The sequence below is a fragment of the Nicotiana sylvestris genome, chromosome 5, assembly GCF_000393655.2.
Source record: "Nicotiana sylvestris chromosome 5, ASM39365v2, whole genome shotgun sequence".
Classification (NCBI taxonomy): Eukaryota; Viridiplantae; Streptophyta; class Magnoliopsida; order Solanales; family Solanaceae; genus Nicotiana; species Nicotiana sylvestris.
This window is the reverse complement of record NC_091061.1, coordinates 165655978-165728066: the sequence shown is the minus strand read 5'-3', so window position 1 is coordinate 165728066 and position 72089 is coordinate 165655978. Positions and strand designations below refer to the sequence as shown.

Sequence of the window (72089 nt, the reverse complement as noted above, 5' to 3'; positions counted from 1 at the left end):
CATTTTTCAAGTGCCAGAACTTCTCTGTATCATGCCTCGGAGTACCAGAACAATATACACAGCTCAAGGAGTAATCAAGATTCTTTGGAGGAGGTTTTGGCAATTTCGACTCAATTGGCCTCAGCATATCCAACTGCCTCAATCTCTGGAATAAACTGGTATAAGACTCCCCCAGTGGGGTAAAAGTTTTCTTTCGCTGCAACCTCTTTTTTTTAACGCTGGATTAGGTCGAAAACCTAGGCCGGTGGGGTTTCGGTAGGCTAGTGGGGGTGGGTAAGCATTTTGTGGAGCTGGGTAGGTGTTTTGTGGTGTTGGGGCACGCCATTGTGCGTAGGCAAGAGGTTGAGTATATATCTGGGCATAGTGGACAGAAATCTGAGGATCTGATGATGGGAAGTAATGCTGGGGTGGATTGTATGGGGTTTGGGCGTAGGTTCGGTGATGGGGTCGAGGCTGAGTATAATGGTGTGACGGGCTCCTCGGTCCAAACCATGATCCTGATTCAATTGTCACCACATCTTCTTTCTTCTTCTTTCCGATCACTCCTCCATTACCATTCTGAATGGCTTGGGTAGTTGCTTTGATTGCCGAGTAGCTCATGATTTTGCTTGATTTAAGCCCTTCTTCCACCATGCCACCCATCTTCACTCTCTCGTTGAAAGACTTGCCTATGGCCGATATCAGATGGCTAAAGTAAGTAGGCTCCAGAGCCTACAGAAAGTACTCCACCATTTCACTCTCCTCCATCAGGGGGTTAACTCTTTCTGCTTGTTCTCTCCAGCGAAAACCATATTCTCTAAAACATTTACTAGGCTTGTTCTCAATTTTAGTCAGAGACAAACGATTTGGAACAATCTCAATGTTATATTGGAAATGATAAGCGAATGCTTTGGCCAAATAATCCCATGTATACCATCTGCTGTGATCCTGACGAGTGTACCACTCCAATGCCACGCCACTCAGACTCTGGCTAAAGTATGCCATCAATAGCTTATCTTTCCCACCAGCTCCTCTCGTTTTACTGCAGAATCCCCTCAAATGGGCCATCGGGTCTCTGTGCCCGTCATACAAATCAAACTTCGGCATCTTAAAACCCACAGGCAACTGAACATCGGTAAATAGACATAAATCTTTGTAGGCTACACTCACCTGGCCTCCCAATCCCTGTATGTTTCTGAATGATTGTTCTAGGGTTCTTACCTTCATGAACATCTCCTCCTACTCTGGGTTTTTTGGTGGTTTCTCAGTCTCAACTGGGAGGTCAAAACGAGGAGTGTAGGAGTAATGATCTAGGGCCTTGAAAGTAGGCTCCGGGGGATAGTATTGGCTATCTTGGTTCTGGAATAAGGGCTCACTAGAGGATCGATGGAGTATAGCGGGTGGGGGTGCTATGAAAACAGGGGTGACTAGTGGAGGGGGGTATGGGATTGGTTTGGGTGGTGGTGCTTGTAGGGTCTGGGAAGTGGTGCCTTGATAGTGGTGGAAATGGGGAAAGCCTGGAGATGAATCAACAGTGGGAGGTTCTTAGGATTGAGCCAGTGGCGGGACAGAAACCGGGTTGGCGGAGTTTGATGGAGGTGGATGCCCTTTCATCCATGCCTGGTACATCTCTGCCATTTGATGTTTCAACTTATGTATCTCCTCTTTCAGATTAACATCAGACTCTTCCCCCTCCCTTGACGGATCAATAACACTTGCATCAAGTTCTTGGCCAGCCATGATCAACTTGTCTTTGGACCAGGTGTTGTATGGGTGAGTTGCCATAATGCCAAACAAACTAACTGCCTGCCTGGACTAGATGACAACAAGCAAACTTGTTAGCAATTCAGAGCTTAGCAGATAGGCAACCGCACGTTGGGGATGCAATGCACCTAAGCAGTTAACCATTTTTATTATGCATTTGAACGGTCGCTTGCGTCATCCCGGCTTTCACTAACTTCCTTTCTGCAGTCTCTTTCTCTTTTTTTGTCCACTCCTGCTTTAGCTTGATCCTTGTTTTTATTCTTTTGCCCTCTCATTTTCCTCTCTTGTTTTGCCATTATTTCTTCCCCACAGTTTTTTCTCTTTTTTTTCTTTTGTTTTCTCTCCTCTCTTTTTCTTTTTTCATTTCATGGTTATGATCGAATCCTATGGGGATTACCTACGTATCATGACGCCATATGAATCAGACCAAGTATAGTTTGGGAATAGGTGCGAAATAAAATAAATAAAAAATATTTTTGGGGTTTTCAAATTTTCATAAAATAAAACATCTTGATTACAACAACTTCCCCTACAAAGTTAAACATAAAGACTGACAGACTCGTTGAGTGGACCAACAACTTCAAAAGAAAACTGAAAATATAGACTCGAAAATGAACTAGCAAACTTAGAAGAAACTGACAGTACAGACTCGAAAACAAAATACAGACATCAAACAAACAAAGTCAAGAATACATAAGTGCCTCAACTACTACTCAAGTTGGCCTTGCTGCGAACCTTTGCGCCATATCTTCTTGGAGGCAGAACAAGTCATCCATGATCTGTCGGACAAAAGTCATAACTGATGTGAAGAACATGGACCTGGTCATGTTTTCACACTCATTGCACTTCATCACAATGTAGTCCACAATTCTTCTAACCCTTTCCCTGATAATGCCCTTCTCCTGTAGCAATCGTCCAATCTGCTGAGATGGCATCCAAAACTTATTCAACTGTATGATTTTGCTCTTGAAGCTGCTACAGGTCTTTCTCTAGCCGTGACATCAGGGTATGGCAGTGCTCCCTTTCTTCTTTGAAGTCTCTCGCCTGCTTGGCCATTTCATTCTCAAGGACATTGACCTTTTTCTTTATACTCACCATTCCTTTGTCATACTTCTCCTTCAGTTGCCGAACGAAACTGGCCCGTCCCTCCACATTCTTACCTAACTTCGCTCGGGCATTTGCTAGTTTCGCTTCAGTCTTTTGCAAATCATCATCATAGTCACGCACTCTTTGCGTAAGGCTGTAGATGAACTTTTCATTTTTTCTGCTTCTACCCGGGTTCTCAGCTGCTATTCTCATTTTTCGAACTTGGGCTCGGAGAGCTTCATTCTTTTGGGCTAACCTTCTTCTTTCACCTTCAGCTTCTTACGCCTGGAGATCATTATTGAATTACATGTTTCTTGGCTTCTCTTCCAAGGTGTGAATCGCGGCTCGATATTTTTTCTCATTCTCTCCCCAGGACACCCTTTCTTGGATTTTATCATCAAAAGCTTGAACATGAGGTCTCTTGGCAGGCTTCTCGGCTCGGGCTTAGGCTCGGGCTTTGGCTCTAACTCGTTGTTTACACAAGATCTTTTCTCAAACCATGCAGCATAATTTGGATCCACTTCCCCTTTTACAACATCTGGTACCTAGGTGCCATTTTTCAGATACCGACAACTATTCCAATCCTGCTGAACTACAGTTTCGGGCAATGCAGCTTCTGGATGTAGCTCAATGACCTCTGTGGTCAGATCTTCATCTTTGAACACCACCTGATATCTTCCTAACTGCCTTAAGACCCTCTGCGGTGCATATGGCTGGATACTCCTCACACACATCAACCTCAAGTAACCCTTGGTAGCCATTATGTATATGGCTTCTATCATCAGAAGTCATCCTATAGTCCACTCGACCTGACTTGCTTTGAGAACTTTCAAGTGGGAGACCCAAGCTTCAAACCCTTCTGGCACGTTGTAGTCTTTCACCCTTTCCTAATTACTCTTAATGAAGTTATCCGGGTTCGAACCATAACTCATGAATTTAGGGTGATGGCGCAGATGTTCGATCAACCACATTTGTAGAAGAATATTGCAACCTTCAAAGAATTGAGCCCCATCTTTTCATAATGTCAATGCTCGATAAATGTCTGTCAGCACTAACGGGACAAGTTTATGATCTTCCTTGGTAGTGAGGATTTGTGCAATTATGACCATACGAGTATCCACTGTCCCTTCCGCATTTGGAAAGACCATGATCCCCAAAATTGCCACAATAAAAGCGAACCGATGATGAATTTGCCAAAGGGGCTTATCTTGTTTGTTGCTCAAACCCTTTTCATGTGTTTCGAACCTAGCTGAGTGCCCGAACCTGAAGTACAAGAAGTGGAAAGAACAACACCCTTTGCTTACATGGGCCTTCTTCATCTGTTTACTGATATTTAGGAGGTCAAAGAACTTGTTCACCGAAGGAGCCCTTGGAAATATAAGTTGTTGTTTCCTCAAATCCCGGCCAAAATCAATATACCCAGCCATTTCCTCCAAAGTAGGGGTTATCTCAAGTCCGAGAAATGAAAAACATTGTGGACAGGGTCCCAAAAAGTTACTAAAGCTTGATTAGATCTTCCCGTGGTTTGATTTCCAAAATGTTTATAAGGGCACCCAACTATTTTTTCACCCACTTCTGACCATCTTCATCTAGATCATTCCACCACATATACAACTGCAGCTGAGCCTGTTCTATGACCAACTCTAACGGGTTCTGGGCAGCGTTCACTTGTGACGGGTCCTAGAAAGTATCCATTTGTACCTGTGGAGGGTTAAGGATAGGTTTGACTCCAGTGGACCCTTTTTGTAAAACAGGTTTTTTAATTTCTAAAAAAATCAACAGACATGACTCCTTCCCATATATGCTAATTTTAGTAAAAATGGTCATTTTTGCAAACGTGGCCCCTTCCCAATTCCAAATAAATTTTGAGGCCGGGGAGAACTACTTTAAGAAAAGATGACACTTTACCGATAGACTTGTCCGTTCTTTTACAAAGATAGTCTTTTGACAACTGAAGATACTCTAAGGCTATCCCGGCAAGAACGGCTTAAGACATTACCGAAGCTGGATCGACTTATTTTTGACCAAAACCCTAAACTACATTTATTTGACTATTTACTCTGCTTTTTTCCTTCTTTTTTTCTCGAAAAATAAGGCCGAACCTTATGTAGGTTGCCTACGTATCCCACATCCGGTGAGAACCAGACCTACGTAGTTTGGTCAATTTTGACACATTCAAAAAGGACACCGTATTGAAATGACTCTTTTCTTTTCCTTTTTTTTCAAAAATTTTGGTAGAGTTTCGGGACATTTCCGAATATCAAGGATTTTTAGAACCGGCTTTATTTCCTTCTCTACATCACTCTTGGTTTTTCTTTTGCTTTATTTTTCCTACCCGGTCAGCATGCATGCCGAAATAAATAAATGTACACATAGCACATAGGATGCATCAGGATGATCTATTATTTTGGCTACACCTATCCTAGATGGTCCCAACCCCTCTGTTGAGTTCCCTAAGTCAAATGCACATGATGCAAACAAACGTTCCTACTAGGGATCTGACGTGAGGCTGTGTTTTTCTAGGTTTAAATCCTGGGGTTGTGTTCTAGACCTGGCTTACTCGAGCGGACAACTCAAGCCGAAGAGAGGGAAACGTACCGAGAGCACTGAAATCTACCCGGACTTATTGCTGGCCCAGCCCCATTCTTATTTGGTATAACTTCTAAAGAAAAAGCGGGTCATGCGAACGTGTGCACCATTTTCAGAAAACTCAGAGAGGTGGCGTAAGAAGACAGTTATATACAATCAAACAATATTAAAGCGGTAAACAGATAGCATTTAGCACAAAAGGTTTACAGGATACAGTAATATTACCAATAAATGAAGCCAAGTAAAAAATCATTTTAACAAGCTCGAATTCTTGAACCCTGAACTAGAGATTATGGGTTCAATCCCCAGTAGAGTCGCCAGAGCTGTCACACCTCCTTTTAATACCCCGAAAGCGTATAAGGGAGTTTTTTTCACTTTAAGTGACAATCGAAACAGAATTATTTATTTAAAATCAGAGTCGATACTTGGGATAATTTATGGTATCCCAAGTCACTGGTTTAAAATCCCGAATCGAGAAAATTGACTATATCTATGGTCTGCGGACACAAAAATTTGGGTAAGGAATTCTGTTAACCCGGGAGAAGGTGTTAGGCACTCCCGAGTTTTGTGGTTCTAGCACGGTTGCTTTGATCATATTTGGCTTAAACAAATTGTCTAATTACTTATTTTAGAACCTATGTGCATTAGCTGCTTTTAATTAAGAAATTATCTTGAAACAGGTCACGCGTACATGTACCCGTTTGTTTGGCGCGTCAAAAATCATGTCACACGAACGTGTCCACAATTAATAATACTTTATTATTATTAAGAAAATTTGGTCGAAGTTGCGCGGACGCATACTCCAGTTTTGTTTTTAGAAATCGTAACCATGTCATGTGAATGTGTCCACAACCACAATAATATATTAAATGTGCCTAAAGTAAACTCCGAACATTTGTTATTTTTATATCTAAATTAATACAAGGGCCATGTATGATTAAATGGTGGATGGCACACCTCGGACTATATGAACTAAAATTAATTTAGCGAACTATTAAAACCAATTTTATTAAATTTGATCGAAGTTGCGCGAACGCATACTCCGAATTGGTTTTTAGAATCGTAATTATGTTACACAAATGTATGCATAATCACGATGATATTTTAAACGCGCCTGAAGGCCTTCCTACGAATATTCATTTTAAATAACCAGTTATGATATTTATGAGGGCCATGGGTGATTTGATTAAAATGGCACATCTAAACTATTATAGAGAAAGAATTATGGATGATCAGATTAAATCTAATTATGTCCAATGTAAACTACCAATTGAAAGTAGACACTGAATAGATTACTAGGAACTTAATTATTTAAAAAAAAAAAATTGGAACAGCAATGATCCCAACATCACTTAAAGCCTTTTAAGGAAAACAAGGCCACGAGAGGGGCGTCGGGCTGGAAATTGAGCCCAAGGATAAGAGAAAAAGGGCAAGTGAGCTTGATTCAGCCTAGCTACTGGATTGGGCTAATATCAGGCCCATCGAAAATTGCTATGTTAGAACTCGTTATTTGTAAGCCAATTGATGAATGAAGATTGCTTAAGGTAATTGGGCACGAGGTAGAGCCCAAAAACGAAAGCAAAAAGAAGTTAGGGCACTCTAAACCTGATTTCAACCAGGGTGGCACGCCTAGGCCCAGGCCAGGCCCAATTATCATTGAGGCTTATTGATCCTCTCCAATACACTTAACCACAATTACATAAAGGGTGAAAATTAATCTATGACTTAACCATGCAAAAAGTACTTGAATTAATTTATACAACATGGATAACTAAATTAAATTTATACAACTCTAGTCATAATAACTCTAACACCCATGGTATGTAGCTAATTAACACTTGCAGCTTCATAAAAAGACATTCCAATCTTGAGCTAAGGCAAATTAGTCCAGCCCAGGTGATTCCACAATTTCTAAAAGACAACAGTTGCATTTACAAGGATAGCTACAAAGCTAGCCTGCAAACCCGCATCTAACTCTCCCCAATTGAAGCAAATGAAACATCAGTTAGGGTGATTATAGTATTTCCATGACTTAACACACAAAAATCAGAGAAGAGACATGCCAAACAAAATTTTTCTTTTTTTTTAAAAGGGTTAATTCAATGAAACAGCAAGTCCATTGAACTATAAAATTCAGAATCAGCCATCAAAACATCAAAGTTAGTTATATTACATGCTTGTAAACGCAAGATATTAAGTTGAATCTGGATTTCACTATCATTTGTGTTACTACCAAACTTCAACTAGAAAAATTGCATAATCAAACTAAAGAAGGGAACAATTAATCATGGTAATTCTTAGTGATCAATCACAGAAATAACATAGAGAAGACATTTTTTTCATTGCATGAATTCAGAATAAGACAAAGTAGGTGAAGGTTTACATACCTAGAAGGGAGATAACAGCAAATAACCAAATAGAAGTATGAAATATAGGAGTGAAATCAGTTTTTTGGGTAACAGCAGTGAGAACCAGCAACAATACTCAACACAACTGTGCTATCAAGCCATTCTTAGCTCCCAAAACCCAGAAATTTTAGAGAAAACACACTTCCAAACTTTAGAAAAAGAAGCTGGACCTCTCAAAAGAATTTTTAGGTCTGTTTTGCGTGTCTAAAGAGCGAGGGGAAGGCCTTATTTATACAACAGAAATTTGTTGTGTGCCATCAGAGGTAAGGAATAATTTTCTTGAAAACACCCCTTACAAAGCATCTTTTTTAACAGCAATTAAACAGCTGGCCATTTCTAATTGGCTTCAGCATTTGTACTGGCAAAATGAAACCAGTTGTCCATCCTCCAGAACCTTATAAATACCTTATCTAAAATCCTCATTTCTAAACCCCAAATTACCCCCTTAAGTTACTGATTCGAATCCTTTTACCCTCACAAGTTTAATTTGTTCACAAAATAATACCAACAAACCAAACAGAACTGGGCACGAATTAAGAAATTAGTAAATAAAAAAAACCTAAATTTTTATGCAATTAAATCCTGAATTACTCCCAACCATAACTAATGAATAAAATTGAGAAACAACATGAACAAACATCGACAAGGAATTGCTAAAGCTGACTAATCTAGCCACTGAACTGAGAACTCAAACAAATTTTAACAAACCAATATGAAACTTAACCCTAAATTAATCTGCAAATCGGAATCATGCAAGCTAAGAAAATGATGAGAAGATGAATAGCGAGAGCTCTTACCCCAAACCTGCCCCAAGAAAGGTACAAATGATGGATTTCAACCGGAATCCGATGAGTCACCCAAATCTGGCGCTCTTGAAGTGACTAACAACTGCCGTCAATCGATCTTATAGAGAGCAGTCTATTAACGTAAGTTTTTAGTCAAATCGACTCGGATTTATGAAGAAAATCGAAGAAGGGAGAAATAGGGCTAATTCTGGAATCCCTATATCTAAAACTAATAGCAATTGGTTGGATTCTTCAGGAGTTTAATGGTGGCTCGTCAGTGAGGTGAGCGTGAACAATATGGGGTGTGGATCTAATCACGTTTGGAAGTCATTTGGTGGGGTTGGAACGGCGATTAGTTGATGGAGTTTTTAGGGGCGGCTAGGGTTTGATAAGATGAGAGAGGGGGACGAAGTGGCTTGTGAGTTTAGGGTTTGGAGGGATTAAGTTTGGACAATTAAATATAACCCCAGTACCCAGTTCACAGTCGTTGGATTACATAAGATCAACAGCTGCGATGATAAGGGCCCCAGAACAGCGTCGTTTGGTACGGGGTAAGGATGGACCGGGTGTTCCGATTTGGGCCTAGATCGGAGGAGATTTTTGAGCGGTTCTTGGGGTAAAAATCTTGGGCTTCAGCATTTTGGTCCAATAAACAACAACCCTTTAATTTCCTCTAATTCCCTTTCTTCTTTTTCCTTTTTTTCAATTTTTCTTTTCCTATTTTAATTAATTAAAACCTAAATTAATTAATTTGAAAAAATTAAGCTGATTATCTAATATAATATTTAAAAAAATTAATTATTCCTAAATTAAAAGAGAAACTTACTAATTTAAATTTAAAAGGCTAAAAATGCAAAAGTAAGCCAATTTTTGTGATTTTTATTTTTTAAATAAAACAACTAATTTACCAATTAACCTTAAAAATATAAAAATAAAACCTAAATGCAATGCATGGTATTTTTGGCATTTTCATGATTTTAACATAATAAACATGAACAGAAATGCAAACAATTAACACAAATTCCTACAAAATCCTATAAAATTGTAAAAAATGGAGAAATTTTTTTTTTCCTTGTATTTTATGGGAGTAATTCCTATAGGGCAAAAATTCCGTGTTCACACCTACTATCAAGTTGTCCTATTTATCCGAGTTCCTTCTGGATTACCTTCAAATTGATACTCCTCCTCACCATAACACCACAACCCTCAACCCAGACTCATCCCACTAGACCTAAGCATAAAACCACACCACCCTAAAGCTCATAAGCTGCTAAATACTCTCTTAAATATCCCCAAAAGTACCACATTCAAAATACTTACCTTGAAAAAGACTTCGTGCGAATCTAAAGTCATTACCTTCCTGATATTGATATGTAGAATCCATAAAGATATACGAACCCAAAGTCTTGACACCATCCAATGTAAACCTCAGTTTCTTACCAATTATACATCCTAAAGATCCCCACTTGTTATATATAAATCTTGAATCCATTAGAACCATTCTCGAGAGTCGTCCACTCTTCTTAGGTCTCAATTAGCTGATCAAATGAGCCGAACGACCTGTGTCCCATTAGTACAACAACATCTAAGAAAGTAACCCATTATCCTAAGTCATCGAGCGATTTCCTACTCCATGCACGTTACATCCTTTACAAATAACAACTAAATCATCCAATATTTTCTCGTATACCCATAAAGCATAACACAATCCTTATCCAAAATTTCCTTTACGCAAGTCATCCTTGATCTCAACCTCTGTAAGCCATAACTAATTCACCAGTATACCTCAAACTGAAATCAATACAACACATAACTGTGCAATCAATTGATCAATTCTCCCATACTTGCTCAAAGCCATAGATCCAAAACACACAATAACTCACAATGCCCATACTCTATTACCGCCATAATACCAAAGTGAGATTCAGCTAAAATATTTCATAAGCTTATGCAACCCAATCCACCTAGTATTTCAAATCATCAGCAAATCTTGCATTCACCCTCATAACAGACAAGCCCACTCTCCTAAGCGATCCAATTCAAATTGCCGCACATATATTTCACTGGTAAAAGAGAACTACCAACAAACAACATAGGGATCACACCAAGCTCATAACACTCCGCAGGAGATAACCCACCTGCTTTGCCTCAAACTGGTATCTCTCTATACTCCTCCATAATCATAAATATTACGCAATTACTTAGTCTCCCTGAGTCTGAACTCATAACACAACATGAAGATCTACTCCACTCCACAACTAAACTACACGAGAGGTCCTTCAACACACCCATAGCTCGAGGCCATACGCCAACTCAAGACAGAAGTCAAGCACCCAATAGCCCTTGCTACATCCCCAACAAACTCTTTTCGCCATATTTGAACAATCTGAACACATCTCGTAATCAAATCATACCCATCACGTAGCCATACAACCACAAACTCTACTAATAGGGATACTACTGTACATATAAATCTAAAAGCAATTGCTCTCACAATCAACACCTCAGTGCTCGAGCTATAGTCAAAACCCGATCTGAAATCCTCCAGACTAGCCCATCATCAGCATACTGAAATCACATCTCGCTCTTCATCCATGGAATCACAAGCCGTCAATGCACAACTGATATCGAGTGCTCATGTGCGCTTACGAACGCGTGGAAGGAATTCAAAGAGTTACATTTCAAACTAAATTAATGTCGCACGATTAGAATTCAAGAATGTGAAGTTTCCTAAAGGTTCTACATCCTCTCGAAGATAAGTACAGACGTCTATGTACCGATCCGTAAGACTCTATTAAACCCTCTCATCACTCATGAGACCTATGTAACCTAGCTCTGATACCAACTTGTCACGACCCAAATCTACCATGTCATGATGACGCCTAACGTGGAACTAGGTAAGCCGACTCTTTTACCAAAATAATTCCATATTTCAAAATAAATATTTCTTCAAGCTATTTAATTAATAAAACTTCATAAGATAAATTTGAATAACAAAGTGCGGAAAGAAAAGCCCGACATTGGGGTATAACTAGTCATGAGCATCTACCAAGGATTGTCTGATAAAAATAAGACTAATACAGTCTGGAAAACAACTAATAGCATCTATAGGAAGATAAGAGGGAGAAGAGCAGGGTTGTGATCGCCATGTAGCTACCTTGCTAACTCCACAGATCTGCGACAGATGAAATCAACACTCGCTAGCACGTCCAGCAACCCCTGGATCTGCACACAAGGTGCATGAGTAATGTGAGTTCGCCAATTCTGTAAGTAATAAAAGTAAATAAAGATTGAGCAGTAGTGACGAGCAATAAAACATATACAGTTCATATCATGAAATCTCAGTAGCATACAACAGGCTTTTAAAATCATGGTTTTGAATCAACTCGGCTCATTTAAATCCAGTTTCAGCAAAACCGTTTAAAACATCTTTCAAACAAAGTGATGAAATAGTGAGTAAAAATGATGAAAACATAAACATCCCCTCGGGCAAAACATCACTCGTGAACAGTCCCTGGTGCAAACATGAATCATAAATAGTCCCTCAGGCAAACCTCGTAGTCACTCATATACAGCCCCTTGGGCATACCTCACAATCACTCGTAAACAGCCCCTCGGGCACAACATGAATCAAGAATAGCCCCCGGGCAAAACATCATATCACTCACTCAAGGTACCTGTGCTCACTAGGGGGTGTGCAGACTCCAGAGGGGCTCCTACAGCCCAAGCGCTATAACAAGCCACCTCGTGGCATAAATCAATCAGGCCCTCGGCCTCACATAATCATGAATCAGTAACAAAATGTTGTGGCGTGTAGCCCGATCCCATAATATCCTCACAAAAACAGGCCCTCAGCCTCACTCAGTCATAAACCTCTCAAGTCACTAGGGCTATCAGTAAAAATAGGGTGCTCACCCCAAAATAATATTTTATACGCATTAATTCAGAGTGATAAAGACTGAGTTATGAAATCAGTAAATATAGTATGACTGAGTATAGATTTTCAATCAAAACAGTGGGACGATAATAAGGAAAAGGCCCCTAAGGGTCCAGACAGCTCTATCACAAGGCCCAACTATGGCATTCAACCCAATTTATAGAAACTCTTTCTAAAACACATAAGTATCATATAGTATCATTCAAATACGCAACTTTACAGTTGCTACGGGACGGACTCACAATCCCCAACAAAGCACGCCTACATGCCCGTCACCTTGCATGTGCGTCACTTCAAAATAGTAAAACGATGTGAAATTCGGGGTTTCATACTCTCAGGACTAAAATTACAATCATTACTTACCTCAACCGGTCAAATCCCTACTCCGTGATTCTCTTGCCCCTCGACTCGGCCTCCAATCACTCCGAATCTATTTACAACCAGAACAATACCATCAATATACACTAATGGAATGAATTCCACAAGAAAAAATATCAAATTAGGCACAAATCCCGAAATCTTCTCAAACCCGACCCCCGGGCCCATATCTCGGAATCCGATAAAAATCAAAAACCTAGAAAGCACTTACACTCACGAGTCTATACATACCAAATTCATCAAAATCCGACATCAAATGGTCCCTCAAATCCCCAAATCAAACTCTCCAATTTCCAATCCCTAACCCCTCATTTTCATCCCTAATTCCTACTAATTACATGCTTTAAACAACTGAAAATCACCAAAAGCATGAGTATTAGGCTCAAGTAACTTACCTCAATGAAACCACCTTGATTCCCTCTTCAAAACTCTCCAAAAGCTTCAAAATACGAATAGAAATGGTGATGAATGATCAAAATTCGCGAAGGATTTAATTTATACCTTCTGCCCAGGCATTTTCGCACTTGCGGTGCTGCTTCTGCGCCCAAATGTCTGCATCTGTGGAAGTCTCTTATAGTCCAAGGACCGCATCTGCGCCCCAGGCATCGCACATGCAGGCCTGCAGATGTGTCAAACCCACCGCATTTGCGGCTTCTCTCTGAGTCCTCCAATTCCTCATCTGCGGCTTCCCCACCGCATCTGCTACCTCGCACCTGCGGTTTCCACTTCGCAGGTGCGGTTACATCAGAAGCAGCAACTTCAGCTGCACAATTCTATTTCCAAAACTTTTGTTAACCATCAAAATTCATCCCGAGGCCCTCGGGACCTCAGTCAAAAATACCAACAAGTCGCATATCAAAATACGAACTTAGTCGAACCTTCGGAACACTGAAAACAACATCAAAACACCAAATTACCCTCGAATTCAAGCCTAAGAACTTCTAAACTTCCAAATTCCGCAAATGATACCGAAACCTGCCAAACCTCGTCCGAATGACCTGAAATTTTGCACACACGTCACAAATGATACTACGAACCTACTCCAACTTCCAAAATTTTATTCCGACTCTGATATCAAAATTTCCACTGCCGACCGAAAATTGCAAAATTTCCAATTTTACCAATTCAAGCATAATTCTACCACAGACCTCCAAATCTCATTCCGGATGCGCTCCCAAGTCTAAAATCACCCAACGGAGCTAACAGAACTATCAGAAATCCAATCCAAGGTCAAATATTAAAAAGTCAAAAAATTGGTCAAACCTTTCAAATTTAAAGCTTCAAGCTGAGAATCATTCTTCCAAATCTATTCTGATTAACCTGAAAAACCAAAAACGACGATTTACATGAGTCATAATACATCATGCGGAGCTACTCATGTCCTCAAACAACCGAGCGAAGTGCAAATACTCAAAAAGATCAATTGGGTCGTTACAATAAGCCTAGAAGAAAACATGTTCAATCCCTACAAGTCAAAGCCTCTAATCTTTTCTCACAAAATAGCTATGGCCATCAAAACAAGACACGAATTTTGTTAAGTGGTATCACTTGATTTATATTTAGCACAGGTACGTCAGTTCTATGTCTATTAGCAAAAACTAGTATTAGTACCCATGCGATGCGCGGACACAAATCATATCGGATTGTGATTTTGATTATTTGAATTATGTATAAATAACTTTAAAATATAAACCTTCCAGATAAAATTTATTGATAATCATTAGATATTAATTAAGAAGCAAGACATGAAACCATTTCGCAAATCTCATAGTGGATAACCTGTTTTCTTTTTCTATATTTATATAATCCAATAGGTTAATTTTAGTACTTGAATTTCGTTTCGTTATCAATATTAAAAATTACTAACTATGTCATGTGGTGATTTGTCTCGTTTGAACATATTAAATTATATTATTTTAATAAAATTTTCAATATTAGTTTATTTTTTATCTCAAGCTTTAATAAGTCTTACTCTTTTAAATTTTACACAATTTTTTTTGTTCTTTGCTTATAATTATTATATTATTTATTATTTAATATTATTATACTTTCATGTGATTTTTTTGGCTTACTAATTGACTTTATATTTTGCTTATTATTCTTTTAATAATTATAATATATTTTTTATTCTTGAAATTTAATATATTTTACGCTTTTATCCTCTTATTCAAATCTATTTTACAATCTATCAATAATACTTTTGAAAATAATTCAATTATTTACTTTATTTTATTTTAAATTAATTTAAAGTATAAATATTCTCACATTGTATCTATTTTTTTCTTTATACAGTCTCTTCCCTATTAAGAAATTTTTAATTAGTATTTTACCCGTAATCAAAATAATATCATATTTGACTTTAAGTTGTAACTTTGATTAGTATAAAATATTAATATATAAGTTCTTTGATTATTATATTCCAAATCTATTAAGTTTTCTTATATTTATTTTTTGTATTACATACAATAAAAAAAAATCTCTTTTAGTTTCAACATACAAATTTGACTTTTAATTTTAGTTAATAAAATTACTTATATTAGATATTTATTTTATATTTTTAAATTTTAATTCTATATCTAGCAAGACTTTAATTTTTGGTGCCACTTTATTTAGTATTATTATCCATTACTATCCTTTAATATAATATAGATAATCAAGAAATTTTTTAATCTTAAAATAAATATCTATTTTATTTTTAAAATATTTCTTGAATTCTTAAGTTATTTAAATTTATCAATAGTATTTTTAATTATTTTATTTCACTTTATTTTATTTTCTAAACCAATTCTTAGAATAAATATTCTCACGCTATTTCTAATTTATTTTAAATATTTTTAAGTTCTTATTTTATCTGTTAGACATAAGTTGCGTGGTATTATCCACAATATGATATTTCTTATCATAATAGATAAATAACAACTTTCTCTTCTCAAATATTTAAATAAGTTTTATCATTTTCTTTATGATGAAAGATTTGATTAATTTCTCTCTATTTATTCCTTATTTTTGCTATTCTATTGTTCAATAAATAATATTATTACATTGTTATGTGACTTTCATTAGCTTGTTTAATTTAGTATCTATTTCTACCACTCTTATTTTAGTATTAATCATAAAAGTTAGTTTCTTATTTGTTTGAACACATTATATCTAATGATAATATTTTCATTATCATTTTATTTCTCTATGTACTATTTCTAAAAATAATAAAATTATGAAATGAAAGAAAAGAAAACAGATCAAGTGGTTAGTGAATAATTATATTTGGAAAGCTATCAAAATTTATTTACTATAAGAATGTGAGTCAATTTTAATTGATTTCTACCATAAATTAAATTTGATCAAATCTAATTTGTTTTAATCCTTATTAAATTTGTCTAAAAATCTATTTAGATTATGTCTTAAAAATGTTAAGTGACATTTTCTGAATATGCCCCATGGCTTAATGTCATGCCTCACTACCTTCCTTTTAATATAATATATATAGAAGATACAAATATTTAAGTTTTTTCTTATCTTATAAATAATTGTATACTTTATGTAAGATCTTATTTTACTGCTTGAATATTTTAATTTTTGAAGTCAATAAATCTTTAATAGCATAAGTAAATTTTGGTTTTATTTTATATTTTAACTTACTTCAAAGTATAAATAGTCATAGGTTATCTCAATTTACGTTTTTATATATTTTTTATTTTTTCCAATTATAGTTTTTTAATTAATTTTTTACCTCCATATTTCTAGGTAATTTAGAAGAAAATCTATGAGTGATTAATATATATATATATATATATATATATATATATATATTAGGAAGAAACTACTCCCCAATTTAAATTGTTAATTATTTTTCTTATTTTCATATTTTATAGATATTTAAATTCAAAAACAATAACCAATAACTAATTATTAACTAAATAACTAATTATGCCAAGTGACTTTTTTCTAGGCTGCCACTTGGCTTAAGGAGAGGGCTTTTTCCTCTCCTTTTAATAATATATAGATTTTCGCCGAAGCGGTGTGACGTGCCACTGATTACACTAACGTGTGTCCACCCTTGTTACGGGGAAAAGCTATTTTTTCAGTTTATGTTTTCTGCTACTATTCAAAAAGTGCTTATGTCTCCTCTAAAAACTTGGTCAGACACCTCAGCTCTCTTAAATAAATACTTTTAATATTTAAATTAAAGCACTTTTGGCTTCTTAAAAACTTGGCCAAACAGGCTACTATTCAAAAAGTGCTTATGTCTCCTCTAAAAACTTGGTCAGACACCTCAGCTCTCTTAAATAAATACTTTTAATATTTAAATTAAAGCAGTTTTGGCTTCTTAAAAACTTGGCCAAACAGGCTATAAATCAGATTTAAGTCAATAATATTGGAATAGATTTTCCAATTTCTAGTTAACGTTTAGGTTTTTGCACTACTATAAATATAGGAATGCTAATATCTATTTACTTGTGTAGAAAACATTGAGAGATGTATTGTAATTATGAATTAATTATTTTTCGGTTAATTGTATACCTCGAAAATGGTAAGTAAATTACACCAAAATATCAATTTTCTCAAAATTTCAACATTACGTGTGTTCCTACCTGTTTTTTGCAAACTCAGTACAGCGTTTAAAAGATGGAATTCAGTTTCGTTTAATTGCCCCACAACTTGAATTTTTTAAGTTTCTGTTCTCTGGAAGAGAAGGGAGATACTTTAAAAACAATAGTAGAAGGAATTCACCTTTGAGTGGAATTCAGAGAGTTGAAATTTCAGAAAACCAACCAATTTTAAGAGAAGCATACCATCCATTAACACTTGTTCGTATCATTTAGCTCAATGATTTCGAGAAGGGATTGTTTCAGAGTGTGAATAATTGTGTTGATAACGTGTTATACAATGGTATAAATTGAAAGTAAAACAAAAAAAATTAGAAAAGGAACTTAAAGAGAGATTTATTTCTTCTTCTTGGTGTATTACAAATAGGTCACAAGTGACTATTTATAAGAAAAGGAAGACTCCCACATGAAACTTCATAACCTTAACTTATTGTTATGTAACAAGATTTCTCCATAAATCTTGTTATGGAAAGACATCCACAATGCACAAGGTCCTAGTTAAGAAGTGCACTGCACAACTGCAAAAGCAACTCCCTAACAACTTTATTCAACAAGATAAAAATACAACATATACATCTACTTTGTAAACAAAGAAGAATGAAGTTTCCTTAAGATGAGCAATAGTTGGCAGCTCAAATTTTGATGGATTCCACGAGTAGGGTAATAATGTGAGGTTTTAAGACTTTCTCCGGGTTAGTATATCCATCTTGATTGTTTTTATATGTAAAGTCAACAATACGAGCAAAATTAAGAATACGAGATAAAAGCTCCATAGAGACAGGAGTAGGCCTAAGAATTCCTTCGTTAACATCCTTCCATGCTGCATCAACCATTTCTTGAAATTTAGTCATTGCCTCTTCTGTTGATACTCCATAATCTCTCATGTAGCACTCAATTCCTGTTGCAATTTGTCCCCTACTTTTTTCAACCTGTAAAGGCAGATTGATTAATTAGGGTTGCCTCAATTGTCGTTGCAATACTTTGTTTGGTCAAATATCATATAATGATCTAATCCGTGTGGGATACTACCTCGTATGTTGCTATGTCATCAATAATTCGGCATAATATCGCACTAGCTTCAAAAATCTTAGGATTCTTTGCTAACCACTCAAAATCCTGCTCGGTAATAGACTTCACGCCCAAATAACATGTTGTAGGGCACGAGTAATAGGTGCTAGTTGCAAGTCCATTGCTTAGGTATTCAGAAAAATGTGGCTTATATCCTTCAATAAACCATTTTGCCTCGATATTATAATTCCTTACTAGTTCTTTGACCTGTAAAACCCAAACATATGAATTGAAGTGTTAGAGAATTGTATCTTGATTGCTCCAAGTTTATGATCTGCTAGCCGCCAGACAAAATGACGTGAGAAATGAATTACGAAAAAAATAATTGGATAGTTAGGTTGTTGGGACTACACACTCTTTCTTTTGCATGGTAGACAACATGAGATCTTCCATCACTAGACAATTCCTTTTCATAATCCTCATGAAGGTCTAAAAGAGCCTTATAACTGATTTTCATGTAATCAGGGAGCCGATCAATTTCGCTAATATCCCATCTGCAAGGTGACAAAGCTATGGTAAATTTGTGCATTTTAAAAGAGCATAAATATAATGAGCAAAAGCTCGCCTTAATCTTTTCATGATATTGATCACTTTCAAAGTATATTTGAATAAGTGAATTGATGAAGTTCATATATACCTTTCTATGGCATCCGTGTATATGTCAAGTTCTTTAATTGTACCATAAGCATCAAAAGTGTCATCCAAACGAATATATATAAATAATTGTAACAATATTTTATTAAAGGCGTATGTGCTTCATGATGAACTTACCTGGAGAGATGTTGAAACCATGTTGCCTGAGCAATCGAAATTGAAGTGCAGAAGTGCACAAATCATCAAAGGTTGAGTTTTGGTTGTAAATTTGATCCAAAATTTCATCAATTTCTTTCTCAAAGTGGTAGGCTATGCCAAGGCGTTCAATAGTGTCAATTAAATTCAACGTATCAGCCAATTTACTTCCAGTAGCTAATAACATACTCCTTGTTTGTTCCTTCAATGGTTCAATCTCTTGAGCATACTTTTCTGCAATCTATTTATAATGTATTAAAAAAGAAAACTAAAATTAGCAAAACTAATGTTGTTCAATAAACATAAAGAAGAAACTAACCATGCTTGCAAGAAGAATTAAACTATATAGAAAGAAGTTAATGAATTACCTGATTTTCAAAGGAGAATGAAAGGAACTGATCACCCCAAAGACTAGGGGAGAAGTTGGCGACGGGGCGAACGATCTCTTCTTGATAGTTGTCAACTGCTGCTGCTGAGGCCATTGCTAATGCAAGATGAAAGTTGATAGAAGAAAGAAACTGTATAGTTGAAAACAGTGAGTGTGATGACATAAATGGAAGAGAAAGGATAAGCATATATAGTGGTGAGAGACACACAACCAACTCTCCAAGTAATCTCTTATTTAATCTTAAGATCACGTTAATGTGATCTTAAGATCAGATTAACTGATCAAAATTAATTTGCAGGATCATCTAATCTTCTTGCAGTTGCCTTACTTGACATTAGACTAACTAGTCATCACTCACAAGGTTGGATCACTTAATTCTGCACGTTAGAAAGAAAACTTAGGCCCAACTGTGGACTTCCAAATATTATTGGAGGCTTCGCGCGTTTTTAAAAAGATAGAATGCAACTTTTACCTACATTTATATTAACTGAAATAAAATACTGTTAAGTAACTTTTATGAAGTGATGGTGTAAATAATTTTGAAACTACCAGCCACGAGGTTTAGACGTCAAATCTAAACTTTCTTATTAATTTATTACTAAAGTAAAAACTACTAAATGTTTTAACAAGAACATATTTATAAGAAACTTTTAAACTCGGTACACTAAGTTCCCGCTATGCGTGGGGTCTATAATGGTCATACCTTCTATTCTATGCAGCCTTACCATGCATTTCTGCAAGAGGTTATTTCTACGGTCAAACACGTGACCTCCTAGTCACATGACAACAACGAACTTTACCAGTTACGCCAAAGCTCCTCTTCTACGAGAGACTTTTAAGCAATGGTAGAAAAGTAGTACTACATTTCCAATTAGAGTCATGGTCAACGTGCCCAAGGCACCCTTAACTATTAACACCAAAATCAAAGATATTGTCAAGGAGATAGAGTAATGGTTAAACATTGTTACAAAGAAGCAAATAAAGTTGCAGATATAAATTTGCATTCATAGCCATATCCACCAAGGCAAATTAGAGGCTTTCTTCAACTAGACAAATAGGAGATGATTTCCTTCATAATCACACAACTAAAAGCTGCAGAGAATTTCAATTTCAGCTACTTGAACTTTGTTTTGTTATTAGTAGATTGAGTAGTGTTTTTTCTGTTGAAGTTTCTTGACAGAATATTCAGAGTTTGGTAACTCTCACATTCTATGAAAGAGTCAAGCACTGCGATGAAGGGAGCCATAGCGTAACTGGTAAAGTTGTTGCCATGTAACTAGGAGGTCACGGGTTCGAGCCGTAGAAACAACGTCTTGCAGAAATGCAGGGTAAAGCTGCGTACAATAGACCTTTGTGGTCTGGCCCTTCCCCGGACCCCGCGCATAGCGGGAGCTTAGTACAGCGGGCTGCCCTTTTTACTCAAGCAATATGGTCCTCCTTTTCCAAATAAGATCCTTTCCCACTATTCTATTTTAAGCTATCCCATTGTATTGTAAATAATTCGACTTAAAAAATTAGTTAAACATTCTTTAAACCTCACACTTATTTCTATTATATTATGAGAAAACTTTTGAAAATACCAGATGTAATCTAAGTTTAACCAACAATACCTTATTGTCGCACTTCCTTTGGTAATCGGTTGGTAACTTAATTTACCAACCAATTTGTTTTTTTGTCGGAATATTCTTTTGTAGTGAATCCAATTATTTAGTGGGTAGACCTTTTTGGTAGATGTAATCGTTCATTAGATTAAAAAAAAAAGGAATATATGGGGTATAATGTAAAATATATGTTTGGTTTATAATAAATAAATTTGGAGAAACTTTTATTTCCAGTTTTTACACTGTCTTAAAAGGCTTTGGATGAAGAGTATTGGTGAAGGACACTTTTGTCATTTAGTTAGTTTATCCTGAGATTATTAATCTACATTGAATAATGAATATTGTATAAAAATAATACTAGAATTGTAATATATCTAGTCCCGGCATTGCTCATACTGGAAACGAAAATTCCAAACATGGAATTAATTAAAGAATCTCATATTTTTATTATGAGATTATTATCTCTTATCCCACAAACCAACAGAGTGAATAGAAGCATATGGTCCAAGTCCTCAATTTGACCTACTTAGATAGAAAATGGCAAGAAAATTACATCAAAATATCAATTTTCTGACTCATTATTGTCTGTATCTCAAATTTTCAACATCACGTGTATTCCTAGCTACAAGTTTTTCCTTTCGTTTAATTGTACCACAAGTTGAATTGCCAGCTTTTCTCCTTCTGTTATTAAAGAACTTTCAAAGTTTTGTTGTGTGGAGGAGAACAGATATGAATTTAAGCGTTTTAATGCTTTATTAGTGGGGCCAAAGTATCAATGAACCCTATTCTCTGTGACAATTACTATGAACAAACCAATTATATACGTTTATTTTTAAAATATAACCACAAAGGCGGCTAGATTATGTTAAGCAAATAAAACTTAATACTGAATTTATAAAATGAAATCTTATTAATTTAGTCACTATAGAAGAGATAAAATTTTCATGTATAGGTATATAATATTGTAAATTTACTCGGAATATTAGAGATAAAACTTTCATGTATATGCATATAATAAAGTGAATTTTATAAATTAATGAAATTAACTACATAAATATAAATATTTCTCGGATTTTCTCCAATACTCTCCGTATTATCAACTCCCTATAAACGGATGATAATATTACATTATGATGTGAACAGCTCAAACATATTAAAATGAAAAAACCATATATTTTATATACAATAATAGTTTGCAATAAAACATTAACAGTAAGCTATATAAAGTAAAAGAAAGAAAAGGCCATCAATTGCTACTAAGAACCTAATAACCTAATAGAACTTCTATCGCGCCGTAAAATTCATGGACTGGCGTGATTAGCACCCTATACTTTATTCGTATTGAGCGAATCATTCCATATGATATGCCCAAACCATATGCATTAAAACTAAAATAAACCATTTCCAAAACCATGCATAAAATATTTAAATCGAGGCTCATTCGGCCCATTTCATACAAGTAAAAAGTAATAAATTATACAATATCTATAAATGTCTCCGTTCATGATTGTTATGTGGAACCATATTACAACCCTACATTACTATTACTATCTATATATGGAAGCCTCTAAAACATGAAGTAAAATAACCACCCACGACAACCCCCAAATAAATAAAAAGGAAAGAACAACATAATAAGCTAGCGCGAACAAGAAATGGTGCCTCACCAAAATAAGTTGGAAAATAAATCATTTTAGCCCTGTATGCTCATCACGTGCCACACTGGCCTCATCCAGATTTCGGAAATATGACTACACAGGATTAGCGAATTATCCCATGATTACTCACAAAATAAGACGTGAAGTCATCTTATCAATTTTTTTTTCATGAATAGACCTCATCTCACACACACATATATATGTATATATGTGCGCGCGCATGTTTTCATATTGATTGTTTTTAGGTGAAAGAAATTTTTTATTGATCCCCACCTAGCAAAGTTACTTACAAGTAATATTTCCAATCCATAATCTATAAGCTATCCTATCTAGCTCAATGTCAAAACTATATCGTTATTCTCTTCTCCTTGAGCATCCCTAGTAGGTAGGTTTGCCCAGTTAGAAACTAGTCCTACACTATTGCATAGTCATTGCTATTTCTTTATCTGTACAATTTATTGATTCACTCTATTTTTTTTCTATTCTTCCTGTTGGCTTCTATGAGTTATAGTCTGTATTTGCTATCCTCTTTTATGCTCTTCCACATCTTTGTTTGCAATGGTACTTTCTGATTCCATAGAGCTTCATTATATTCCTTGCTCGCCATATTCCATACATAACTGCTGTGATGATTGAGGTCACGAATCCTCGGCATATTCTCCTTTTTATACGTCTACCCATTTTCCTCCAAATGCTTTGCATATCTGGTTGCTTCAGCTTTATTCCCATCCAGTTGCATAGTTCATCAATGCACATTTTAGAGAATTGACACTCAAAGTACAAATGATGAATTGTTTCATCCTGCATTCCACAGAGTAGACATGTTCTCTCCTGGCTTATTCCCATCATATGTAGTCTGTCCCTCATAAGTAATCTCTATCTCATGATCAACTAGCCTATAAAACAATGTTTTGGAACATTTTAATCTATTCCAAATCCATCGTGCATATGACCATTTAATTAGGTGTTGCTCTTCTTCTCCATTGGTATCCTTCATCATTTACTGTGTACCCCTTCATTTTCCCCTTCCACCCTTTTTGTTCAAACCCTACAGCAAAAACTATTTTGATATTACATATTTTCTTCCAATACCATTCACTATCTTGCGGTGGTTTGTATTGCCACCAGTCTTTGTCATTTATGTATATGTGATTTACCCATTTAACCCATAATAAATTACTTTTTTGCTCTATATTTCATACATATTTTACCAATGTTGCTTCATTCCATAGCAAACAGTCTTGTATTCCTAATCCACTCTAGCTCTCTTTTTGTTCGGCAGACTAAGTCCCATGCTACCTGTAAGGATTTGTTCATGACACTTTTTCCATCCCATAGGTAGTTCCTACAGATAGCTACAATGTCCTTCATGACCCTTTTTGGTAGTAAGAAGATGAATTCCCAATATGACTGTAGGTGCAGCAACACTGTATTTACCAATTGAATTCTCCCTGCATACAGTAAGATCCTAGATCCCCATCCTTTGATCTATACCAGTATCTTGTCTATCAACATTTCACAATCTACAACACTTAGTTTCTTTGAGGATATAGGCACTCCAAGATATTTAAATGGAAGTTTACCTTTCTTATATCCTGTCAACTCACATATGTCTTTTATCTCTCTACCATTCATATTTGCACCTAAGATGTTCGATTTATTTGCATTAACAGCCATACCAGATGCATTCGAGAATGATTTGAGTCCCCTTAGCATGAGCATTACTGATAGATAATCTCATTTACTGAATAGTATCATATCATTCGCAAAACAAAGGTGTGTCAGCTTCAATCCTTTGCATTTTGTATGAAAAGCAAATTCTTCCTTTTTAGCTACATGCACCATGCATCATGCGCGTGAAATATTCCATACAGATCACAAACAGTAAAGGAGAGATTGTATCCCCGTGTCTTAATCCTCTTTTCCCCTTTATTTTGCCATAGCACCCACCATTTAAGTTCATATTAATTGTTGTCGTCCATATTTATATGGAGTTGATGATATGGAGAGTGTGGGAGCAAATCCGAGAAATATTTATATTTGTGTAGTTAATTTCATTAATTTACAAAATTCATTTTATTATATGCATATACATGAAAATTCTATCTCTTATATATCGAGTAAATTAAAAATTTGATACGCATATACATATAAAATTCGTTTTCTCACTCTCTTCTTCTCCATAACCTACTTCCTCTCTCTTCACTCTTTAATTTCGTTTCACGGTGCCACGAAACGAAAACTTTGAAAATTCTCTAATTGTTGTCCCAATGTCCCACATCGGTGAAGTACCAATTTTGGTTGGTACTTCACCCTATAAAAGAAGGCCTAATGTTTAGGATTTAAACACACTTCTCATTTGCCTTCGTATCTCTTTAAGGCATTTGTATCTTCTTTCTTTAGTATTATTTCACTTGTATTTTTGGAGTGGAACAAAATATTGATTGTGTCCGAGGAAGTAGGCAAAATTAGTCGAACCTCGTAAATTCTGGTGTTCCTTTTATTGTTGCTTTATTGTCTTATTTATTATATGGTGGCTATCATAATTTTTGGTATAATAGTTGTGACTCATTCACACTATATACATTTGGCTTCCGCAACAATTGGTATCAGAGCCAAGGTACTGTCTAAGTATGATCTGTGGTTGCAGCATAGTCTGATCTTCCACATCAGAAAAGATTTATTTTGGTAAGTGAGTCAAGGTTTTGTCTGAGTCTGCTCTATGGTTGCATCTTAGTCTGATCTTCCACACCAGAAAGGAAATAATCTTGATTTGTGTCGTCAGCTATTAAATAATATTTGTGTCAAAGGTGGGAGACAATAAACAAGAAAAATCTACATCAAGTGTCAACAATACATCATCATTGGCATCTTCGCTTATGACAAGAATTGTATCAAGTGCAACATTTGCGGTAGAAATTTTTTACGGTTCAGGACATTTTGGGATGTGGCAAGGAGAGGTTCTAGATGTCCTTTTTCTACAAGAGCTAGATCTTTCTATTGAAGAAAAGAGACCAGATATTATTGGAGAAGAAGATTGGAGAATTTTCAACCATGTTGCTTGCGGTACCATTCAATCCTACCTTGCTAGAGAGCAGAAATATCCATATACAAAGGAAACTTCTGTAAGTAAATTATGGAAAGCACTGAAGGATAAATTTTTGAAGGAAAACAGTCAAAATACATTGTACATGAAGAAGAGACTGTTTCGCTTCACCTATGTTCTTGGTACCACGATGAATGAACATATCACCAATTTCAATAAGTTGGTCACAAATTTGCAAAATATGGATGCAACTTTTGATGATGGTGACTTGGACTTGATGTTGTTGGGGTCACTTCCTGATGAGTACGAGCACCTTGAAACTACTCTACTCCATGGGAATGATGAAATTTCTCTCAGAGAAGTTTGTTCGGCTTTGCACAGCTATGAACAAAGAAAGGGAGAAAAACAGAATGACGGAGAAGGAGAAGCACTGGTTGTGAGAGGTCGTCCTCAAAATCAAACGAGGACAAAGAAGGAAAAATCAAAGTCAAGATCTAGACCCATCAAAGATGAATGTGCCTTTTGTCGAGAAAAGCGGCACTGGAAGAAAGACTGTCCGAAGTTGAAGAATAAGGCCAAATATAACAATGGAAAGACCATTATGGATTCAAATGTAGCTGATTATGATGATTCAAACTTCTCATTAGTTACAACAGAGTCATCAACATCATCAGACATATGGTTGATGGACTCGGCTTGTAGCTATCATATGTGTCCCAACAAGGACTGGTTCGTGGATTTTCAAGAAGGAGAATATGGAGTCATCCACACAGCGGACAACAACCCTCTTACCTCATATGGAATTGGTTCAATACGATTAAGGAACCATGATGGAATGATCAGAATATTAACAGATGTTCGATATATACCAGATTTGAAAAAGAATCTCATCTTTGTGGGAGCCCTAGAATCAAAAGGGTTCAAAATCATTGCAGAAATGGAGTGATGAGAGTATGTTCCGGTGCACTAGTGTTAATGAAGGCCAATCGGAAAAATAATAATATGTACCGTTATCGTGGTAGTACAGTTATTGGGACAGAGACAGTGATATCTAGTGACGAAATAGAGGCAGAAGCAACCAGGTTATGGAACATGCGCTTGGGACATGCTGGAGGAAAATCCTTGAAAACTCTATCAGATCAAGGATTGTTAAAGGGAATAAAGGCTTGAAACTTGGAGTTTTGCGAGCATTGTGTCAAAAGGAAACAGACAAGGGTTAAGCGATCCATAATACTAAAGGCATTTTGGATTATGTACACTCTGATGTTTGTGGTCCTTCCAAAATACCTTCATTGGATGGGAAGCACTATTTTGTAACCTTTGTTGATGATTTTTCCCAAAGAGTGTATACAATGAAGAGCAAAGATGAAGTGTTGAGAATTTTTCTCAAATGGAAGACGATGGTGGAGAATCAAACAGGCAGGAGGATCAAGTGTATTCACACAGACAATGGAGGTGAATACAAAAATAATCATTTCAATAAAGTCTGTGAAAATGATGGCATCGTCCGACACTTCACTGTCAGACATACACCATAACAGAATGGAGTGGCAGAACGTATGAACCGGAACTTGCTGGAGAAGGTACGGTGTATGTTGTCTGTCTTGGACAAAGAATTTTGAGCTGAGGCAATTACATATGCATGACACCTCATTAATCGCTTACCATCTGATGCTATTGATGGGAAGACACCATTTGAAAAATGGTATGGAAAGCCTGCTGTAAATTATGACTTTTTGCACATATTTGGCTCAACTGCATATTATCATAACAGAGTCAAAATTGGATCTAAGGGCAAAGAAGACTATTTTTATGGGGATTACTTCTGGAGTCAAAGGATATCGCTCATGGTGTCCTATGATAAAGAAAGTAATATTCAGCAGGGATGTTACCTTTGATGAATCTGCTATGGTAAATAAGGTAACAGAAGATACTAAACAAAATGAGGGTGCTTCTAAGCAGGTGGAGTTTGAGGGAAAATTTATTTTTCCTATACAAGAAGCAGAGGAGGAAACAAATGAAGATTATCTTCTGGAAGAAGAGCCAGTAGAGAGGGAGATTCCAACTCAGGAACCTTAACAACAACTTGAATCAATAGCAACCAGCAAGCCAAAAAGGACAATAACAAAACCTATTCGTCTTTATAGAGATGGTTACTTGTGCCGCCTCAATTGTAGCTGATGATGTTCCTACCACTTATAAAGATGCAGTCCAAAGTTTAGAAGAAGATAAGTGGAGGATTGTCATGAATGATGAAATACAGTCCCTTCATCAGAATCATACATGAAGATTGGCTAATCTCTTAAAGGGAAAGAAAGCAATTGGGTGCAAATGGGTGTTTGCAAAGAAAGAAGGATTTTCTAACCAAGAAGATGTTCGCTACAAAGCAAGATTGGTGGCCAAAGGATATTCTCAAAAGGAGGGAATTGATTACAATAAAGTATTTTCTCCAGTTGTAAAACATTCCTCCATTATAATTATGTTGGCTTTAGTAGCACAGTTGGATTTGTAACTAGTTCAGATGGATGTAAAACTATATTTTTACATGGAAATTTGGAGGAGGAAATCTATATGACTCTGCCAGAAGGATTCAAAGTTGTTGGAAAATAAAATATGGTATGCAAACTTGAAAAATCATTGTATGGATTGAAACAATCTTCTAGATAATGGTACAAGCGATTTGACAAGTTTATGTTGCGGCAAGGGTACAAGAGAAACAAATATGATCATTGTGTGTATTTGTGCAAGCTTAAAGATGGTTCCTTTGTATATCTTCTCCTATATGTTAATGATATGTTGATAGCTTCTAAGAATTCGGAAGAAATTGATAAGTTGAGGATTCAACTGAAGAAGGAGTTCGAGATGAAGGATCTGGGTGAGGCAAAGAAAATTCTTGGCATGGAGATAATAAGAGATACACGTTCAAAGAAACTCTGATTATCTCAGAAAGAATATCTGAAAAGAGTACTACAACGTTTTGGCATAGATGAAAAGACTAAGCCAGTTAGTACTCCACTTGCTCCCCATTTTAAGCTAAGTACTACTATGTCGCCAAAAGATGAAGCTGAACGAGAGTATATGTCAAAGGTACCATACGCAAATGTTGTTGGCAGCTTGATGTATGCAATGGTCTGTACGAGATCTGACATTTCACAAGTTGTTGAAGTTATTAGCAGATATATGCATAATCCAGGAAAGGAGCATTGGCAAGCTGTGAAGTGGATTCTACGGTATATTCATAATACTGTAGATGTTGGGCTAGTTTTTGAGCAGGAATGCAATCAGTCTGCAGTTGGATATTGTGACTCAGATTTTGCGGGTGATCTGGACAAACGAAGATCAACTACTGGTTATGTGTTTACTTTTGCAAAGGCACCAGTTAGTTGGAAGTCTATTTTGCAGTCAACAGTTGCTTTGTCTACAACAGAGGCAGAGTACATGGCTATTATAGAGGCTGTGAAGGAGGCAATTTGGCTTCAGGGATTGCTAAAAGAGCTTGGTATTGGACAAAAAAGTATCAGAATTTTTCGGTTTATCATGCAAGGATGAAGCACATTGATGTTCGGTATCATTTCGTACGAGAAATCATAGAAGAAGCTGGAGTTGCGGTGAAGAAAATTCATACTACAGAGAATCCTGCTGATATACTGACAAAAGTGGTGACTGCGGTCAAATTTCAACATTGTTTAGATTTGATCAACATTGTTGAACACTGAAGATTGAAGATGAAGACATAACCAAACTTTGTATTGAGAGAAAATTGAAGATGTGGAATTTTCCCAAGGTGGAGATTTGTTGTGCCAAAGTCCCAAGTACCAATATAAAAGAAGGCCTAATGTTTAAGATTTAAACACACCTTTCATTTGCCTTCTTATCTCTTTAAGGGATTTGTATCTTCTTTCTTTAGTATTATTTCACTTGTATTTTTGGAGTGGAATAAAATATTGGTTGTGTCCGAGGAAGTATGCAAAATTAACCGAACCTCGTAAATTCTGGTATTCCTTTTATTGTTGCTTTATTGTCTTATTTATTATTTAGTGGCTGTCATAATTTTTGGTATAATAGTTGTGACTCATTCACACTATATACATTTGACTTCCGCAAAACTAATAACATAAGAAAAAATGCTGACAATTCAACTTGTGGGACAATTATTAAACACTGTACTGAGTTTGGAAGAAAAAAAAGGTAGGAATACAAGTGATGTAGAAATTTTGAGATAATTAATGAGTCAGAGAAAAGTGATATTTGGGATAATTTAAGAGACATCCTCTCATTTCGCTTCGTAACACTAACTTCCATTCCATTGTGGTTTACGATATTACGATCTGCCTTGGCAAGCTAGTAAGAATTTAAGTTTAGATATTTAACATCCATACCTGGTGGCTGGTAGTCTCAAAGTTCTTTACACTATCACTTTATAAAAGTTACGTAAAAGTTTTTTTTTTTATTTTGTTTACTCCTGTTTCAATTTAAATGACACATTTTTCTTATTAGTACGTTTTAAAAATAATTGGAAACAATTTAACTTTAAACTTTTTATTTTACTCATTTTGTCCTTAATGAGAAATTTTTATAACAACAAAAAAGTCATGATCCCACAAAGCTTTTTGCCCTTTAGTTTTTAGGACCATGAAAAGTGCAAGTCAAACTTTGTGGAAACAGACAGTAATATAAATGTTTCAAACGTGAAGAATTAAGTGATCCAACTTTGTGAGTGATGTCTACCTAGTATAAAGTCAAGTAAGGCTACTGCAAAAAGATTAGGTGATCCTGCAAATGTTGATCAGTTAAAATCTGATCTTAAGATCACATTAACGTAATCTTGTTAGTTGTTTAGATTACATAAGAGATTAATTAGAGAGTTGGCTGTGTGTCTCTCACCACTATATATACTTGTCTTTTCTCTTCCATTTAAGTCATCAGTTTTCAACAATTGAGAGTTCCTTCTTTCTTCTTTAAAAGAACAAAAACAATACTCTCATCTTCCATTAGCAATGGCCTCAGCAGCAGCAGTTGGCAACTATGAAGAAGAGATCGTTCGCCCCGTCGCCAACTTCTCCCCTAGTTTATGGGGTGTTCAGTTCCTTTCATTCTCCATTGACAATCAGGTAAATAATTAACTTCTTTCTATATAGTTTCTTCTTGCAAGCATGGTTAATTTCTTTCTTCTTTATGTTTATTGAACAACATTAATTTGCCAATATCTGTTTTGTTTTTTACTTTTTGTTTTTAAACATTCAAATATACGATATATAGGTTGCGGAAAAGTATGCTCAAGAGATTGAAGCATTGAAGGAACAGACAAGGAGTATGTTGTTAGCAACCGGAAGGAAGTTGGCTGAAACATTGAATTTGATTGACATTATTGAACGCCTTGGCACATCCTACCACTTTGAGAAAGAAATTTATGATATTTTGGATCAAATTTACAACCAAAACTCAACCTTCGATGATTTGAGCACTTCTGCACTTCAATTTCGATTGCTCAGGCAACATGGTTTCAACATCTCTCATGGTAAGTTCATCATAAAGCACATACGCCTTTAATATAATGTTGTTATATATCCATTTGGAAGAAGGCTAGTTACTCTATCTTGAGTTTTATTTTTTTGAAATACCAGAAATTTTCAGCAAATTCCAAGACGAAAATGGCAAATTCAAGGAGTCTCTTGCTAGCGATGTCTTAGGACTATTGAGCTTATACGAAGCTTCATATGTAAGAACTCATGCTGACGACATCTTAGAAAATGCACTTGCTTTCTCAACTATTCATCTTGAATCTGCAGCTCCACATTTGAAATCTCCACTTCGGGAGCAAGTGACACATGACCTTGAGCAACCTTTGCACAAGGGCGTTCCTAAAGTTGAGACCTGATTCTTCATCTCATCAATCTGTGAGAAGGAGCAATCAAAGAACAATATGTTACTTCGATTTGCCAAATTGGATTTCAACTTGCTCCAGATGTTGCACAAAATAGAACTTGCTGAAATATCAAGATGCAATATATAAAAACAATAAAACCTTTTTGACTGATCATTTCTCTAAGTACTGATGTTAATTTGTTATGCTGCAGGTGGTGGAAAGATTTGAATTTTGTGACAACACTTCCATATGCAAGAGATACAGTTGAATGCTACTTTTGGGCATTAGGAGTATATTTTGAGCCTCAATATTCTCAAGCTAGTATCATGCTCACTAAGACCATATCAATGATTTCGATTTTGGATGACACCTTTGATTCTTATGGTACAATTAAAGAACTTGACACATACACGGATGCCATAGAAAGGTATATATGAACTTCATCAATTCATTTATTCAGATATACTTTGAAAGTGATCAATATCATGAAAAGATTAAGGCGAGCTTTTGCTCATTATATTTATGTTCTTTTAAAATGCACAAATTTACCATAGCTTTGTCACCTTGCAGATAGGATATTAGCGAAATCGATCGGCTCCCTGATTACATGAAAATCAATTATAAGGCTCTTTTAGATCTTCATGAGGATTATGAAAAGGATTTGTCTAGTGATGGAAGATCTCGTGTTGTCTACCATGCAAAAGAAAGAGTCTGTAGACCCAACGACCTAACTATCAAACTACTTTTTCCTTAATCAATTTTTCACATTGTTTTATCTCGTGTTCTTTTATTCGTGATCATAAGCTCGAAGCAAACAAGCAATTCTCTAACACTGGAATTCATATGTTTGGGTTTCATAGGTGAAAGAACTAGTAAGAAATTATAATATCGAAGCAAAATGGTTTATTGAAGGATATAAGCCATATTTTTCTGAATACCTAAGCAATGGGCTAGCAACTAGCACCTATTACTCGTGCCCTACAACATGTTATTTGGGGGTGAAGTCTATTACCGAGCAGGATTTTGAATGGTTAGCAAAGAATCCTAAGATTTTTGAAGCTAGTGCAATATTATGTCGAATTATTGATGACATAGCAACATACGAGGTATGAGTTGTATCCCCACACATATTAGATCATTATATGATATTTGAGCAAACAAAGTATTGCGACGACAATTGAGGCAACCCTAATCAATTTGCCTTTACAGATTGAGAAAAGTAGGGGACAAATTGCAACAAGAATTGAGTGCTACATGAGAGATTATGGGGTATCAACAGAAGAGGCAATGACTAAATTTCAAGAAAAGGTTGATGCAGCATGGAAGGATGTTAACGAAGGAATTCTTAGGCGCACTCCTGTCTCTATGGAGCTTTTATATCGTATTCTCAATTTTGCTCGTATTGTTGACTTTTCATATAAAAACAACCAAGATGGATATACTAACCCGGAGAAAGTTTTAAAACCTCACATTATTGCCCTACTTGTGGAATCCATCAAAATCTAGAGCTGCCAACTATTGCTCATCTTAAGGAAACTTCATTCATCTTTGTTTAGAAAATAAGATGTTGTGTTTTTATCTTGTTGAATAAAGTTGTTAGGGAGTCGCTTTTGCGATAGTGCAGTGCACTTCCTAACTAGGACGCATTTAAATCCTTATAAGAATAATGCTACAAGTCTAATATTTATAATACATAATTAAGAAGAAGAAATAAAATTGAAGTTCCTTTTCTAGTTCTCTTGTTTTGCTTTCATTTTATATTATCTTAACACAAGCTCTTTTCTTTTTTCTTTAAGTTATTTCCTGATTGTACATCTTAAGTTGATATTTGAGGTTTCTAGTGACGACATCCCCACTAAAGCAATAGTTTGAAACTTATTACAAAAATTGAGATATTTGACGAGCGCAATTTCCACATTGACAACCATTAAAAAGCTTTGAATTCGAATTTGGATTTTCAAAAAACATTGTTTGTTAGAATTGGATATTGTTGCAAATAATTGAGGATTCTTTCTAGGTCTCATTCTATCTCTCAATCCCAAATTTCAGTAATGTAAAGCAAAGGAAAAGAGAAGAGCAATTCTACCATTGAGAGCCATTAAAAAAGCTTTGAAGCTTTGAATTCGAATTTGGGTTTTCAAAAATCATTATTTGTTTGGATTGGGTGTTGTTGCAAATAACTGAGAATATGGTTTGGAGTTTATATCTCAATTTTGAGGGGTTTTGGTGAAGATTAGACTTGGTTTTGGCTGAATTTCAGATTGAAACTCGAAGAAGAAGAAGAAGACATGACATACATTATACTGTAGAAATTGAAGCAAAATTGTAGAAAAATTATAGAAAAATTGTATTTTGTTGTTTATATATTTTTCTTTTATTCATTTAACTATTGTATGAAAGTTGAACAACATTGTATAAAAATTATATTTAAGTTGTATGATATTGTAGTTGTATATAACTGAGTAGAAATAATGTATGAAAAGTGTAGATAAGTTGTATAATATATAATTAGTTGTATGAAATTTATTTTTTACCATGTATAAATCAGATACAAAATATACAAAAGACATATTGTATAAAATTTATTTTTAAGTTGTATGTTGTTCTAGTTGTATTTAACTGGGTAGAAATAATGTATGAAAGTTGTAGATAAATTGTATAATATATAATTAGTTGTATGAAATTTATTTTACTATGTATAAATTAGATACAAAATATACAAAAGACATATTGTATAAAAGTTGTATTTAAGTGGTATTATATTGTAGTTGTATATAACTGGGTAGAAATAATGTGTGAAAATTGTAGATAAGTTGTATAATATATAATTAATTGTATGAAATTAATTTTTATATGTATAAATCATATACAAATTATACAAAAGATATATTTTATAAAATTGTATAAAAATTATTTAGTTATATCGAAGTTCGTTTAGAACAGAATAGAAAGAACGTAAAGTGCCTTGCAGCTTAATTCCAAAATCTCACAATTACTACCACTACATGTTCTGGATTTCTTCTTTCCTTAGAATTGGTAACTGATACTCCTATATTAAACTAGCATAATGCAAAACTTATACAATGATAAAAGGATGGCGAGACTACTTCTTCACCGCACAATAATATTGTGTGATGACCCAAAAGGTCATCACTTGTGTTGCAAGTAAATTCAGTGTCCTAAGACCTTAAAACATCCTATTCGTCTCACCTCGATATGCGTGCACAGTCCAGACGCGTATCCGAAAAGCTATTTTGTGAAATTTTGTGAAAAATGATGAATTTTGCTTTTAAAATTAATTTGAGTTGACTTCTGTCAACATTTTGGGTAAACGGACCATGACCCGTGCTTTGACGGTCCCATTGGGTCCGTAGGAAAATATGGGACTTGGGCATATGCCTGGAACCGAATTCCGAGATCCCAAGCCCGAGAAATAAATTTTTAAAGAAAATTATTTTCTGGAAAATATGTGTTTTTGGAAATGAAATATGTTTGAAAGTAATAGTATCGGGCCCGTATTTTTTATTCCGGATCCCGATACAGGTCTTATATAGTATTTAAGTTGAGCCCATAAAGTTTGGTAAGAAACGGACTTGAAATGACATGAATCGGACCCTTGGTTGTTAAAAATGGAACTTAAGAGTTCATGAGATATTTCTTTGATATTGATGCTAAATTCGTTGTTAAAGGTGTTAATTTGACAATTTGATCGCACAAGTAAGTCCATATGATGTTTTTGAGTTAGTATACATATTTCGTTTGGAGCCCCGAGGGCTCGGGTGAGTTTCGGATAAGTTCTGGGATGTTTTTACACTTAGAAAAGTTGCAGGTTCAGAGAAAGTTGCAGGTCTCTGAAGTCAAGTCTCGCGGTCCGCGGAGAAACCTTCGCGACCGCATTGGGGACTTCGCTACCGTGGTGGGAATTATGCGGTCCGTGGTGGGTCAAGGCCATACCTTTGTGGCCGCGCTCGATTTCTTGCGGTCCGCGGTGGAGCTCCGCAGCCGCAATCCTTTTTATACAGTCCGCGGAGAGGGTCTGAGAGGGGTATATTTAAGCGGACTTTTCAGTTATTTTTCACTTTTCAAAACCCTAAAACACAATAGGTGATTTTCCATACACTCTTTCTTCTCCTAAAACACTAGTAAGTGATTTCTAACTTATTTCTTTCACTCCTTAACTTCTTTTAACAAGATTTCATCCTAGAATCTAGGGTTTTCATGGTGGAATTGAGAATTTTGGGTAAAACCTAAGAATATTGAAATTTGGGGATTTAGACCTCAAATTGAGGTCGGATTCCAAAACCAATTATATATCCGGGCTCGGAGGTGAATGGGTGATCGGGTTTTTGGTCCGAATTTCGAGTTTGGACCAAGCGGGTCCGGGGTCGATTTTTGGACTTTTTGGAAAAAACATTGGAAAACCTATTTTCATGCATTAGAATTGGTTCATTTAACATTTACTGATATCATTATGTAAACTGTGGCTAGATACAAGCGAGTTGGTGGTGGAAACAAGAGGTAAAGCGGTAGTTGAGACTTGAATTGTGTTCGTGGCATCGAGGTAAGTGTTTGGTCTAACCTTAGGTTGAGGGATTAGGAGTTGAGTCTTATTTGCTATGTGCTAAATATTGAGTACGACATATAGGTACGGTGACGAGTATCTATATGTTGGTGTCAACCGTGAGTATTATTCAATGTTTAATGTGACTCTGTTTCATATTATTCATGCTTTACATAATGATTTTTATTGATGAATAAGACTTGTGAAAGCATTATTGGCGATTGAACATTGTAGAGCGTTGACTCAAGTTGAGAATTGAATTGAGAACTAAATGTGGAAAAGAGAAGAGGTTTATGATATTATCTCTCTTGTCGGGATGTTATTGCCTTGTAGTATCTCCCTTGCCGGGACGTCATTATTCATGATATTTTTTTCCTTGCCGGGATATTATTGTTGTGCTATTGTTCCCTTGCCAGAATTTTTATTTTAATTTACTTGATTCCCTTGCCCTTATTGCTTTGGGTGAGGAAGAGAGTTAAAGCACGAAGGGTGATGTCATGCATGATATTTGTGAGAGAGTGTAATGCACAAAGGGTGATGCCGTGTATGATTTTGAGAGTGTTAATGAACGAAGGGTGATGTCGTGCCAATATTGTAAGGTAAAAGCACGAAGGGTGATGCCGTGTCGCACGATGTACAATTCCGTGCCAATTATTTTGATTTCTATGGTGAGGACGAGAGTAAAAGCACGAAGGGTGATGCCGTGCAGATTCTATTGATTCTTATGGTGAGGATGAGAGTAAAAGTACGAAGGGTGATGCCGTGCACTTGTCTTTTATTTCTGCTTCTTATTGATATTTGAACTTTGGTGGATCCTTATATTTATCTGTTGCTCTTATGTTATTATTTGATGTTCCCCGTAACATGTTTCCCCCTCCCGCCCTTAACTGTTCATTCTTGCTGTTACTTTTCGCTGTTTATGATTTAACTGCACAAGTTTATTTGGTAGTCTGGTCCTAGCCTCGTCACTTCTTCACCGAGGTTAGGCTAGGCACTTACCAGTAGATGGGGTCGGTTGTGCTGATACTACACTCTACACTGTATGCAGATCCCGGAGTTGCAGCTTATAGACCTTACCTTTGGGTTGCTGCCTTCAGTCCATTCGTAGATCCGAGGTAGTCCTGCAGGCGTCCGCAGGCCTTGGCGTCTCCTTCTATCCTTTCATCCTGTTTCATTTATGTATTTCAGGGACAATGTTGTATTTATTTTCTTCGGACCCGTATTTGTAGTGTTCTTAGACCGTCTATGAAATTGTGACACTTATTCTGGGTACTCTTTGTTTAAGGAATTGTATTGGAAATATTTAAATGGTTTTATTTTGTTCTTCCGCTTATTTAAATTCCGTTGTATATATAATGCTGGTTCATAATTGTTAAAAGATTAAAATGGGAAAAAGGTAAATAATTCAAATGGTTGGCTTGCCTAGCTTTCATTAGTAGGCGCCATCACCACTCTCGAGGGTGGGAAATCCGGATCGTGACATATTGGCATTGGATTACAGGCAATTCAATATTAAAAATTCCTGAGAATAACAGAGGCTGGCCTACAACTTTAACCAAAAAGGAAATGTAGGGTTTTTGCAAGTGATAAAAGATACTAATTAATGATGGTACTCAGAGAGTTCAGAAAGCGAAGAGGAGAAAAAAAAAGAAGGAAAAGGGGATGGGAAGCCTAATAATGAGGCGACGATTACTTCTTCTTCAAATAAACATATACTCTAAAGCATGGAGTTCATATACTTCTGCATATTCATTTCTGCACTTATGCAGAATTTGACAAAAATTTTGCCATTTCAATAGTTTTGCTTGACCTTTTAAAAGAAAAATAAATATCGTACACCGGCATTCTTCGGAGTGCAAGATGGCTTGAAAGCACTGGAAGGGGCCACTATGTTTGGTCTAATTCTTTATTATTAATCAAACAAAGTTTTATAATTGTCTTTTACCTTATTGTTTTCCTAAGAATGAACCAGAAATATTTACAAGCTTTTATAGATATCTTCCTGGAATATTAAGTTCAACTATTTTGCTATTTTTCTTATATTTTTATGTGGTATATATCCTCTCCCTTGAAACCTCCCTGCCCAGTTTACGATTGTTGAAAAATATGAAAAGAGAAGAGGAGAAAAAAAAAGAAAAGGATGTAACTAAATTCCTTAATTAAAGGCACTAATAATGGATTGAGAGCCTTTTAAGGTGGAATGTATATATTTTGTAAACAAAACTTGTGTAGGTAGGATAATTTACTAAACATGACTATTTAGGGTAATAAAGTTTCCAATAAGTGTATAAGAATGAAGAAATCCCAATTGAAAAAAAGATCTGCCGGCCCAGGGGAAAAAGACAAAAGAAACACTAATCATCTGAAAATTAAGAGCATGTTACTCAGAATTTTATATATGCCATTTTATTTATTCTTCAAGGGAAACATCAGAATTTCCAATCATTCAAACTAAAATTATTGGCTTAGATAGATGAACGTACGGAGGAAGTGGTCAAACAAGTAGATCATTAGAAAAAAGTGAAGAAAATCTGGACACACAAGTAATGGTTAACTATATATAGAGAGAGTTACCTATTTTTGCATATGGAGAGTTACCTGTTATTATTGCAGGTTAACTATATCAGGTTTAATACGATGAGTTACCTTTCATCTGACAGTGTAAAATTCTTTCAGTATATATTTATAGAGAAGTTTTATTGTATGTCTCACATTAGTTGTGTGAGGCTTTATCTCACAAATTTGTGGACCCCAATCTTATACTTTTGGGTCCACAAAAATCCAGATCCACAAAACTGTAAGACAACAAAAAATACTTCATACAACTATTGTAAGTTGTATAAGACACAAAATAAATTTTTTCATATTTGTATATTACATACCAGACATAACGTCTTGTCTTGTCTATTCCATCCAAGCAATTGACAGGCAAAATAATATACTTTTATTCGATTGGTCCGAAGAATGAAGACTTGGTCCCTTAGTTTCTGCCGACTAAAGCTAGAAGACAGAGTCACATAAATTAAACATGATTTTCAAGCTCTAAACCAAAACCTTATTTATTTACACTCACCATTTGCATAAACTAGCAGATATACAAGGTCAGTCCAAACATTGTTAGTTTAAGACATATTTTTCCTAAAAATGTCAGGTGAGGAGGGATGGACTTCCACGGGCGAAGAAGAGGAATCCATGTACGATCGGAAAAACGGCTACGATTCCAAGACTGGAATCTATCACTCAGTCCTCCAACTTAGTGAACAACACAAAATGCCTAGTGATAATCTTGATCTTGACACAGCCAAATTTGTGTTGTCACAATTTCCATCCCCTGCTCAAGCTGAGTCACAAATAGCACTAATTGACTCTGCAAATAACCAGAAATTAACCTATGCTCAACTCCGTCGCGCTATCGCCTCACTTGCCACAGGATTATACCATGCACTAGGTGTTAGAAAAGGTGATGTTGTGTTTGTTTTGTCACCAAATTCACTTTTGTATCCGACTATATGTCTAGCTGTTCTTTCAGTTGGTGCTATATTATCCCCTGCCAATCCTCTTAACACTGAATCAGAAATTTATAAACAAGTACGTTTATCGCGTGCAAAACTAGCCATTTCTGCACCAGAAGAAGTACATAAATTAGTCCGCACTGGTGTGCCAACTCTTCTCACAACTCGATCCAAGAACGACGAAAATTCAGTTTCAGTAGAGGATTTGATTGAGAACTGTGACCCTTTAGAAATGCCAAAGGATAGACCAATGCTTTCGGATACAGCAGCAATACTATACTCTTCAGGAACCACTGGAGTTAGCAAAGGTGTAGTTTTGACTCATGCTAATTTTGTAGCAATTATGAAACTTCTTAAGTTCTACGTCGATGTAACATCGTCTCAGGACGATGTTTTCCTCTGTTTCATACCGATGTTTCATGTATACGGTCTAGTCTTTTTCGGTCTGGGATTATTTTGTTCAGGTGTTACAACTGTGTTGATGCAAAAATTTGATTTCCAAGCAATGTTGGAAGCAGTTCAGACACACAAAGTCAGTAACATTCCAGCAGTTGCACCAGTGATTCTCGGGCTAGTTAAGTATAATAAAGATAGTTATGACTTATCATCGTTGCGGAAGGTTTCCTCAGGAGCTGCACCACTGAGCAAAGAGGTAGTGTTGAATTATATGACCGTATCTTTAAACGGTTAGAGAGAATATCCTTTTTACCAATTGATTATATTATTGTGTCTCAACATGTCCCTTCACGTGTGGACCTGATTCAGTTTCATGGTCAAACACGTGAAAATATTTTTTGCTTTTTGGATGACACTGAGATTTGAACTTGAACTTGTTATCTGCTTTGATACCATGTTGAATTATTTTATCATCTCATATATCAGAGAAAATTAACCTACTTTCTATTACTTCATTATATTATGTCTTAACAGGTAGCTTATGCATTCCGGGAGAAGTTCCCTTGGGTGGAGCTCAAACAAGGCTATGGCCTAACTGAGACAACTGGTGCTGCTACATTTTTTGTTACCAATGAGGAGGCAAAGGCGCGTCCATGCTCAGTAGGGATGTTGTTCCCGAGCTTCTCCGCTAAGGTGGTTAATCACGATACAGGGGAAGCATTGCCACCATTTAAGGAAGGTGAATTGTGGTTAAAAGGTCCAGGGGTGATGAAAGAGTATTTCGGAAATGAGGAATCAACTGCTGCTACAATCACTGCTGATGGCTGGCTCCGAACTGGTGATCTTTGTTACTTTGACCACGAGGGGTATTTGTACATCGTTGATCGAATAAAGGAACTCATCAAGCATAATGGTTATCAGGTATGGGCAAACTTTCATGATCTCTACATTCACTATCTACGCGTCAAAGTAAATTTGGCCGTTTTGTTTATCTGATTAAAATTAGCGATAAGTATCAGATGATGAAAAATAGTTTAAATTGTTGTAAAAAGGGCAACCACGTACACAAAGCATCCCGCATTCACGCATGGTCTATATAAGGGCCGCATCCCTAGGTGTGATATGGACAGTCTATCCTAATGCAAACATTAGTGGCTGATTCCATGGCTCGAACCCGTGAATAGTTTATATTGTTGTGATTTTTTAAAGGAAAAATGACACTGTATGGCCGCTCTCAAAACAATAGCCGAAAAATATATATTTTTTATATATATATACATTTTGTACGTTATATACAAAAATTATACAAATTTTATACATTTTTGGGCTACCAAATGTACAGTTCTGGCGCAGGCTAAAAATGAAAAAAAGCTTTTTTTTTTTTTTTTTTTTAAATAAGTACTTTGTATTATGATAAAAACGCTGAAACTGATAACAGGTATTTCATATATTTGGTAAAAAAAGTGTCGATAAGCACATTTTCAGGTAAAATAAATTGGTTTATATTCAAATACAGGCAGCTCCAGCAGAACTTGAAGCAATACTATTGAGTCACCATCAGATACTTGATGCAGCAGTTGTCCCGTGCGTTGCCTCAACTCCTCTACCCCTCTCTCACTTTTCGTTAAATACAACTTTTGTATCTAACAATATAATATTTTTAAGCAGACTAGAAGACGAGGAAGCAGGACAAATACCAGCGGCATATGTTGTAAAAGCAGCTGGTTCTGAGCTCACAGAAGACCAGGTCATTCAATTTGTTTCTAGCCAAGTAGCCCCATACAAGAAAGTCAGAAGAGTTAATTTTATCAGTGGTATACCAAGATCAGCTGCAGGGAAAATATTGCGAAAGGAGTTAGTGCAAAACAAATTGCCAATTCTGTCCAAATTATAAATTTGTCCTTAGGAACCAATAGTTAGCAGCAACAAAAGAAAATGGATACATCGACAGTGTAAAAGATTGAGATTTACCTATCAGTTTAATTTTATATGTTAAAAAGGACAGTCCGGTGCACAAGGTATTCCGCGTTTACGTAGTGTCCGGAGAAGGGTCATATCCTAAGGGGCATGATGTAAACAATCTAATCGTTATTTTTACCTGTTATAATGAATAATTTACCATGTTTTGCAAATAATCATTTTAGCTATCAATCTATGATTGTTATGAAAAGTCACATATAATTAACTTTTAGTGACCAGATAATGTAAGTCATATGTACACTATCAATGTAAATATTGTTCAACTGAATCTCTTTCGACAAAAACAAATTACGCAAATAGGGAAAGAATGATTATTATTATTATTATTATTATTATTATTATTATTATTATTATTATTATTATTATTATTATAACATTTAAACGTTGAATATCCTTGATGTAAGGAATGATTGAGTGTACGTTTTATGTCACGTGTCAAATCCTAGGCGATTACTGCCCATAATAAGTAATTAACTTAAACATAAACAAATAATCTATTATACAACAAGTTAAATAACACTGCATAGGCGAGTAGTAATTCGGGAGAATACTATGAGAGTAATTACTCGACTAATTAGCAACCATAAGCGAATTGCATGAAAAGGAAAGTTAATTAGAACACAATAAGATTGGTGAATCGATCACAACCCTGGAATATTTATCTTTACTGAATTCTTAACAACCATTTTCTGCCTGCTTAGCTAGTTAATTGTTACAATCTATGCTTAGTTATAATCTCACCATTCAACTTCGATTGACTCGACTAAATAACAATTTGAGTGAAATTAGTGAATAGTTAGCACAAGTCTCTATAAGTTTGACACTCTATTTATTATTGTATTACTTTGTACGACCACATGTATATGCATGTGCGTTTGGAACAAAATTAATCAGATTAATATAAAACTCTTGACTGGTAATAAGCATTTCAGTCTGGTTGTGAAAACTTGCGAAGGCTCGTAGCATTTTTGGAAGTCTGCAGTGCGACCAAACTAAATTTCATTCTTAGGAATGTTGATTTTGTAAGAATTGCAGTCTTTTGTGGCCCACATATTGTGGTAATTAATTAAATTAACTTGTCTCCCAAGTAATTACCTTATCAGAAAATATTTTATTGTTATGCACATCTAGAAGTTTCCTTAATGGAAGAAAACTATTAATTATAAGTATCTAGGGCAATCGTACTTTACGGAGAAGTCCCTACGGCTAAAGCATCTACCTAATAGTCCCTAGCCTACCTATAAATATACTTGTGACTCTATCAGTGTGGCATCCTGTGATATGCACAGGCTAGAAGACTCCTTAGGTTTTCTGTCAAACGTTTCAAAGGCGATTCTCTATATCACTTGAACAACCATGGTTGAAGGTACGTTCTCACTAATATTTCGCTGCGTAGGTTCTGTGTATGTGCTTAAATTCTACATCGTGGTATCAGAGCTTGCCTTTAGCTATCTTGTTCAGTATCTGGTTTTGCGAATATAGTTGCAATAGATCTGTATTATTGTATGATTACAGATTCTCTTGATTTTATTTGATGTCTTTTAGCTAGACCGTAAATTGGATAATCGGTAGGATGGGTTCTCTTCCGTAATCTTGACTGTGTGTCACGACCCCAAATTCTTACCTTAGGATGTCGTGATGACACCTAGTCACTATGACTATGTAAGCCTAACACATGCTGATTTAATAACAGAATTGAACTATTTAATCATTTATATAAACCATTAAATGACATACATAGCTACAAACGGCCAATAGTTATACATTTTTTAAAACCTGTAGTACGGAGTAATAAGAATTACTAAAACACACTAGAATTTCTAAACACAATACTGTTTTGAATTACAGTTTAACAATACATAATGAAGTAGAATGGTGACTCCGAGACCTGCGAACGTCAAGCAGGTATACCTTGAAGTCTCCTATCGTGCAGACACAACTCTCAACAACACAATCAGAATACTTAGATCTGCACAAAAATGTGCTGAAGTGTAGCATGAGTACACCGAAACAGTACTCAATAAATATCAACCCTAACCTCGGTAGAGTAGTGACGAGGCCAGGTTAAGACACCTACTAGACATAGAAACATGATCAAGATATACATAAGCTAACAATGGAAAGAACGTCAATGTAAAACCAACAACGGAAAACTTATTGATTTACAACCAACAATAAAGTAATAGAAACATAAATGGTTGCAAGTAGTAAGCGAGTAATAAAGTGTGATGACCCGTCCGGTCGTTTTCAGTGTTGTATCCCCATTGGCCCATTTATTGCTTATCCTATGCTCATTTGCTATTATGTAACTTGCCAGAATAGTTAGTTTGGTTCCGGGGATGTTTCGGAGTGAGTTGAGACACTTAATCCCAAGGTTGGAAGCTTAAGTTAAAAGAGTTGACCGAATGTTGACTTATATGCAAATAACTCCGAATGGAGTTTTAACGGTTCCGATAGCTCTGTAGGGTGAATTTGGACTTATGAGTGTGTCCGGAGAGTGATTTGGGGGTCCGTAGGTGATTTTGGCTTAAAATGGCGAAAGTTAGAAAATTTAAAGTTTGGAGAGTTGAGAAATTTGACCGAGAGTTGACTTTCTAGTTACTGAGATCAGAGTTTGGTTCCTAAAGTTGGGATAGGTCCATTGTTTTATTTATGACTTGTATGCAAAATTTGAGGTCAATCAGAATAGATTTGATAGGTTTCGGCATCGATTGTAGAAATAAGACGTTCATAAAATTCATTAGACTTGAATCGGTGTGCGATTCGTGGTCTTAGTATTGGTTGATGTGATTTGACGCTTCGAGCAAGTTTGTATGATATTTTAGGACTCTTTAGTATGTTTGGTTGAGGTCCCGGGGGTCTCGGGTGGATTTCGAATGATTTACGGATTGGAATTTGGACTTAGAAGATGGCTGATGTTGCAGATTTTTAGTGTTTGCTTTCCTTCTTCGCATTCACGAGAGGGACCACGCGTTCGCGAAGTGTATCTGGTGTCAAGTGAGGAATTGTTGTTCGCGTTCAAGAAAAGGGAAATGCGTTCACGAAGGTCTAGGGAAAGTGTGCATCGCCAATGCAAGAAGGAAGTCGCGTTCGCAAAGAAGAGAGGGGCAGGCTTGGGACCTCACGAGTTTGGTGTACGCGTTTGTGAAGCTTAGGGAATTTGGATATCGCATTCACGAGGGGGATCTCGCATTCGCATAAGAGGATTTTGGCAGCAGAATATTTTTGTGCTTCGCAAATGGGAGGCACCTTCAGTGTTTGCAAAAAAGAGTTACCTGGGCCGAATATAAGTCTTCAAAACGAGGGTTAGAGTAAAATTTCACAATTTGATTTTTGGATCTCGGATTGGGGCGATTCTTGGAGATATTTTCAAGGGAGTAATTAGGGTAAGTGATTCTAACTCGGTTTGGTTAAATTACATGAATATATCATTATTTTCGTCATTTAATTAGTGTTTGGGGTTGAAATTTTGGGAAAAAATTGTAGAAACTTCATAGGCTTTAATTTGAGGATTTGAAGGTCGAGTTGTAATCGAATTTGAGTAATTTTGGTATGGTTGTACTCGTGGTTGAATGGGTGTTATGATTTGATTAGTTTTGTCAGAGTTCGAGACGTGGGCCGGGGATTGACCTTTTGAGTTGACTTTTTGACTTTTTTTTAAAAAACTTAGTTTTGTCATAGGGAATTGATTCATGTAGCTTGTGTTGATTGTATCGAATTATTTGTGACTATATTCGAGGCGTTCGGAGATCGATTCGCGAGGCAATGGCTTATTGGAGTATAGATTTGTACGGTTTGAGGTAAGTAACACTTCTAAACTTGGTTTTGAGGGTATGAATCCCTGAATTACGTGTTATGTGTTTGGTTTTGAGGTGACGTATATGTTAGGTGACAGGCGTGTGGGCGTGCACCGTAGAAATTATGATCCGGTTGATTTTGTGGTACTGTGTAGTCACTAGACCTTGTAGCCATTCATGCGATCTCTATGTGTTGGAGTAATTGAGTTGCTGATTCAAGTTTGAAATCGTGTTAGGCTATATGCTATTCCGGTTGAGACCCACTGTGGTAATATTTGTTATTGAATTATTTGCTTAGATGGCAATTTTATACTCAATCACATCCATCATTTGCATATCATGTCTCAATGTCTGTTACTATTATTGTTATGTCATACATCATTGTTTGGGCTAATTGACATGAGAGTTATGAGTCCGAGAAACTGGAGAGATTGATTATTGAATTGGGGCCTGAGAGCCGTGTTATGAGTGAGATTTGTGGATCGGGTTGCACGCTGCAACATGCCTTATGGCTATATATGGATTGGGTTGGACGCTGCAACATGCCTTATGGCTATATGTGGATCGAGCTTCATGCCGTAGCAGGTACCGTACAGTGCAGAGTGATTGAGTGTGATGAACGAGAATTGAAACAATCAGATTGAGTGCTCTTATAGTGTGAGTACGTGAGGTTTTCATTGCGTTGCATCACATACGGTTGCATATTGGCATATAGATGTAGAAATGTCATATTCCTCATATCAGTCACACTTGGCATATTTTATTTGTATTGAGCTTATTGTTAAACCTGAAATCTTGTCAACATTTTTTGTACAGTGTACAAACTGATAATGAGTTTTCTTGGAGATATTTGTCCTATTTCCTGTGATTTCTACACTGTTAAACTCTATATTTGTACTGTATTGGTTGAGTTCATCACTACTTTCAGCCCAAAGGTTAGTTTTGTTACTTATTGAGTTGGTTGTAGTCATAGTACACTCTGCACCTCATATGCAGATCCAGATATTTTCGGGCACGGTGGTCGCTTATCTTGGAGTTTTTGCCCGTTCGAAGATTATCGAGGTAGCTACTTTGGTGTCCGCAGACCTTGACTCTCCTCCTCTATCTCTTAGTTTTACCTATACTATTCTACCTTTTTAGACAGTGTTTCAGACTATGTTATTGGTTAGATGCTCATGTACTCAATGATACCCGCATTTTGGGAAAGTTTGTTGTCGAGTCGCAGTTGTCCATATCGGCTATTTATGAGAGTTAATACTATTAAATTGCTTCACCTTATTTTTTTAAATATAAAACGGCCAGTTTAATTGTGATTGTCAGCTTGCCTAGTTTTGTGATAGGAGCCATCGCGACATGTTGAGTTTTGGGTCGTGACAAGTTGGTATCACAACCTAGGTTATATTGGTCTCACAAATTATGAGCAAGTTCAGTAGAGTCTTGCGGATAGGTACAGAGACGTATGTACTTATCTTCGAGAGGCTGCCAAACCCTTAGGAAAACTTTACATTCTTGTATTCTTGTCATGCAAATTTGTTGATTTCGGAAACTAAACTTCTGTTGTTCTATTCTCTCACAGATGGTGAGGATACGTGCTACCAGATCGAGCGGACAACCACTAGTACCACCAGCTAGGGCCATGAGAGGCTAGGGCCACGGTAGTGTCCAAGGTGCAGCTTGTACAGCAGCTAGGGCAGCACCTGCAGATCCACCAGTTGCTCCATCTTAGGAGTAGATTCCATATGTGGTTGTACCGGTGGGAGCAACTCAGGCACTAGCACCTATTGTGATTCCAGGCCTTTAGGAGGCTCTGGCCCATATATTGACTATTTTCACTAGCCTTGCTCATGCGGTTTCTATTCAGAGCGCACCAACCATTTCTCAGGCCAGGGGAGGCACTTAAACTCCCGCCGCCCGCACTCCATAGCATGTGGTGTAGGGACTTCAGACATCGGGGGTACTACCAGCCCAGCCGGTTATAGTTGCTCAGGTCCAGGTGGTCCTATTATGAGTGATGAGGTACAAAAGAGACTAGCGAGGTTTGTGAGGCTCAAGCCTCCATCAATTAGTGGGCCCGAGTCAGAGGATGCTCATGATTTCTTGGATAGGTGCTAGTGGATTCTTCACACCACGGGTATTCTTGAGACTAGTAGGGTCTCATTTACTACTTTGTAGCTGATGGGGGTAGCCTTCAGATGGTGGGAGGTCTATGAGCGGAGCAGGCCAGCAGATGCAGCACCACTTTCATTGAATGAGTTCTCCGTTCTCTTCTTGGAGAAGTTTGTGCCACCGACCCACAGGGAGGAGTTGCGCATGCAGTTTGAGAAGCTACGAAAGGAGGGCATGTCTGTCACCCAGTATGAGAAGAGATTTTTGGAGTTGACTCTCATGCGATCTGGTTGGTTCCCACTGAGAGGGAAAGGATTAGGAGGTTCATTAATGGCTTCAACTATCAGTTGCATTTTATTTTGACTTGGGAGAATGCATTGGGTGCTAGGTTCGACGAGGTGGTTGATATTGCTCGAGGACTAGAGTTGGTCCATAGTCAGGAGCATGAGGATAGAGAGGCCAAGAGGCCTCGTGGTTTAGGTGGTTTCAGCGGTGTTCCTTCTGGGGGCAGTCCTACCATAAAAGGAGTCGTCCTTATAGGCCCACTCAGATGGCTCATCCAATTAATCGTGGTGCATCAGCTAGCCATGGTTCATATAGTACACATCCGGATCAGTCATCTCTCAGTGCTCTCCCAGCTCAGAGTTCATCCTGTGCTCCATCAGTTCAGGGTTCGTTTGTGCCGGGTTCTTCTAATAGTTATTCTGGTTCTCTGGGTTCGATTCAGTCCCCAACACCATTGACGGATCAGAGTTGCTACGAGTTTGGGGAGCTTGGACAATGTCTCTATCTCTTGGGAGGTCTATTTCAGTAGAGGGGTGAGGCTATGACTTCTACACCAGTCACTTTACCACCCCCTTAGCCAGCTCAGGGTAGGGCTTAGGCAGCTAGAGGTCGCCCAAAAGAGGGAGGCCGATCATGTGGCAGTCAGGCTCGATTCTATGCTATTCCTGCCAGGCCAGAGGCCGTTGCTTCAGACACAGTGATCACAGGTGTTGTCTAAGTATGTCATAGGTATACTTCTATATTATTTGACCCTGGTTCCATTTATTCGTATGTATCATCATATTTTTCCCTTTATTTGGATATGCCCCGTGAGTCCTTAGTCTCATATGTTCATGTATCTACGCTGCTGGGTGATACTATTGTTGTGGACCATGTGTATCGATCGTGTGTGGTGACCATTGGAGGATGTGAGACTAAGGTTGATCTCTTATTACTTAGTATGGTTGATTTCAACGTAATTTTGGGTATGGACTAGTTGCCTCTGTGTTATGCTTTTCTGGATTGTCACGCTAAAATTGCGATGTTGGTGATGCCAGGTTTCCAAGGATCGAGTGGAGAGGTTCTCTAGATTATGTTCCCAACATGGTGATTTCATATTTGAAGGCCCAACAGATGGTTGGGAAGGGGTATTTATCATACTTGGCCTTTGTGAGATATTGGTGCAGATACTCTTACTATTGATTATGTCCCGATAGTATGAGACTTTCCAAATGTCTTTCCTGCAAACCTGCCGGGCATGCTACCCGACAAGGATATTGATTTTGGTATTGACTTGGTGCTGGGAACTTAGCCCATTTCTATTCCTCCGTATCGTATGGAACCAGCTAAGTTGAAGGAATTAAAGGAACAACTTCACAAACTTCTTGATAAGGGGTTTATTAGGCCTAGTGTATCACCTTGGGGTACACCGGTTCTGTTCGTGAAGAAGGATGGTACTATGCAGATGTGCAAGAACTATAGGCAGTTGAACAAAGTTACAATCAAGAACAAGTATCCTTTATCGTGCATTAATGATTTATTTGACCAACTTCAGAGGGAGAGGTTGTTCTTTAAGATTGATTTGAGGTCAAGGTATCACCAGTTGAAGATTCGGGACTGGAATATTCTGAAGACGGTATTCAAGATGCATTATGGTCACTATGAATTCCTTGTGATGTCTTTTGGGCTGACCAATGCCCCAACAATATTCATGCATCTAATGAACAGTGTATTTCAGCCATCTTGATTCGCTTGTCATTGTACTCATTGATGGCATCCTGGTGTGTACTCACGTCGCCAAGAGGAACATGCACAACATTTGAAGATTGTACTTCAGAGGTTAAGGGAGGAGAAGCTTTATGCCAAGTTCTCCAAGTATGAGTTTTGGCTCAGCTCGGTGGCATTCTTGTGGCACGTGGTGCCTAGTGAGGGGATTAAGGCGGATCCAAAGAAGATAGAGGCGGTTCATAGTTGGCCCAGCCCGTCTTTAGCTACTCAAATTTTGAGTTTTCTCATCTTGGCTGGGATATTATCGTCGCTTTGTGGAGGGTTTCTCATCTATTGCAACACCTTTGACCAAATTGACCCAGAAAGGTGCTCCATTGAGGTGGTCGGATGAGTGTGAGGAGAGCTTTGAGAAGCTCAAGGCTGCTTTGACCACAACTCCAGTGCTAGTTTTGCCTTCAGCGTTAGACTCTTATACAGTGTATTGTTATGCTTCTTAGATTGTTATTGGGTGTGTCTTGATGTAGTAGGGTAGAGTGATTGCTTATGCTTCGCTCCAGTTAAAAACTCATGCGAAGAACTACAATGTTCAGGATTTGGAGTTGGCAGCCATCGTTCATGCATTTATGATTTGGAGGAACTATCTCTATAGCATGTCTTGTGAAGTATTTACGGATCATCGGAGTCTCCAGCACTTGTTCAAACAAAAGGATCTAAATTTAAGGAAGCAGAGATGGTTGGACCTGCTAAAGGACTATGATATCACATTCTGTATCATCTTAGGAAGGCCAATGTGGTGGCCGATGCCTTGAGTAGGAAGGCGGTGAGTATGGTTAGCCTTGCATTAATTCCGGTAGGTGAGAGATCGCTTGCATCAGATGTTCAGGCCTTGGCCAATTAGTTCATGAGGTTAGATGTTTCGGAGCCCAGTCGAGTTCTAGCTTGTGTAATTTCTCGGTCTTCCTTATATGATCGCATCAGAGAGGACACGGTTCAGCACGGTGATGCCAATGAGGTTACTATTGAGGATGATGGGATGTTGCGGATACAAGGTTGGATTTATGTCCCTCTGTGGATGGGCTACGTGAATTGATTCTTGAGGAGGCCCACAGTTCGCGGTATTCCATATATCGGGGTGCCGTAAAGATATATCAGGACTTGAGGCAACACTATTGATGGAAGAGGATTAAGAAGGATATAGTGGGGTTTATAGCTCAGTGCCTAAATTGTCAGCAAGTGAAGTACGGGCATCAGAGACTGGGCGGATTGCTTCAGAGGCTTGAGATTCCAGAGTGGAAATGGAAGCGTATCACCATGGATTTTGTAGTTGGGCTCCTATGGACTTCAAGGAAGTTTGATGCTATTTGAGTGATTGTGATGGGTTGACCAAGTCCGTGCATTTCATTCCAGTTGGGACTACTTATTCTTTGGAGTGGTTGGCTGAGATCTACATGCGCGAGATTATTCACCTTTACAGTGTGTCGGTGTCCATCATTTCAGATCGGGGCATATAGTTTACGTTACAGACGGACATCATTCCATCATTGAGTACATCATTCCATCCTCAGACGGACAGACAGTTCGAGCGCACTATTCAAATATTGAGTATAAGCCACGTGCTTGTGTTATAGATTTTGGGGGTTCTTGGGATCAGTTTCTACTGCTTGCAGAGTTTTCCTATAACAACAGCTACTAATCGAGTATTCAGATGGCTCCGTATGATACTTTGTATAGGAGACAGTGTCAGTCTCCGATGGGTTGGTTTGAGCAAGGTGAGGAGAGGCTATTGGGTACTAACTTGGTTCAAAATGCTTTGGTCAAGGTCAAGTTGATTCAGGATCGGCTTCGTACGACACAATCTAGATAGAAGAGCTACGATGATCAAAGGGTTTGTGATGTTGCTTATATGGTTGGGGAGAAGGTACTGCTCAGAGATTCGTCTATAAAGGGTGTTATGAGGATCGAGAAGAAGGGAAAGTTGAGCCCTCGGTATATTAGGACTTTTGAGGTACTTGAGAGGATTGGAGAGGTGGCTTATAGGCTTGCATTGCCGCCTAGTATATCAAGTGCTCATCTAGTGTTTCATGTTTCCATGCTCCAGAAGTATGTTGGCAGTCCATCTCATGTTTTTCACTTCAGCACGGTTCAGTTGGATGGTGATTTGTCTTATGATGTGGAGCCAATGGCCATTTTGGATTGACAAGTTGGAAAGTTGAGGTCAAAGAACATAACTTTTGTGAAGGTGCAGTGGAGAGATCAGCCATTTGGGGAGGCTACTTGGGAGACCAAGCGGAAGATGCGGAGCAGATATCTATGCCTATTTGAGACTCCAGGTATGATTCTAGACCCGTTTGAGGATGAACATTTGTTTAAGAGGGGGAGGATGTAATGACCCGGCCGGTCGTCTTAAGTATTTTAGCCCCCATTCCCCCATTTACTACTTATTCTACGTTCAATTGCTATTATGTGACTTTCCGGGTGGTTAGTTTGGTTTCGGGGATGTTTTGGAGTGAGTTGGGGCACTTAGTCCCAAGGTTGGAAGCTTATTTTGAAAGAGTTGACCAGAGATTGACTTATGTGTAAATGACTTTGGAATGGAGATTTGATGGTTTCGATAGCTCCATAGGGTTATTTTGGACTTAGAAGTGTGTCCGAATAGTGATTTGGAAGTCCGCAGGTGATTGTGGCTTGAAATGGTGAAAGTTGAAAAATTTGAAGTTTGGAGAGTTGAGAAGTTTGACCGAGAATTGACTTTATGGTTACCGGGCTCGGATTTTTTTTTGTTGAAGTTGGGATAGGTCCGTTGTGTCATCTTGTGTGCAAAATTTGTGGTCAATCAGAATTGATTTGATAGGTTTCGGCATCGATGGTAGAAGTTGGAAGTTCATAAAATTCATTAGGCTTGAATCAATGTACGATTCATGATTTTAATGTTGGTTGGTGTGATTTGACGCTTTGAGCAAGTTTGTATGATATTTTAGGACTTGTTAGTATGTTTTGTTGTGGTTCCGGGGGGTCTCGGGTGGATTTCGACTGATTTACAGCATGGAATTTGGACTTCGAAGATGGTTGATATTGTAGATTTTTGGTGTCTGGTTTCCTTCTTCACGTTCGTGAGAGGGACCACGCATTCGCGAAGAGTATGTGGAGTCAGGTGAGGAATTGTTCTTCATGTTTTTGAAGAGGGCAATACATTCACGAAGGTCTGGGAAAAGTGTGCATCGCGAACGCGAGAAGGGAGTCACATTCACGATGAAGAGAGAGGCAGGCTGGGACCTCACGAGTTTGGTCTATGCATTTGCGAAGCTTGGGGCATTTGGCCATCGCGTTCATGAGGAGACATTCACATAAGAGGATTTTGGTGGAAGAATATTTTTTTGCTTCACCAACGCGAGGCAACTTCCGCGTTTTCAAAGAAGAGTTACCTGGGCAGAATATAAGTCTTCAAAATGTGGGTTAGAGTAAAATTTCACAATTTGATATTTGGAGCTCGGATTGAGGCAATTCTAGGAGAGATTTTCAAGGGAGTGATTGGGGTAAGTGATTCTAACTCGTTTTTGGTTAAATTACATGAATATATCATTATTTTCATCATTTAATTAGTGTTTGGCGTTGAAAAATAGGGAAAAATTGTAGAAACTACATAGGCTTTAATTTAAGTATTTGAAGATCAAGTTTTGATCGGATTTTAGTAATTTTTGTATGGTTGGACTCATGGTTGAATGGATGTTTGAATTTTATTAATTTTGTCAGAGTTCGAGATGTGGGCCCGGAGTTGACTTTTTGACTTTTGTTAAAGGACTTATGTTTGTCATATGGAATTGATTCCTATAGCTCGTGTTGATTGTATCAAATTGTTTGTGGCAAGATTCAAGGCGTTCAGAGGCCGATTCGCTAGGCAAAAGCTTATTGGAGTAGAGATTTACACGATTTGAGGTAGGCAATATTTCTAAACTTGGTTCTGAGGGTACGAATCCCTGAATTACGCGTTATGTGATTGGTGTTGAGGTGACACACATGCTAGGTGACAGACGTGTGGGCGTACACTGTAGCAATTGTGATCCGGTTGATTTCAAGGTACTATGTAGTCACCAGACCTTGTAGCCATTCATGTGATGTCTATGTGTTGGAGTAATAGAGCTGCAGATTCATGTTAGAAATTGGTTAGGATGTATGATAATCCGGTTGAGACCCACTATGGTCAATTTGGCTGTTGAATTATTTGCTTAGATGGCAATTTTATATTCAGTCACATCCATTATTTGCATATCATGTCTTAGTCTCTACTACTATTATTATTGTGTCATACATCATTGTTTAGGCTAATTGGCATAAGAGTTGTGAGCCCGAGAAACTGGAGAGATTGATGATTGAGTTGTGGCCTGAGAGCCATGTTGTGAGTGAGATTTGTGGATCATGTTGTATGTCGCAACATGCCTTATGGCTACATGTGAATCGGGTTACATGCCGCAACATGACTTATGGCTATACGTGGATCGGGTTGCATGCCGTACCAGGTACCGTATAGTGCTGAGTGACTGATTGTGACGAGCGAGAATTGAGACAGTCAGATTGAGTACTCTGAGAGTGTGAGTACGTGAGGTTTTCATCGCGTTGCATCACATACGGTTTTCATATTGGCCTATAGATATAAATATGTCATATTCCTCATATCAGTCACACTTGGCATATTTTATCTGTGTTGCGCTTAAATGTTAAACCTAAAATCATGTCTATATTTCTTGTACTGTGTACAAACATATAATGAGTTATCTTGGAGATATTGCTGTCCTATTTCCTGTCATTTCTGCAGTGTTAAACTCAATATTTGTAAAGTAATGTATTGGTTGAGCTCGTTGCTGCTTTCAACCCAAAGGTTAGTTTTTTTTACTTATTGAGTTGGTTGTACTCATACTACACTCTACACCTCGTATGCAAATCCAGATATTACCGGGCACGGTGGTCGCTGATCTTGGAGTTTTTGCCCGTTCGGAGATTATCGAGGTAGCTTCTTTAGCGTCCAACCTTGACTCTCCTCATCTATTTCTCAGCTTTTCTTATACTGTTCTACCTTCTTAGACAATTTTTCAGACTATGTTATTTTTTAGATTCTTATGTACTAAGTGACATCCGGATTTTGGAAAAGTTTGTATTCGAGTCGCAGTTGTCCATATCGGCTATTTATGAGAGTTGCTCTGTTAAACTACTTCACCTTATTTTTTTTAAATATAAAACACCCATTTTAATTGTAATTGTCGGCTTGCCTAATTTTGTGATAGGCGCCATCATGACATGTTGAGTTTTGGGTCATGACAGAAAGAAACAACATAATCAGAACACCGGTGAGATGTAAATGAGCTCAAATAAAGAAACGGATGACAACTCAAATAACCAAATCTCTCCTAACGCCTGGACTTACAACAAGAATTACCCCGAGGCACCTCACCTTATAAACCACAAGTCATGAACCACAATTTTCAAATCTTACACATATGGCACCTCGTGCCCAGAATAATAATCACCTTCGCATGGCAAAGCCCACGTACTACCATGTACTTTGAAACCGTGAAAAATATTAATTTAGATGAACAAAATATATATTTAGACATCATAAAACATAATAAAATCTTGAATAAGGTAAGGTGTCAAATGAAGTAATGAGTTTATTTTAGAAATCAAATAAAATAAAAATAATATACAATTTGTACGAAACATAGTATAAGATGGGTTTAGTTTAGAAATCAATAAAATTGAGTAAAAGTATCATTTTTAAACGAAGCAAAACATAAGTTAAATTAAAAAATTAAATATAGAATTTGTTAAAGAAAAACATGATAACAATTTTAAGTAAGGTAATTATCTAACAGGGTGATGAGTATAATTTGAGAACCCAACTATAGTGAAAGTGCGATAGCCATTTAGAATCATAAGGCACCGAAAGAGATAACAAGTTTTACTTAAGAGGCACATAGAATAAAGCATGTTAATAATTGTTTTATTTAAACCATTCTATAACTAACAACTCAACAGAATATGATATAGTGACTCCATGCAATTAAATTCACATTGGCAATCAATTCACCAAGTTATAACGGAGGCATATACTGGCATGTTAAAGAAACACAACAAATTACATAGAATGCATAAGTCACACAAGAAACCACAATCATTCCAACATCAACATAACAACGAATAACCAAACACAATCAAAATGTGTATGAATGATTGAAGGAACAACTATGACCGTTCAAATCAACAAGTTGCCCCAACATGGAATGTACAATGAAAATCACAACCGAGGTACTGCCTCGTATTCTCATTTCACAATTTCAATCGCAATCTTTCCTTATACCGTAGCATGAGCCTTACATTTGAAATAAGTTTTGAAAGTATTTTTTCCGAAATAGCTACATGCAATTTAGCCCACCTTATGATGCCGCGTGGCTTCACGTAGTTCCTCTTCAAGCAACAAGCACATAAGTCGCACCTTATACATGCATGAACATTAACACCAAGCCTTGTACTGCCGCATGCGCGTCAATATTACATTACAATAACAGCGCGCACCACAAGTGCCCAATATCTCAATTTTCCAATAATCAACAGTATTAATATATCTACAACAATAGCCCATGGCTCCACCACAACGGGTACAACAATATTAACAACAATGAATGTAAAATGCCTAACAAGGAAGATGTTTCAATAATAACAATTTCGCCTCAACGTGATAACGTCCTTCACAACCTCAACACGAACAACTCAACAATGGCATAATATATAACCACGATATTAAATAAGAATGACTCACAATGGAAGAGATAACATATAATGATGACTTCATATAGTGGAAATCAACAAGGAAAGAGATAACATGAACAATAACTTCAAGTAATGATAATCAAGAATGAAGGGGATAACACGAACAATAACTTCAAATAATGATGTTTAACAATGAAAAGATAGCATGTAACAACAAAAGAGCCCATCAAGTTCAACTAAGGGATGAGAGCAATTTACCGAGTAGGATATAGAACAAGTTTTAAACAAGTCAATCAAGGCATGTAGGGATAGATTAACACAAACAAGAATAGATTAATTAAGAGAATTTAGAACATGATATGACATTTCAACTAAATCATGGAAAATTGTCTAAGTAGCCTAAATCAGCCAAATACCTTTCACGACCCAGAATTCCCACCACGTGGACCATGATGGCGCCTAAGATTTCACTTGCTAGGCAAGCCAACGTTAGAACATATTATCCATTTTTTAACAATTGAATTAACTAATGAGAAATAACTGTAGTAACTGAAATATTAAAGCGGAAACTAAAACTGCCAAACGCTTGTTACAATCCCTGAATCTGGTGTCACAAGTGAACGAGCTACTAGAATAATACATACAAAGATCTGAAATAACTTAAAGCTATTCGAAAAGAAGATACACAGCTAAATAAGAACAAGAAGGGGGACTTCAGGAGTTGCGGGCGCTAAACAACTGTACCTTAAGTCTCCGCAAGTTGTCTGATCCGAGCTCTCTAATAGACGCCTCCGAGACCGACTCCAAAATCTGCACAGTGCATTATCAGTACAACCAACCTTATGTACTGGTAAGTTCCGAGCCTAACCTCGACAAAGTAGTGATGAGGCTAAGGCGGATCAACTACACTATAACCTGTACGCAATATATAATAATGATAGAATAATGGAAATACTGAACGAAATTTAAATAGTCAACAGAAAATAATAACCACAACCTCGAAAATAAACCAATTTCGTCCAGAATTACCAATCTTTACCAGTCAAATAATAATACCAAGAAACAACACAACTCAGGAAATGGAAACATATAGATTGTTGCGGCGCGCAACCCGATCCCACCATACAACACAAAATCCTCCCTTATCCCACCATAACGATATCAATAAAAATCCTCCCTTATCCCACCATAACGATATCAATAACAGTAAATAATATAAAGTTGTTGCAGCATACAACACGATCCCACCATATATTAATATCAATATCATAATTCACCCATATTCCACCATATAAATCTACCTTTATTACACCTGCTGCGGCGTGTCGATCCTACCATATTAGCACCAAACACTCACTATACACAGTCAAATCAATAGTTGAAACTACAAGGCTTCTACAGTCAATAAATACCAAATCGAACCAAAAAGGGAACCTCGTTCAATATAGAATCTACACAAATATTACTACACATCTAGACCAATCCAGCAATTTACAATTATAAGGTGAAAACAATTCAAGTTAGGCAAATAGCAGGCATTCGTGAAATTATGAAAAGAGCTAACATCATTAACAAGAGAAGATATTGGTCAACAGGTAGAAGTTAAGCATGGAAAGCATGTACAACATATAACAGTTAAGACAAGAAGGAAAACGATTAAGGAAAAGTGGTAAATCAGGGAAAACAGATAATTTGGCGGCGTATAAGTACTCGTCACCTCGCATATACGCCTTTCCCCTAGAATTCGCCTCCAAATTACTCGTATCTAGCCACAATTAACTCAATAACGTCAAATATTGGTAAAGAAATCAACTACAATGCATAATTTAAAGTTCCCAAACTTTCCCCTAAAAAGTCAAAAATAAACCCTTGGCCCGCTTGGTCAAAACCTAGGTTCGGACCAAAATCCATTTACCCATTCACCCCTGAGTCCAATTATGCAGTTTGTTTTGAAATCCGACGTCAATTCTAGGTCTAAATTCAAATTTTACAAAAATCCCTAATTCTACCCAAACCCCCAATTTTCACCATGAAAACCCTAGATTTCAGGTTGAAAATTCATGAAATGTAATGGGTAATTGAAAGAAAGTAGGTTAGAATTACTTACCAACAAATTGGGGAAGAAATTATCTTTTGAAATTGCCTCTAGGTCTTCTAGTTTTGAAATTTTTGAAAGATTGGCAAAATCCCGTTTTTGATTCTGTTTATAATAACTGGGCAGGCCTTCTTCGCGTTCGCGAAGGGCTTGCCGCGTTCGCGACGCGTAGTATCTCAGAAGGCCTACGCTTTCGCGAAGGGTTGCACGCGTTCGTGATGGTCTTTTCCCCTGGTCATCGCATTTGTGAGCCTCGGATCGCGTTCGCGTAGAACAACCCACTGATTCTTAGCCCACCTCCAATAACTCTACGCGTTTGCATGTTGCCGGTCACGTTCAAGAAGAGCAGACCCCAGTGCTCTGTGTTCACGACCATGGCCTCGTGTTCGTGTAGAATAAAACCATCCCTAGCCCAGATCACATTTCGCATTCCCAAACACGAAGAAGGAAACTAGAAAACACTGGCTGCAGAAAAACCATATTTTTCCATGTTCAAAACATCCCGAAGCCTATCCGAAACTCACTCAAGCCCTTGGGTCTCCAAAACAAACATGCACACAAGTCCTAAAATATCATACGAACTTGCTCTCCTGATCAAATCGCCAAAATAGCACCTATAACTACAAATTGAACACCAAATTGGACAGATAATTCTTAAATATCATAATCGACCTATGCCGGGCTCCGAAACCTAAATACGGACCCGATATAAATAAGGCCGAACATAAACCAAATTCTTAAAACCATTAAATTTTCAACAAAAATTCATATCTTGAGCTAGGGATCTCGGAATTCGATTCCGAGTATACGACGAGGTCCCAAATTACGATAAGGACCCACCGGGACAGTCAAAATATGGATCTGGGTCCGTTTTCTTAAAACATTGACCAAAGTCAACTAAATTTAACTTTTAAGGCAAAAAATCTTGTTTTAATCAGTTTTTAACAAATAAGCCTTTCAAAAAAACACCCAGATTGCGCAACCAAACCGAGGAGGATAAATTAAGATATTTAAGGCTTGGGAACACAAAATTTAGTCTTAAAACATGAAATGGCCTATCGGGTCATCACATTCTCCGCCTCTAAAACAACCGTTTGTCCTCGAATGGATGTAAAAAAGTACTTGAGTTGGTAAAAGGTGGGGATATCTACTCTGCATGTTCGACTCGGACTCCTAAGTAGTTGCCTCAACAGGCTGACCTCTCCACTATATTCTAACTAAAGGATAACGCTTTTACCTCTACTGGTAAAGCTGCCTGGCTAGAATAGCCACCGGCTCCTCCTCATAAGTCAAATCCTTATTCAACTGGAAAGAGCTGACATATAGCATATGAGACGGATCACCATGGTACTTCTGGAGCATGGACACATGGAATACCGGATGAACTACTGATAAACTAGGTGGCAATGCGAGCCTGTAAGCCACCTCACCACTCTTTAAAGAATCTCAAAAGGTCCGCTATACCTGGGGCTCAACTTTCCCTTCTTTCCAAACCTCATTACACCCTTTATGGGTGAAATACAGAGCAACACTCTCTCTTCGACCATGAATGCAACATCACGAACCTTACAGTCGGCATAACTCTTCTGCCTGGACTGAGCTGTGGGATGTCTATCCTGAATGATTTTAACCTTATCCAAGGCATCCTGTACTAAATCTGTACCCAATAACCGAGCCTCCCCCGGCTCAAACCATCAAATCGGAGATCAACATTATATACCATATAATGCCTCATAGGGAGCCATCTGGATGCTCGAGTGATAATTGTTATTGTAGGCAAACTCTGCAAGTGGCATGAACTGATCCCAAGAGCCTCCGAAATCAATAACAGAAACGTGGAGCATGTCCTCCAATATCTGAATAGTGCGCTCAGACTGACCATCCATTTGAGGATGATATGTTGTGCTCAACTCTACCTACGTGCCCAACTCACGTTGTACTACCTTCCAGAAATGCGAGGTGAACTGCGTACCTCGATCAGAAATGATAGACACGGTCACATCGTGAAGACGAATGATCTCGCAGATATAAATCTCTGCTAACCGCTCTGAAGAATAGGTAACTGACACAAGAATGAAATGCACTGACTTGGTTAGCCTATCCACAATGACCCAAATTGCATCGAACTTCCTCTGAGTCCGTGGGAGTCCAACAACGAAATCCATAGTGATACGCTCCCACTTCTACTCAAGAATCTCTATCTTCTAAAGCAAAGCACCATGTCTCTGATGTTCATACTTTACTTGCTGAAAATTTAGACACCGAGCTACCTATGAAACTATGTCCTTCTTCATCCTCCTCCACCAATAATGCTGCCACAAAGTCCTAATACATCTTGGCGACACTCGGATGAATAGAATACCAGGAAATGTGGGCTACCTCTAGAATCAACTTACGAAGCCCATCCACATTAGGCATACAAACACGACCTTGCATCCTCAAAACTCGATCATCTCCAACTATAACCTGCTTGGCATCTCCACGCCGCACTATGTCCCTAAGGAAAATCAAATGAGGGTTATCATACTGTCGCTCCCTGATGCACTTAAACAATGAAGACGGAGTGACGGTACAAGCTGGAGTACGACTGGGCTCAGAAACATTAAACCCCATAAACTGATTGGCCAAGTCCTGAACATCTAATGCAAGTGGCCTCTCACCGATTGGAATGAATGCAAGGCTGCCCATGCTCACTGACTTCCTACTCAAAGCATCGACCACCACATTGGCTTTCCTGAGATGATACAAGATGGTAATGTTTAAGTATTTTAATAGCTCCAACCACCTTCTCAGCCTCAAATTTAGCTCCTTTTTCTTGAACAAGTACTGCAAAATCTGATGGTCCGTGAATACCTCACACGACACACCATAAAGATAGTGCCTCCAGCACATGAACAATGGCTGCCAGCTCTAAGTCATGACATGTTAATTCTTCTCGTGTACCTTCAGCTGCCACGACGCATATGCTATCACCTTGCCACCTTGCATCAATACCTCACCTAGTCCAATACGAGATGCATCACAATATACCATATAAGATCCTGAACCTGTTGGAAAAACCAACACTGCGTCATAGTCAAAGTAGTCTTGAGCTTCTGAAAGATCGCCTCACACTCGTCTGACCATTTGAATGGGGCACCCTTCTGGGTTAACCTTTTCAACGGGTCTGTTATAGATGAAACCCCCCTACAAACTAATGGTAATAGCCTGCCAATCCCAAGAAACTCCGGATCTCTATAACTGATGTGGGTCTAGGCCAGTTATGAAGTGTCTCAATATTCTTAGGATCCACCCAAATACCTTCTACTGATACAATGTGCCCCAAGAAAATGACTGAGCTCAACCAAAACTCACATTTTGAAAACTTAGCATATAACTGGCTGTCTTTTAGAGTCTGAAGAACGATCTGAAGATGCTGCTCATGCTCCTCTCGACTACGGGAGTATATCAGAATATCATCCACGAGCACAATCACAAAGAAATTTAAATAAGGCTTAAACACTCGGTTCATCAAATCCATAAACGCTGCTGGGGCATTTGTCAGGCTAAATGACATCACTAGAAACTCATAATGCCCATATTGAGTTCGAAAAGCTGTCTTAGGGACAAGGGATGCCCTAATCCTCAACTGATGGTAGCCAGACCTCAAATCAATCATAGAAAACACTTTGACACCCTCAAGCCGATCAAATAAGTCATCAATCCTTGGCAATAAATACTTGTTCTTGATGGTGACTTTGTTCAACTGCCGATAATCTATGTACATCCTAATCGATCCATCCTTTTCTTTATAAACAATACAAGCAGACCCCAAGGCGATACACTAGGTCTAATAAAGCCCTTAACAAGTAGATCTTGCAACTGCTCCTTTAATTCTTTCAACTCTAGCGGGGCCATGTAGTATTCCAGAATAGAAATGGGCTGAGTTCCAAGAGCCAAATCAATATAGAAGTCGATGTCCTTGTTGGGTGGCATCCCCGGCAGGTCCGTAGGGAACACCTCTGGAAACTCATGAACAACTAGCATAGAATCTATAGAAGGAACCTCCGCACTTGAATCATAGACATAGGCCATATAAGCTAGACACCCCTTCTCGTCCATATTCCGAGCCTTCACATAAGAGATAACCCTGCTAGAAGAATGGCCAGGAGTCCCTATCCACTCTAACCGAGGCAACCCCGACAAGGCTAAAGTCACCGTCTTAGTGTGACAATCCAATATAGCATGATAAGATGACAACCAATTCATGCCCAAAATGACATCAAAATCTACGCTAGTCTCAAGACCTCCAATGATAACCACACATGAATGATAGACACGATCTACCACAATAGAATCTCCCACAGGTGTGGACATATATACAGAAGCAATCAAAGAATCACGAGGCATAACCAAATACGTAGCAAAATAGGATGACAAGTGTGAATAAGTAGAACCTGGATCAAATAAAACTGAAGCATCTATACTGCAAACTGAAACTGTACCTGTGATAACTGTGTCAAATGACTCAGCCTCAGGCCTGGCAGGAAAGGCGTAGCATCAGGGCTGGGCCTCACCACTCTAAACCACATCTCTAGGACGGGCTCCTGTTGGATGGCCTCCATCTCTAGTGGCCTGACCTCCACCTCTAACAACCTGGCCTCCACCTCTAGCTATTTAGCCTCCACCTCTGGCTCCCTGACCCCTACCTCTAGCTGGCTGGGCGGGCGGTGGTGCAATCGGTATGGGAATCATGGAACGAGAACTCTTCTGTGAAGTGCCGGCTAATAACCTTGGACAAGTCCTCCTAATATGCCCAAAACAACCACACTCATAACATCCATGGATGCCTGTAATGCTGACTGATATGGTCTGGGAGGATGACCCCTGCCTCCAGACGAAGCACCACTAAAACCACCTGAATGAGGAGGTCTCTTGTCAGATCCCTAACCACTCACCTGAGCTAGAACCATCTATACTCGCCTGGCACCATTGGCAGCCGCCCGAAAAGAAATCTCACTCATAGTCCTTATCCAATTAGAACCTGGTAGGCTGGGCAAGTCCCTCAATAAACCTCCTCATCCACTCTCTCTCGGTAGGAAGTAGGAGAATAGCATGGTGGGCCAAATCCACAAATCGAGTCTCGTACTGAGTGACAAACATAGAGCCTTGCTGAAGATGCTCGAACTGCCTCTGATAGTCCTCTTTCTAAGTGATAGGAAAGAACTTCTCAAGAAATAACTGAGAGAATTGGTCCCAAGTAAGAGCAGGCGACCCAGCTGGTCTAGTCAACACATAATCCTTCCATCATTTCCTGGTGGAACCCAACAAATGAAAGGCAGCAGAGTCGACCCCATTGGTCTCCACTATCCCCATGTACCATAAAACCTCAAAACAACTATCTAGATAGTCCTGGATTCCTCTGAAGATGCACCATTGAAGTGAATTGTGAAAAGCTTGGTAAACCTATCCAAATTCCACAAAGCCTTAGAAGACATAATTGATCCATCACCGGTCTGTGCCGCAACACCCGACTGAACTACCCCAATGGGTTGGGCTGCTTGAGTCTGAAACTGGGAAGCCATCTACTTCGGAGTGTGAGTAGCGGGAGTCTGTGCTCCTCCCCTATCCTGAGAGATGGTTCGTGCTACAGGAAACATGCCGGTCTGAGCCACACTCTCCATAAAGCCCACTCAAAGGACCAAAACATCCTAAAGTACTGGGGTGGCAATAAACCCATGGGGGACCTGAGGTGGTCCGACAGGCACAACCTGGGCTAGAAGCTCATCATTAAAATCCACCTGAGGCTCCGCTACTGGTGCTGCTGCTCGAGCTCTAGGCTGAGCCTCGCCCCTGCCTCGGCCTCTAGCACGGCTTTAGCCATGACCCTTGCCCCTCGTAGTGGCTTTCACTAGGGGCTCTGGCTGCTGCTCGACTGAAGATGTAGTGCGTGTTCTTGCTATCCGTGAGAGAACAAAATACAAGAGCTCAATCAGCAATGATAGAATAAAATCGAACGTCAGAGAAGAATAGAAGTGAAACTTCTCCTAACTTCATAGCCTTTGGAAGATAAGTAAAGACATCTCTATACCGATCCTCCAGACTCTATTAAGTTTGCTCGTGACTCGTGAGACCTATGTAACCTAGTTCTATAATACCAACTTGCCACGACCCGAAATTTGCACCATTGGGACCGTGATGGCGCCTAACATTACACTTGTTAGGTAAACCAACGTTAGAACATATTATCCATTTTTAACAATTGAATTAACTAATAAGAAATAACTGTTGTAACTTAAATATTGAAGCGAAAACTAAAACTGCCAAGCGTTTATTACAATCACTGAATCTGGTGTCACAAGTGCACGAGCTGCTAGAATAATACATACAAAGGTCTGAAAAAACTTAAAACAACAACAACAACCCAGTATAATCCCACAAGTGGGGTCTGGGGAGGGTAATATGTACGCAAACCTTACCCCTACCCCGAGGGGCAGAGAGGCTGTTTCCAGGAGACCTTCGGCTCAACACAGCGATAAGAGATGATATATTAGTACTATCAATAGACTAATAATAAAATAACATAAAATAATATAGCATAACATAAAATAAAAATACCAGCAATATAAGAAATATAGGAAGTACAAAAAAGATGGAAGATATAATAATATTCAACAGATAAAGCCCTGCATCAGTAGCTGACCAGTGGCATTCTAAGACTAACTCCTAACTGGCTAGTCTCACTCTAGTGCGCTGTAGAAATACTCACAAATCCTCCTAGCCTACAACCTTAATGCTCGACCTCTACAATTCCCTGTCAAGGGCCATGTCCTTAGTAATCCTAAGTCGCGCCATGTCCTGCCTGATCACCTCTCCCCAATACTTCTTAGGCCTACCTCTAGCTCTCCTCGTGCCCACCACAACCAGTTGTTCACACCTCCTCACCAGTGCCTTAGTGCTCCTCCTATGAATGTGCCCGAACCATTTGAGTCTTGCTTGCCACATCTTATCCTCCATGGGGGCCACGCCCACCTTCTCTCGAATATCTTTATTTCTAATCTTATCCATTCTTGTATGCCCGCACATCCACCTTAACATCCTCATCTCTGCTACTTTTATCTTCTGGATGTGTGAGTTCTTAACCGGCCAACACTCGATCCCATACAACATGGCAGGCCTAACCACTGCTCTATAAACCTTACCTTTCAGTAACGTTGGCGCTTTCTTGTCATATAGGACTCCCGACGCTAACCTCCACTTCATCCACCCTACCCCTATACGGTGTGTGACATCCTCGTCGATCTCCCTGATCCCCTGAATAACTAACCCAAGGTACTTGAAACTACTCCTCTTAGGAATGACTTGAGAGTCAAGCCTCACTTCCACTTCCGTTTCCGTTGGCTCGGCCCCAAATTTGCACTCGAGGTATTCCGTCTTCGTCCTGCTCAACCTGAAGCCTTTAGACTCAAGGGCTTGTCTCCAAACCTCTAGCCTCTCGTTGATGCCGCCTCGTGTCTCATCAATTAGAACTATGTCATCAGCAAATAGCATGCACCATGGCACATCTGCTTGAATATGATGAGTTAGTGCATCCATCACCAGGGCAAATAGGAAAGGGCTGAACGCAGACCCTTGGTGTAACCCCGTAACAATCGGAAAGTGCTCGGAGTTGCCTCCTACTGTCCTAACCCGAGTCTTAGCTCCATCATACATGTCTTTAATCATCCTAATGTAGGCCACCGGGACCCCTTTAACTTCTAAGCAGCTCCATAAGACCTCCCTAGGAACTCTGTCGTACGCTTTCTCTAGATCAATAAACACCATGTGGAGATCCTTCTTCTTATCCCTATATTGTTCCACCATCCTCCTAATAAGGTGGATAGCTTCTGTGGAAGATCGCCCCGGCATGAACCCGAACTGGTTGTTTGAAATAGACACCGTCTTTCACACTCTCATTTCTACCACTCTCTCCCAGACTTTTATGGTATGACTCAGTAATTTGATACCCCTATAGTTGTTACAGCTCTGGATATCGCCTTTGTTTTTATACAACGGAACCATTGTACTCCACCTCCACTCTTCAGGCATCCTATTAGTCTTGATTATAACATTAAACAACCCAGTAAGCCATTCCAAGCCTGCTCTTCCCACACACCTCCAAAGTTCAACCGGAATTTCGTCTGGCCCGGTAGCTCTGCCCCTTCTCATCTTACGCATTGCCTCCATGACCTCATCAACCTCAATGTCCCTACAATAACTTAATTCATGGGGACTGTCGACATTCCTCAATTCACCTAGTAAAATATCTTGATCCCCTTCTTCATTTAGGAGTTTATGAAAGTAGGTCTGCCATCTCCTCTTAATCTGGTCATCTCCCATCAAAACTTTGCCGTTATCATCTTTTATGCACCTCACTTGGTCCAGATCTCGAGCCGTCCTCTCTCTCACCTTAGCGATTCGGAATAACTTCTTCTCCCCGCCTTTGTTCCCTAGTTCCTCATACAGACGAGCAAAAGCTATCATCTTCGACTTCGTCACTGCCATCTTCGCCTCCTTCCTAGGTACCTTATACCTCTCATTGTTCGCTCTCTTGTCCTCCTCACCAGTGCTCCCTATTAACCGTAGGTAAGCCGCCTTCTTTGCTTCCACTTTACCTTGGACAACTACATTCCACCACCAGTCTCCTTTGTGGCCACCGGTGCGGCCCGAAGATGTCCCTAACACCTCTCTCACCGCCTTCCTTATACAGTTCGCCGTCGTCGACCACATAGTGTTTGCATCCCCACTACTTCTCCAAGCTCCCATTGCCGATAACCTACCTTCCAAATCCTGATCTTTATCCTTAGTCAAAGAGCCCCACCTAATTCTCGGGCGTCCTCGTATTGACCTCTTCTTCCTCTTTATCCTAATACCAATGTCCATCACCAAAAGCCTATGCTGCGTCGCAAGGGTCTCTCCTGGGATAACTTTGCAATCCTCGCACAACCTTCTGTCGCATCTCCTGAGGATGAGATAGTCAATCTAAGTCTTTGCCACCGAACTTTGGTAAGTAACCAGGTGCTCCTCCCGCTTCGGAAAACATGAGTTCGCAATCACTAGATCGAATGCCTTGGCAAAGTCCAACAGCGAAGTGCCCCCTTCATTCCGTTCCCCAAAACCAAAACTGCCATGCACCTCAGTATAACCACCTGCCAACGACCCAATATGACAATTGAAATCTCCTCCTATGAATAACCTCTCGGAAGACGGAATACTACGAACGACGTCATCCAACCCCTCCCAAAAGCGCCTTTTAATCTTCTCATCCAAGCCTGTTTGCGGTGCGTACGCACTAATGATATTTAAAGTACACTCACCCACCACCAATTTAATAGTCATTAGTCTATCATTCACCCGCCTAACCTCTACCACCGACTCTCTAAGATGGCTATCTACTAGGATACCTGCTCCATTCTTACCTCTCCGGACTCCAGAGTACCACAACTTATACCCATCCGCATTTTTCGCCCTCGATCCAACCCACCTAGTCTCCTGGACACATGCTATATTAATCTTCCTCTTCTGAAGGATCTTTGCCAACTCTATAAGAAAAAGAAGGGGACTTTAAGAGCTGTAGGCGCTACAATAGTTGTACCTCAAGTCTCCGCAAGTTGTCTTATCCGAGCTCTCTAGTAGCCTCCGTCGGGACCGACTCCAAAATCTGCACAGTGTGCATAGTGCAGTATCAGTACAACCAACCCTATGTACTGGTAAGTGCCAAACCTAACCTCAATGAAGTAGTGACGAGGCTAATAATAATGGAAATACCGAAGAGAATTTAAATAGCCAACAGAAAATGATAACCACAACCTTAAAAATAAAGCAGTGTTTTCTAGAATTACCAATCTTTACCAGTCAAATAATAATACCAAGAAACAACGCAACTCAGGAAATGGAAACATATAGGTTGTTGCGGCGCACAACCCGATCCCACCAGACAACACAAAATCCTCCCTTATTCCACCGTAACAATATCAACAATAGTAAATAATATAGATTTGTTGTGGTGTGTAACCCGATCCCACTATATATTAATATCAATATCAAAATTCACCCTTATTCTACCATATCAATCCACCCTTATTTCACCTGTTGCGGCGTGCAACCTGATCCCACTATACAATATGAATTCACCCTTATTCCACCATATCAATCCACCCTTATTACACCTGCAGCGGCGTGTAGCCCAACCCCACCATATCAGTACCAAACACTCACTGTACATTGTCAAATCAATAGTTCGAACTATAAGGCCTCTACGACCATTAAATACCAAATTGAACCAAAAAGGGAACCTCGTTCAATATAGAATCTACACTAATAGTACTACACAGTGAGACCAATCCAGCAATTTACAATTATAATGTTAAAACAAGTCATATTAAGCAAATAACAAGGATTCGTGAAATTATGAAAATAGCTAATATCATTAATGGGAGAAGAGAATGACTAACAGGTAGCGGTTAAGCATGTTATCTTTTGAAAATTGCCTCTAGGTCTTCTATTTTTGAAATTTTTGAAAGAATGGCAAAATCCCATTTTTGATCCTGTTTTTAATAACTAGGCAGGACTTATTCGCGTTCGCGAAGGGGCTGTTGCATTCGCGAAGGGTAGCGGCCCGAAAAACCTATGCATTCACGAAGGGTTGCACGTGTTCGCGATGGTCTGTCCCCCCTGGTCATCGCATTCATGAGCCTTGGCTGGCATTTGCGTAGAACAACCTAATGATTCCCAGCCCACCTCCAATAACTATACGCATTCGCATGTTGCCGGTTGCGATCGCGAAGAGCAGATTCCCCAATGCTCCGTGTTCACGACCATGGCCGCACATTCACGTAGATTAAGACCATCCCCAACCTAACTCTCACTTTATGTTTGCAAAAGTAGCTTTGCAAACGCTAAGAAGGAAACCAGAAAACACTGACTGCAAAAAAACTAGATTTTTTCCAAGTTCAAAACATCCCAAAAGCTTTAAAATTTCTATTTTCACTACCGGATGTCCGAATCACATCAAAACAACTCCATTTCTCCCCAAATTTCACAGACTTGTCTTAAATATCATAATGGACTTGTACTGGACTCCGAGACCAAAATACGGACCCGATATCAACAAGGCCAAACATAAACCAAACTTTTAAAATCATTAAATTTTCAGTCTTTAAATTTTTTAACAAAAATTCATATCTCGAGCTAGGGACCTCGGAATTCGATTTCGAACATACTCCCAAATCCAAATTATGATACGGACCCACCAGGGCTATCAAAACACTGATCCAGGTCTATTTTCTCAAAGCGTTGATCGAAGTCAACTAAATTTAACTTTTAAGGCAAAATTTCTTTTTTTATCAGTGTTTAATAAATAAGACTTTCGGAAAACACCCGGACCGTGCACGGAAATCGAGAAAGGCTAAGTTAGATATCTAAGGCTTTGAAATACATAATTTAGTCTTAAAACATGAGATAACCTATCGGGTCATGACAAAACCACATACAACTCGTGTATTCACTCGTCACCTTGCGTACACGGCTTTTACATAGCACAAATGAATCAATAAATACTAATCCTAAGAGGTAGATCCCCCACACAAGGGGAACTAAGGGGTAGTTCAACCAATTTGCCAAAACATCACTCTTGGGTGTTCATAACCCAAGAGTACAACCCATACGAGTTGTGTCCCATATCTCCCGAAACACTCCTCCAAAACTTGCCAAATTTGAGTATGTTGTTCTCCTAATATAGTAGAACAAAACCCCAAAAGAAATTGGGAAATCAACAACTCTAACTCATTTTTAATTTTTAAAATTTAGGACATAACCCTAGGTCTTAATTTAAAGAATTTAATTGGTTTTCAATTAAAATCATGGATTAAAGATTAAACCAAGGAAATGAATCAAAGGGAAATGCTTAGATTATGGTTTATACCTTACCCCATGGAAGAAACTTGAAGAATATCCTTGAATTCTCCCAATCCCAAACTTTCAAGATGAGAAAAACTCCAACAATATTATTAGTCAAAAATATTCAGATGTTCTACCTCGTTTCTTGTGCCAAATAGTCATAAAACTCACTTTTGATGCCACCAATAAATTTCTCATAAAATTTCAGTCAAGTTAGGCTTTTGAATCACTTTATTTGACCTTATAATGAAACAGATATGTTGGGTTCAATATTTGAATATAGTGTAGATTTTTAAATACGAATTCAATGACACTTTCGTAATTAATCTGAAAAATCTGACTACCCAATTCGTAGTAAAATGACCATAAATTTCTCACAAGATGTCGAAACTTGATGATTTCAGTTGATATAGTTCCAAAATTACTGTCACGATCCGGATTTCCCACCATCGAGATCGTGATGGCGCTTAACATTATACTTGCTAGGTAAGCCAACGTTAGAATAATTTGCTCCTTTTAACAGTTTAAATTAGATATTAAAGAAGAATTGAGGTAACTAAATAAATTTAAAGTAACTATGCGGAAGCTGAACTTGCCAAATATCTATTACAATTCCCTGAACCTGGTGTCACGAGTGCACGAACTACTAGATTAATGTACATAAGGGTCTGAAAAAAATAACAAGCTGTTCGAATGAAAATACACAGCTAAATTGACAGAGGATGGTGACTCTAGGAGTTGCGGGCGCTGAACAGCCGTACCTCAAGTCTCCGCGAATGTCTGATCCGAGCTCTCTAGTAGCCGCTGTCGGAACTGTCTCCAAAACCTGTACAGTGTGCAAAGTACAGTATCAGTACAATCGAGCCCATGTACTCGTAAGTGCCGAGCCTAACCTCAATGAAGTAGTGACGAGGCTAAGACGGGTCACCTATGCTATAACCTGTCCGCAGTCTATAATAATGACAAAATAATTGAAATATAGTACAGAATTAAACAGCCAATAGGAAATGATAATCACAACCTAAA

At 38.0% G+C, this 72089-nt stretch overlaps 3 protein-coding genes and 1 pseudogene across 3 annotated transcripts; 3 read left to right on the top strand and 1 right to left on the bottom strand.

Annotated features, from left to right (window-relative positions):
- Positions 1–17844: 17844 nt before the first annotated feature.
- On the bottom strand, positions 17845–19925 carry LOC104217721 (5-epi-aristolochene synthase 2-like). Its single transcript, XM_070174119.1, has 6 exons — positions 19759–19925; positions 19373–19631; positions 19239–19269; positions 18957–19095; positions 18563–18808; positions 17845–18462 (listed from the first exon to the last, which is right to left on the bottom strand). Exons 1-6 carry the CDS (start codon positions 19870–19872, stop codon positions 18166–18168), a joined length of 1086 nt encoding a protein of 361 aa, XP_070030220.1. The 5' UTR covers positions 19873–19925; the 3' UTR covers positions 17845–18165.
- Positions 19926–31025: 11100 nt separating this feature from the next.
- On the top strand, positions 31026–33455 carry LOC104217700 (5-epi-aristolochene synthase 2-like; annotated as a pseudogene).
- Positions 33456–39474: 6019 nt separating this feature from the next.
- On the top strand, positions 39475–42499 carry LOC104217691 (probable CoA ligase CCL5). Its single transcript, XM_009768001.2, has 4 exons — positions 39475–40674; positions 40953–41339; positions 41935–42002; positions 42087–42499. Exons 1-4 carry the CDS (start codon positions 39655–39657, stop codon positions 42310–42312), a joined length of 1701 nt encoding a protein of 566 aa, XP_009766303.1. The 5' UTR covers positions 39475–39654; the 3' UTR covers positions 42313–42499.
- A 9499-nt stretch (positions 42500–51998) lies between these two features.
- On the top strand, positions 51999–52490 carry LOC138869616 (uncharacterized). The gene is made up of 2 exons (XM_070147248.1): positions 51999–52112; positions 52212–52490. The coding sequence occupies exons 1-2, from the start codon at positions 51999–52001 to the stop codon at positions 52488–52490; spliced, it is 393 nt and encodes a 130-aa protein (XP_070003349.1).
- Positions 52491–72089: the final 19599 nt, after the last annotated feature.

Excerpts from the sequence above, each read along its gene's own strand:
- LOC104217691 (XM_009768001.2), top strand. The coding sequence starts at position 39,655 with ATGTCAGGTGAGGAGGGATGGACTTCCACGGGCGAAGAAGAGGAATCC. Across the intron at positions 40,675-40,952 it reads CTGCACCACTGAGCAAAGAG|GTAGCTTATGCATTCCGGGA; the intron begins GTAGTGTTGAAT and ends ATGTCTTAACAG. Across the intron at positions 41,340-41,934 it reads TCAAGCATAATGGTTATCAG|GCAGCTCCAGCAGAACTTGA; the intron begins GTATGGGCAAAC and ends ATTCAAATACAG.
- LOC138869616 (XM_070147248.1), top strand. The coding sequence starts at position 51,999 with ATGGCTCCGTATGATACTTTGTATAGGAGACAGTGTCAGTCTCCGATG. Across the intron at positions 52,113-52,211 it reads TTCAAAATGCTTTGGTCAAG|GTACTGCTCAGAGATTCGTC; the intron begins GTCAAGTTGATT and ends GTTGGGGAGAAG.
- LOC104217721 (XM_070174119.1), bottom strand. The coding sequence starts at position 19,872 with ATGGCCTCAGCAGCAGCAGTTGACAACTATCAAGAAGAGATCGTTCGC. Across the intron at positions 19,270-19,372 it reads TGGTTTCAACATCTCTCCAG|AACTTGACATATACACGGAT; the intron begins GTAAGTTCATCA and ends GTACAATTAAAG. Across the intron at positions 19,096-19,238 it reads TACACGGATGCCATAGAAAG|ATGGGATATTAGCGAAATTG; the intron begins GTATATATGAAC and ends GTCACCTTGCAG.